The sequence below is a fragment of the Mixophyes fleayi genome, chromosome 1 (genome assembly GCF_038048845.1).
Source record: "Mixophyes fleayi isolate aMixFle1 chromosome 1, aMixFle1.hap1, whole genome shotgun sequence".
In the NCBI taxonomy this organism is placed as follows: domain Eukaryota; kingdom Metazoa; phylum Chordata; class Amphibia; order Anura; family Limnodynastidae; genus Mixophyes; species Mixophyes fleayi.
In genome coordinates this window covers 431447155-431519243 of record NC_134402.1, presented here as the reverse complement: position 1 = coordinate 431519243, position 72089 = coordinate 431447155, and positions in this window count along the sequence as shown.

The window sequence follows — 72089 nt, the reverse complement described above, 5'->3', positions numbered from 1 at the left end:
ATTCAGTGAGTAATTACCGTATAAACGGTAATAGTTTTAACGCGCTCGTTTTTTTGCGGTCCGGAGCAACAATTGAATACCCCCCCTAATAACATTACTGTACACTTTCACTCTCTAACTTTTATCAGGAAGAATGTGTCAAAACAAAGATTTACATTTAAAAATCAAGATTCATAGCACCCACATACTTTTTACAGACACAGTAGACATATCCATCACTCAATCAGTATTGTGAATTATTTACTCTCATTCTCATGAATATAGGTTAAGCCTATTGTGACAGAAACACTGGCAAGTTCACTGATGGGCTGTATGTAAGTCCCAGTTTTCTGACCTTATGCGTTTGAACTCCAGGGAAAAGTGTTAATATTGGAAAGACAGTTTTCGAAAAGCTTTGGGCTCAAGCAAGAAGTGAATCAAAGGGTTCCCTGGAGTGAATGGAGAGAAAAGGGGGGTCTCCATTCACTAGTTCCATTCCATGGCTTCTTACCTGACAATCAGACAGCAGGCTAATTAATAGCTGAACCTGCAAGGTGTAGTTTAAAAGGCTGTCCGTTTGTTCAGTCAGTCTCTTTCTTAGCTGGGGAAAGAAGCTGGGATCCTCCATAGAGAGAAAAAAACTGCTATTTGTTCCTAAGTGAGCTAAACTTGTCAACTGCTGTGATTTATTTTGTTATTTTATTTTGTTTTTCCTCTTTACTAAAACTAGCTGTGGCCAGTTGTAACAGAACACAGGACTGCTGTGACTTTTTATGGCTGCAGTGTGAAAGAGTGTCCAGTCTACCCCAGGAGACGGCGCCTGTACCCCAATCTCGTGACTCTATATAATGACTGCTTCCGCTGTGTATACATGCCACAATTGCACTAAATATGCATCCTAGCATACACCTTTGCTACACAATACATCACACCACTAAAATGGAGAAATGTTTTCAGAATTACTGAGCTGCCACAGAAGAAACGTCACATTAATCATGTCCCTGAAATTGTTACGGTTCAGTGGTTTTGGCATATTTGTCCCATATTTATAAGAGTTCTGAGCTCAGATCTATTTCATGTAATTAATCAGTACTATTCCACATTAAGCATGATTGACATAGTAACACTTTTTCCACCGTAGGAAGACTCCTTCTCTCTCTTGATGTTAAATGTTCTCTTTTAGATGTAATTTCTCACCTGTGACAATTCCATTCATCTCAGACTGATGGATATTCAATAGCTGCTGATAGATTTCAGACAGCCACCAATGGGCTAAATGATGTCTCGTGCAGACTTTCCAGCTGTTGTAGAGCCAAACCTCAGTGTGTATAGACAAGGGCGATGGCTATTATAATTCAAGAACCGTCATTCTTTGGTTTCACAAAGAGCATGATTTGAGTTGTTAGGGTTTATGGCAGGGATATAGGCAGTAATGCCCTTTTTTATACACAGATGCAAAATCAGTTTGATATTTCACAGGGCAAAGTATTCTGATAAACTTCAAGTTGTAAAGAGTCCCCCAATTTTCTCAGAGTCCACAGAATGTTTTCAGAAAAGCAAATCTAGCTGTTTTTACAGACATCAGAGGTGGCTTAAATGTCTACAATGGGACTAATTGTTCTCAATGTAGGCTGAATTAATAGACAAAACACATTAATATATGAATGTAAACTAATTAAAAGGAAAAAAAAGTTTTTATAGTACTGCAAATTAATGGGTGTTAACATAGCCATATTAACATGACGTAGTTCCGCCACAGGTATAACTATAGAGATGCAAATTGCAGCAGTATGTTGTCTCCAAAGTCAAGCTCAGGGGGGATTAGCTCAATGTTGCAAATTTTGAAACAAAAAACAAGCAACCCTGACAAAACAAAAAGGCTCAATATATTTTATGGGGGCAGGGATAGCAAAGCCTCGCGGACACAGCTAAATCGATTTTGGAACTCCTGGAACCTGGAAGTCGGAGAGAGAATTAGCTCAAAATCATTAATACAATACCTACCTGTCTAGGTTTGTCAGTCTGGGTGCAGGGAATCGCAGGTTAACGGGTTGGTTTGTATGCACTATACACTCTATGCCTATAGTGTACATATCAGAGCGGTCAAACAAGTAGTCTTTTAGGAATCAAAAAGAAAGAGCTCCAGAATTGACAATAGACTTGACCTTCAGGTGCGGTTTTCACTTTTATAAACATGTCACAAACCAAAAACTGAAAACTTCAGACAAAACATAATAAAGGTGCAATTTCTAGAAAAACAAGGTAGAAGAAATGTCTTCCTAATAAATAACATGTGTATGACATTTATTTTGTGTCTATAAAAGTATAAAACTGAGAATAGATCTGGAAATGACAAGGGCAGGAACAAATAATAAGAGGAAACTTCTAACACCTCGCTCATATGCATTTGCTGATGTGTTTTAGACAGGAGACTTTTACAATTGCTCTATTACACAGTCAGTGGTGACAGAGAGGATGGGACCATTTACATTAATGTACGAGCTGGAGCATTGTGGCTGCTGAGCATTACACATACTGACACTATCAGTACTGTCAGTATGCTGCTCTTCTGATATTATCCTACTGCTCAGATCACACCTCAGAAACAGCATAATGCAATTGCCAATTTTCACTATTTTATAGGAACAGTCTCAGTAACTAAAAAGTGTATACTTAAATATTAGTTAAGGTGTTGAGTAAGGCACTGTGATTATCAAGCTGTACACAGGCACAGAACTGATTATTTAGGTAGCGCCCTGGCATTACTTAAATAATCAGTTCTGCTGCATGTTTAAAACTCTTAAAATAATGGCAGTGCATTACTAAAAGAGAAATCAGTTCTGCATAAGAGAAGAGTGGTCACATCCTGCTGCAAGAGACTGGCAACGTCACATGCTCTTTTTACCACCCAGAATGCCTTGCTACTGGCATATTAATATGCTCAGAGAAGAACTGAAGAGGGTTATGGGTCACAGTCTGAAGGGAAGGTGTACTAGGAAGGAGGGGGTGTCTAGGACGCACTGGTCCTGAGAGGGAGACTGGCTCCTAATCTCTGCCCACTCATATTAGTATGTGGGTAAAATAAATCCAGTTTGGGTCCTTTAATATATCCTTTAATTGATATACTCTGCAGTTCTCAAGAGAGGTTAGTAATATAATTATCTGTATATGAGTACAAAAAATAAATAATGTCTATTTCCACACTGTACAATGACCTCGGCTGGTGCAGTTGAAGTGGTATCTGAATCCTTGCACCAAGAGGAGTGGTCTGAAATATTTTAATGGGTCACAAAATGTTCCATTAATGTTCACATTAAAGAGAATACATATAAAGTACTCCACAGATGCTATCATGTACTACTACCAGGGCAGGATTAAGGGAATGGAGGCCCCTGGGCTAAGGGGGCCTCCATTCTTCTGTGAGGACCCCCCTGTGAGGCCCCCCTGTGAGCCACACCCCCCCCCATGAGCCGGGCACCGCACCCCACCCTAAGCTCTTACCTCTTTCTGTTGTCCTGTCACTGTAGTCCTTGCGCTGCGCGCTGTAAGATCCTTACTGAAGAGATCTCGTGAGAGTGAGACTCACGAGAGCCGGGGAAGGACTACAGTGACAGGCTCAGCAGCATTGATCAGACCGGGGCGCCCCCGCCCCTGCACCGATCAATAATACCACTGAGCACAGTCAAGGGCCCCCTGGATGTCCGAGGCCCCTGGGCTGTAGCCCAGTTAGCCCTGACTACTACCTTTACCTATCCTGGATCTCCCTATGCATTCCCACAAATTGTTTGGACATAACGCATGCGCGGCGACTTGCCAAATAGCAGCCTCTTGAGAGAATCCCTCGCTCCTGTCCTCCTCCGTGTCTGCATCCGCGCATGGCGCATATACCAGATGAAGCACATGACCAGCATCCTGAGTTTCTCCTCCGCATCCTATCATAAGCTATGGGCCCCATGGGTTTCCTACCTCAATCAACCATATCTTCATCTCTAAACCAAGGTTAACATTTCCCTCTGCTACCTCGCCATGTCCTTTTCCTAACTCCTTCCCATTATTGCCCCATCCCTATTTATATTTTCTTTTCTATCCCCCTTTCCCTCCTAGCCCCTATCTCCTACTGTTGATAAATAAACTCGTAAATCGTTATTTCTTTTTCTCTATTTTTGAACGGATGTTTTGATCACAATCTTGTAACTTAACCTTATTGTATATTTCTTGACGTTTCTTGGTTGTTGCCTTCTCCTCTTTTGTATGTGATGTTTTCAATAAACAGACTTTAACAAAATAAATAAACAAGGTCACTCTGAGAAAAGAAACTGACTCCAGCTTTGGTCAGCTCCTTCTAGACCATAGATTGTTTTTTACTTTATTTAATATGTAGCACTGTAAGGATACAATTGGTGGCCCTATCTAACTACATAGGTAAAGATTCAACTATAAATATGAGGTAGCTACAGAAAATTACTTTTTTCCTGGTAAGACACGTGAACCAAAAGTATCCAATAATGTACTTCTTGCTACATTCAATGCTCATTAGATTAGACACATATACGAGTCATACAAATATCACCCTATAATCATCCCCAAGATCTGAACCTGATACTTCCACCAACTCTTTTTTTAACCTTTAACCTCCACAATGTTTAAAATCTGCACCTTAATCCCAAACTCTAAGAATTCCTAGTGCATTATTTTGCTGAAGGTTCCTGTTTACCTTTAGGAGTGCTACCCCCTAAAATATATACTTTTTGGTTTCCTATTACATTAGTTTGGTAATATTTGTATCTATGCATATTACCACTGTGCATCCCAGCTACTCCCACAAACATTTAACAGTGATACAGTACAAATAATACATTAAAACGATAATTAAAGCATCTTATATATAAAATTCATTAGTCTGTTTGTTTGTCTGTCTGTCCGGTTATGCATTCGGACACCCCTATACCGATTGGCATGAAACCATCACAATGTGGTCCAGTTAGATCCTGGACAGGTTTTAGGGTGGTTAGGGTCCTGGTTGGACCTCCCGTTGGTGTACCTTGGGCTGAAAGTTGACCAGGGGAGTCTGTTCTGAGCCTTCCACTGGATGGGTTTGGATGAAAACTTCACAGACTGGTAACATCATAGTTGCCAACTTCAGGAAGTTGGCGTCTGGAAGATGCCGGGGGGAGGTGGGTGTGCAAGGGACGGGGCTTGGCAAATCGTGTCATTTTGGCCCCGCCCTTGCAATGTAATGATGCAAATGCGTCATTTTACTTCTACGATTCCCTTAGAATGGCATAATTTCGGCTCTAATTCTGCCCACTTCACTAGGAAAGTGGGCAGATGCTGGTGATTTCCCTACTCCTGGGAGACCTACCCGGAATTCGGGAGTCTCCCAGACATTCCAGGAGAGTTGGCAAGTATGGGTAACATTGGATTTCAAAAGACATACTAGGGGGTTGAGGTCCCAGCCAGACCACCCGTTGTTGTAGGCTGGGCAGAACTTTGACCCGGGGAGCATGTTCTGGGCCTTCCACTGGACGGATTTGGATGACATTTAATATAAAAACAAAAGCAACACTGGGCAGCCACCTCATGGGTGTGTTGGAAAAACTGGTAATTATTTTTAAAATGTTGACAGCTACATCCAACTAATTGATAGCTTAATTACTTAAAGATTTAAACCCGGACAATGCCAGGTACTTCAACTAGCTTATAATACATAGGGAAGAAAATCCCTTGCCCCATAGAGCTGACAGGTTTTTTTTTTTAAGTCAGATAGACAAGAAGAAATTGTGAAAAACAAATCACAGTTCCTTCAGAAGTGTTAATTTTAGCCTTTTGGCAGCAAGGCTCACACTCTATTAAACCACCAACTGTTTGTGACACATAAAGTTTAGTAAGCACATGTAACAAAAGTCATGGCAACATTCTGTCCTGTGATTTAACAATCCAGGGGAGGAGCTGTATATCTGCTCATATTGCCAACTGGAAAATCTGGATAAATTAGGTAGTGCCTCTGAGTTTTTCTAACCATGTTCATCTCCACTTCAAGCCATATCCATTTTGGGTTCTTTCATCCCCTTTTCCAGTATATCACACTTCTTTATAGTTTCAAATATCGAGATTGTCCCTTAAAAATCAGTACTATTGGCAAGTATATTGCAAACGGTGCAAGGACTGCAAATGCAACCGTGCACATTATCCAAGGGTGGCCCAAGACACAGCTTCCTCACATCTCATGACAAGCACTAATTTATGAGTTCATCTTTTTTTTTATGGGAATTGTTATGTCACCATATATAATTAATAAATAATACTACATGCTGGCAAGTTCTGTACCTAGTTTTACTCTTTTGTACTACAATATATACGTGTTAAAGAGGTAGGAGGAATCATAAACAAATCGAGGGATGGGGGGGGGGGGGTTCTTAGTGCCTGGAAACCCTCATCCAAACCTGGGGCACTGCATAATTGAGGTGGCTGGAACCTGCCCCTGCTTCACACGTCTCTGCTTGAAAAGTGAGAGCTGCGTGCACCTAACAGTAATGCACGCAGCATTGCCCATGTATATTATGGGGATAGGAATAGTTGGAGAGCTGCCAAGCACTGTCTAATATTATAGCCACGCCCCCATGCATGCTGGTCACGCCCACTGGAGGCGTGGTGTGGAAACCCCCCTCTACAAATCCTGCGTTTGCTCCTGGGAATGGCAAATGTAGCACCAGGGTCATGAAGGCTGTGGTTAGACCAGTGTCATGTGCCACGGTAAGTTGCTCTATTTTACGATGTGGAAGTCAAGGACCCCCATTTAATACTTGGTGCAGAGAATCTAAAATGACACTGGAGTTATAGACAAGCCTTTGGCCAGTAGACTGGCAATGCATACTTATACTTAGGCATTTGGTGAACCTGTCACCTTTAGAAGCACCATAACTATATAATAAACCTCATTCCTCATATCTACCTTATAACGTCCTTCCTTCATTAGATGTCAACATTTCAAAGTTTGGTTTGCAATACTATCATCCTGGCAATTCGAGCTGAGCTCCACTGCAACTGGAGAAGCTAATTATCAGATCTTCTGAATGCTTCTGATCAATTATTTATCTGTAACCAGTTTACTTTGTAAGCTGGTACTGAATAGGGGTATGTTGTTACCTAATGTCGTGTGCGAGGCAATGCACTAGAATGCAGATATCTACCCCACTAAAATCATTTGTGTTTTAAAGGCACAGGACTTGAATCTGTAACTAGGAAAACATTTTCCACTAAGCAACCTCCACTTACTAACATAAAGCACAGAGACAAGGTTGGAGTTAAAGACCATTGTTTATTATTTAGTTACAGGAGATAATATCAATGGTAGATACTTTCCTTCTACAGACAGTAGATAGAGTATTAACACTTCCGGTGCTCCTTGAGATTGCAATTGAATTAAAATAAGGTATGGTGAAGAATTGCTTGTTCATTTCATTTGATGAGGCAGGTGTCCGTAACAAACCCTTGCTTCTATACCTACACGTTCTGATAATATTCAAGCTAATCATTTCCCTGAGTGTTGAAAGATTCCAATATAATAGTCCAGGTTGCACGACAATAGCAACCAACAATTCTCATCAATCAATTCTGCTTGAAATAAAGTCCAGGCCTCCACGACTGTAACTGATTCAAGAGCTCTTTCATAGGATTGTAAACTATTCAGCTCTCACTATGCTCGGGCCACTGACATGGAGGGGCAGCCGTGGGTAGCCTCTGACGTGTAAAGCTGCCGCCTGCTGCTCCTCCATGTTGGTCATTTGCCAGGAGTTCCAAGCTGTGACATCATAACGAGGCGCCAAACTCCCAAGAGGAGAACACACTGTTCCGCCCTCACTCTAAGCAAGATAAGAATTGGGCTGGTGGGATGGCAGCGCCCAATAAGAAGGGGGTCGATGCCCAATGGGATGAAGGCAGGAAAAAGTCTATTTACTCCCACAGGGTTCAGACCCATTACCTGCAATAAAATTATTAAGATTATTGCTGAAAAGAAAGTAAGAGAAAAGACCATAGATAGCAAGTCGGGTGTTGACCGTGGACTTGGAGCCAGCTGTTGGCCACTCACTCCTAGTCAACTAAGCCGTATTTGAATTATTCTACGATGATAGACAAGTAGCGCATCCACACAACAGATCATTCCACGTCACCCGTGATAATAACAAGGCTGTTCAAACTCCTTTAGAGTTATTCTATCTCTGGTAACAGCCACGGAGTACAAGCTTCTTCTCATGTCATATCTCAGGTAACACAAACTTCTCTCCACTCAATTTCCAATAATAATCAGATAGCTGAAGATTATTTTCTAAAAACACCAACCCCCCACCACAAAGGGAAGGTGCTACACTGACACCCATGTGTGTTTGTATGTAGAATATAGTTATACAGGGCTGCCATCAGAAATCGTGGGGCCCGGTACAAATGAAACAGACAGGGCCCCCCCCTCCCCGCGTGAACACCCGCCCCCCCCTGGTGAAACCCCCCCCACACCTCTCCCGTGAACACCCCGTCTGGTCACCCCCCCCTCCCCTGTGAACCCCTCCCTCCCCCAAAAACACCTTAATTAATGACATTAAGGGAGAAAATAACTATTATTCCTCAAGACATACAGCTTATCCCATGATCATACTTTTTAAAGATGATAGTATCCACACAGAGTCAGGATAAACCTCATTCCTATAATTATTACAATATTTAGGTGAGGAGGTGCTTCTCCCATTTGTAATCACATAAAGGGATAAAGAGAAAGAGAGTAATGGATTCACAAAGCACTCCTATCCTATTAAAGAGATTATGTTAAAATACACTGGTTAGTACCTTTATTAAAATACATAAAAAAAATAATCAGACATTATCATACTTATCATACTATCAGACTAATCTCCTACAAAATTCAGGGTAAAAAAAAGTGTTAATAAAATATCTATAAAATATACTTACCCAGATTTTGCAGCTGCTGCTTCCTGCTCCTTATTCTTACAGCGGCAGCGGGAACATCAGTGTGACGTACGGTCATACCACACTATCTCACCGACAGGGAGAATCACATGATCGCAGGGGCGGAGCAATGATTCCCCTGCGATCCTGATTGACAGCTGCCTGGCTGTCACAGGAACATCACTGATTGCTCCGCCCCTGCGTTCCCATTCTGCTGCCTGACTGTCACGTCGGGGACTGGAGGGAAGGACAGCGGGCCCCCTGGTAAGTGTGTGCCGCCGGGGCCCCTGGTGAGCCCGGGCCTGGTAGAAGAGTACCCCATGTACTCCCCTGATGGCTGCCCTGTAGTTATGCTATGCATAGATGTATTACTGGACAAAAGATGCATGTAATATAGAAAGCTATTTCACTTGTTATCTCCATTTGTTAATAAATGAAACAGTTAACATATAAGTTATAGAATATGTTAATCGTGTCTAGGGGCCTGATTCATTAAGGAGCTTAGGCAAGAAATCAAGTAAGTTTTCTGGACAAAACCATGTTGCAATGCAAGGGGTGTAAATGAGTTTATGATTTTGCACATAAGTTAAATACTGGCTGTTTTTTCATGTAGCACACAAATATCAACTTTAAATTTCAGTTTACAAATAAGCTATCAAGTATTTGTGTGCTACATGAAAAAACAGCCAGTATTTAACATATGTGCAAAATAATAAACTAATTTACACCCCTTGCACTGCAACATGGTTTTGTCTAGAAAACTTGAGAAAAATTCAAATTCTTGCCTAAGTTCCTTAATGAATCAGGCACGAGATGTCTTTCAGTATTTCAGTTTACGTACAAACAGACAGAAGGAAGACTACACACAGTAAGGAACAATGTATTGTGTTCTAGAACGTGCTAATTGTTATTGATGTTCCTTCAGTTTATCTCCCTATCAGACTCCATGCCCAAAGAAAATTCTTTAAGAGTTTTCTTTGCAATTCAATACAAAGGGACAAGGTAGAACAAAATTCAAGTGGACATTGGAATTTTTTTTTGTCTGTTTGTGTATTTTATTTGGGGTTACCTTTGGCACTGCTATTAATTAAACATAGTCTTCAGAGTCAGCTTGTTTATTGTATTTCAGGAAAACCTGCCAGCCTCTACTGTGGTCTCGCTGTTCATACCCCGAGGCGACAAGCTCGGCAGCATAGAACACAGTCATGACTGATTCATCTTACTCAGGAAGGGCATGCAGCACAGTGCCGTAGTTAGGTCATCGAGAACTCTGCAACACACTGCATTGATCGCTATTATCAAACAGCAATGTTACAATCGTTAATGCCTTTTTCATGAACAAAATTGTTACATGTGCATCTCTATAACAAGGAATTCTGTTAAAGTAAAGGAAAGTGGAGGTAAATTGTCTTCAACATGGTGGTAAAATAATTCCATATTTCATAACAGAAAATACAGTTTGAATGAAAAAATGTTTTATAATACAGTTTTATTACTTCAAAATCTAAATTAAATAGTGTTGAAATATAAAAAATATTTAAAAATACTAATCTTAATATGAACAAACGACAATTGAGAACCATGAACAGAAATCTCCTGAATGGCAAATGCAAATGGCAAATCTTGACCATAAGCAGTGAACGCAAACTTCAATCATGAATGGCGAACGTGAACTGTGAGCAGCGAATGGTGAATGCGAGCCAGGAAATTTCAAATCACAATTTCGACTCAGGCCAATTGTACTGTAAACATCCGTGGCCATCAAAAGGTGAAATCAGTGGTTGAAGTGGGAATTTAGAAGCGGCAGTATGAAAATTGTAATGGGAATGGAAGTGAACGGAATTGAATAGTTTTATAATGAAGGCAGTAGGAGAAGTGGCGGTATGGCGTACCACCGTATATACCCCCACTTCCACCACTGCCTGTACTGATAGGACAATTTGGGGCATATTCAATTAGGTTTCCAGTTCGCAACAACGCGCCAGAACGAGCCGCAAAGTCAATCCACGTTACCGCAATAACGTGGATTTTCGTGCGCACCCCATAGGGTTGCGTAGGAAAATCTGCGTCATTGCGGTACCGTATTACCGGCAATACTGCGCAGGTTCCGCGGTAACGCACGTTACCGTGGACCAGAAAACCTAATTGAATATGCCCCCATATGTCTACACTTACTTTATCTGTTATTAAATGGTGATAATATATAACATTTTTAACAGACAAGACTACTGATCCAAGACGTGTAATTCAAAATTAGTACTTGGTAGTTTCTTGATAGAAATTTGTCAGCCTAACCTAATTACATTACACTGAACATGATATTGGTTTATATAGGGGAAGAGAACACTCCCCTACCCCTGCTATACGGCTGTCACGCACCAGACTCGCACACATCCTAATTTCATATATGTAGAATTAGCGACAGCATACAAGATCCACTGGAAAATAGACAACAGATCAGTGGATAAAAATTAAAAATTAATTATCAATTTAGTTGAAAATTACATATAAATATGAGCTCTTATAAATCATCCATAAATTAATAAACAACTTTACTAAAATACCAATGATAAACAATAGGGCCACCATAGGTTTTCAGAGGCAAAGTAACATGTGGTTTTCAAAAATGTACAATACCAAAGTAATGCTCTCTCAGCCTTCATCAGAACATGTCACCTGACCAATAAGTGACACTTCAGGAACACTCAGTGGTAGTATCTATAATGGGTGCAGGGTGAGCAGTGCATACGGTCCGATGAGTCAGGGGCACCAGCCCCTTGGCTCATGAGCCCACCCTGCATCTATGGGTACTGTTGGGGTGGGGCTCAACCTTAATGGAATATGGGTGGAAATACATGGGGTATTAATTTGATGGTGAGGGTGGGGATAAATCATTAGATATACATTATATATATATATATATATATATATATATATATATATATATATTTATATTATATATATACACATTATATACATTATATATACATTATACATTACTATTGTTTAAATTCCCCACTATCAGTCTGCAAAAAATGTAATCCTACAGATCAGAAATCTGTACCATGACTTTATAATGTATTACAAATAACACTGTTAAATACTCACCCACAGTGATGGAAACGGCCATGTTTGCCGGTGGCCGGGCTTCTACAGCCGTAACGATTTAATCCCTGTCCAGGGTATTATGTCTTCTCTTTATGTGAGCCGCTACCAAGAAACCCGCTGCCTCCAGAATAATCACTGGTCCAGATGTGATCATTCCTGCCTTTCCCAGAGGATGTTAGAGGGCATCCAGGCACCCAGACACAGACAATGCAAAACAGAGCTCCAGAAATGAGGAGCAATAGTCCAAATAATCCAAATATGTAGAACTGACAGCGGTAACCGCAGGAGCAAAGCGCCATTTTTCAGAGTAATATAAGGGAGCTAATCCACCTGGTGCTTCACACATACTGAGCAGGTGATGCTGTGACAGTTATATTTATACTTACCAGGGTACTGTGAGGTGGCATTGGTACTGTGACATCACGTGAGCTAATCTGTAGATCATGTGACGTGAGGTCATGTGACGTGAGGTAATCTGTAGGTCATGTGACAAACCTAGCACCGACCTAAGTACATTGAAATGACAGATACTAACTGTAACATACACACACATTCAAAATACCTCAGTACAGTTTTGAAAAAGTCTCTGTGTCTGTAGGAGCAAAATAATATATGTATTATATAATATGTAAGAATATATCGTGTAGGGATATATGTAAAAATAAAAACTTTAAACACTTACTAAACAGCCATGTTATCTGGAAGGAGATGTCTGCAGAACAAGTACAAATAACAGTTGTGTTAGTAATAATGTCATAAACACAGATATTAGTCAGAGCAGAGGTCAGATAGAAATGAGAAGTAAAGTACCCTATTCATAATGTATGATGGGTCAGTACAATGAAGAGGACAATAATAGGCAGGTTAATAAAGTACAAATTCTGGATCCAGAAGAATAATCGAAGTCCAAGCCAAGGGTCAGGGCAGGGAGCAAATAATCAGAGTCAGAAGCAGACAAGGCCAAATGATTGAAATCCAAAAGTATCATGGCCCCCAGGAACCACAAGGGAATGAGCAATCATATAATACCAGGCTTTATACCATGGATGTACATTTGCTCACAGTTAGGTGCATCAACACAGACACATGACGCAGAAACAATGGTATTTGGCAAACAAACTGGTGTTACCGCAGGAGAATAGTAAATCCTTACCCTGACAAGTCATGATAACATACAATGGGTGCTATATTTTTTTCCACCATAGGTAGGCAGAGACTTCATGTATACAAAAAAATAACATGCCAAAACACAAAAATGAGTTCAGGAAATGGTTAAAAATATTCTAATTTATTAAAACAAACAACAACCAATTCACTATAAACTTTAAAATCACAATAACATAGTATCCTACATTTATAAAATGTTACACATATAATCACGGATGTATTATTATATCTGAAACCAATTCCGAATGACCTTCTCAATTTAAATATTATGACTCTATAATAACATTGTCCATGTGACACAGTCTGTATATCAAATAATCCAATGATGTAAATAGATCTATATCATTCTTTCCAACGTAGAGTATATGGAAACACATGTGTTTAATTTTGGATTTCACAATTCTCAATCCAATCTAAATTCTATAAATTCCTATTTCACCGGTGGGCTGTGCCAGGGACTTTTTTTTGCTTTTCAATACATATATAACTTTATTAATGTACACTACTACCGGGGAATACAATATGTAAGAGAGGAACAGAGAGGACACTACTTCTCAGAGCTGAGAATAAATTGTTGTATCATTTACATACATTGTGTCTGATGGAAAGTGTGTATGTTATGTGATTTCGCTCTGCACATGTAAAGAAATCTAATGCACTCTCACATGTATCTAATACTTACAAATCCGTGTGACTGATGAGGCAGGAGGGAGGGAAGGTGCTGTCTAATGTAGACCCAGTACAGTCAAGGGCATTGCAGAGCAGTTATGTGCATATGCGTTTGTTAGCAGGTGTGACCTATGCACCAGCAACAGAGCAGGTGTAAATACAGGATGATTATGGTGATGGTGAAGGGCAACACAACTGCATTCATCAAGCACAACTATATGAGCTGAATGACCGCACACTTGTTTGTGGCAATTTTCCTGCAGCAAGGAGCATGTTAGTTTAGGTATTTGTAACTGCGTTAGGGGAACAGGTGCCATCTCCTGTGGTAGATGGTAGTGAACAGCAGCAAAGAAGTCACACAAGTCCAGGTTTTTCGATATGACTGAGCTCAGTCAGTTTTTATTAAACAGAAAAAAACAAAGAAAACTTAAAAATAAACACCTTGCTTGTCCGGCACTAACTACACACAGGAACACCCTCTCTCCTGTGAAGGACCTTGTGTCCCACACACATACAAAACATAGAGGTAATTGCTCACCAATTTGCATAGTCTTTCAGGAGGCATTCAAACTCCTTCCCAGGTCTGAGAGACTGCATGTTTAGCCTGACTGCTGTTTAGAAATCGACACAGGGGTGCAGTTGCAAATCAGATTACACTTAGGCTGAAGGCCCAGAAGATCCGGGATGGGCCTGATGAATGGAGCCTGCCCTCTTTCTCCATTCATAACCCCAGGGACCCTTACCAGTTGTTTCTACTGCTGAGAAACACACTTGGAAAAGCTAAACAATCTCCCTGGGGTTTTATTGTGCACAAGGAAGAAAGCCTGAGACATATACCTCTGCCATTCAGCACTTTCCCAGTGTTTTTCTCATATATCACCCCCATTGTTTCAACCTGTGGGTGGAACACTTGTCATTTCTAAACACACCTTTATTTCTCGCCAACAACTCATGCTGTGGAATGGGTGAGAGGGGTTTGCCAACTTTTCCTTTCGCACCCAAAAGAATAGCCGTTGCTGGAGGGATCGGGGTAGCTGACAGAGCCGCTCTATCTTTCCAGAGTGTTATACACTTTTCATGGTAGATCTGCTCTGGCTTTCTTTTCCCTGACGGAAACACCTTAACAAAGGGTAGTGTAACAAGCGCATCCCTACAATGGCCAGAAAAACTGCTGTAAGATTCTATCTGAGGTTTTTTCTACTCCTAGATGCTTGCAAGTTATGAAACCATGAGCCCAGTCTAACACTGCTCTTCTTTACGGTTTAGGAACTATCAACCGTTCCAAAATATCTTTTACTTTTTTGAACATCTGATACAACAACCCCTGGTTTATTGCTATGTAAATGTACAACAACTTATAACCAGGTTCTACTGCTCCTGTTAATGATTTTCACACTTCCTCTGGCTTCCTTCTTCACCTCAAGGTTAGGCATACCGTCAGCTCTGTCTACAGGTTCTCCTTCTCCTGTAGGAGGTACCTCATTCTGATCCTCATCATTCGCTATTGCCCCAAAACTACTAGCAAATGAAATGGCTCTGAGAGATCAGAAGACACGCCCACTGCCAGCGGACCACCAGTGCAGTCAAATAGCTCTTTATCATTCACACCTGAGACCATATGGGACTTCCCATGATTTCCAAAAATGGGGAAAATCTTTCCCTATTACAGCATCAGGTGAAGGGGAGCAAAAGCAGCATGGAGGGCACAGTGTGAAACAGGGGAGACAGATGAAGGGGAACAAAACCAGCATGGAGGGCACAGTGTGAAACAGGGGAAATGTGAAGGTGAGCAAAAACAGCATGGAGGGTGCAATGTCAATCATCGGGAAGAAAACATTAAACTTTATTTTTTCTTAATAATATTACTTACAAAATTGCATACGAATTTATAAAGGGGTGGAGATTGCGCTCACCTCCTGATGGATGCAGGAGCTGCAAACAGGACCAGGGATCCCTCCCTAGTGATACAATGGCAAACAAAATTATCCTGTGAGCTCACTGGCTGAATAATTATGATACTAATATATATTGTATAGTGTGTCAGATATATATTAGTTGGTTACCTCTAAGGATTAAATAATACTCAATAGTGTATAAGGTCTCTTTATTGATCCCTATCCATATATTGGCTAAGAACAAGCAAATAGCATTTAATAAAACAAATATGGAACATATTATTACATGTAATTATGCTATATTAAAAATTCAATTCAGGATGGAGCAGATAAATAAACAATACTAGGCCTGGTAAAACATATAACGAGTCCACTAATGGACAAGCTGTTTGGATAAAATGTCACCTTTCAATTGCCTATATATATATTGAGACTCCGCCTTCATCCGTCTATTGGCCAATAGCAACCCGACCGGAAGTGACTTCAGACGCGGAAGTTAGAACCGGAAGCGCGCCACACGCTGCTCTTGGACCGCTGCTCCATCTCCACATTAGCGGGACTGATCACCCGCTTATGTGGACTCTACTTGGACACTGACAAAAGCTCACTCGCGCCCACTCCAGAGCGGGATATCCAAGCCTGGAAAATACATCTCCAATCGCAAGTATAGCCCTAATTGTATGGGGAACCTTAATATTGAACAAAGGATGATCTGTTCACCATTCATATACGTTTAGTACCCAGCAATATCTAAGCAATAATCCAGCCAAGACTTTTATTCATCACAATAATCATCCACGATACATACTACAGTGACCTTGGGGTCTGGATTGCTACATTCCTGCAATAACTGATATCACTGCCTCATCCATTTATATGTGATTATCCATCATAATCTGAACTTTCATTTAATGGACATAATTACCACTGTATGATTGTATTGTGTTATCTGGTTATACTATATTATCAACATCATATCATCCCAGCCTGGGGATTTCAGTCAACATCACTATAGATGTCTCAATTGGTTTGAACTCCGTCTGTCTAGCACTGTATACCTAAGATATCTATATTTTTTATTTATTTTTTTAGTTTCAATATATAGGCAATTGAAAGGTGACATTTTATCCAAACAGCTTGTCCATTAGTGGACTCGTTATATGTTTTACCAGGCCTAGTACTGTTTATTTATCTGCTCCATCCTGAATTGAATTTTTAATATAGCATAATTACATGTAATAATATGTTCCATATTTGTTTTATTAAATGCTATTTGCTTGTTCTTAGCCAATATATGGATAGGGATCAATAAAGAGACCTTATACACTATTGAGTATTATTTAATCCTTAGAGGTAACCAACTAATATATATCTGACACACTATACAATATATATTAGTATCATAATTATTCAGCCAGTGAGCTCACAGGATAATTTTGTTTAAAATTGCATACGAGACTTCTTTTTCTTGCGGCCCACACAGTCTTAGACTTCTGATCATTTGGGCCAATTGGGGTTTTGAGTTTGACATGTCTGGCCTAGAGCTTCTGCAACAATGTCTATTTCTGGGCTAACTCCCAGGGTCTGGCCACACATAGGGGGTAGAAAAATAAAAGTATTTCTCGAAGCAACCAATCAGATTGTAGCTTGCATTTTCTAGAATTTACTAGATAAATGTTAGCTAGAATCTGATTGGCTGCTATGGACAACGTCTCCTCTTTTCCTTTATAGCAGGTTGGATAAATCTGTCCCTTAACCAAATGGTGATGGACACTGTCTCACTTGCACTAGATGGATAAATGCAAAATGCAGATTAGCTGCTATTGCTTTGTTTTAATTTTGCACCTTTGAGCAATGTTAATAAATAGCGTGTGCAAAACAGAGATTGCTGTAAAATATGAAGCATACATCTTTAGATGCGATTAGAGACGTTTTAAACATAAAATACTTGGTGAAGGAGGCTGACATTTGACAAATGTGTCTACAGAAGATATTCCTGGCAGGCAGTGTAAATATTATACCTAAGCCTTAGGTCAGCGGGTTTGGCAGCAGTAAGATAGATTCTCCATTTGTGTGGGAAAGATATTTGTTTAGACAGTTATTTAACACTTGTTTTATGTAGGGGTTGGATGAATTATATTTTGGTTATGACACCCTATGTGACCTGTTGTAAGTAGACATTGAGGTATATTTAACAGATGGTTGAAACAAAATTTGGTTTCTTTCGCACCAAATTTCACTATGCTTATTAATGATAGAACAGTTACATTGTTGTTATACATCATACTTTAAATTTTGCAGGGTTTACAGAATGCATGAAATATGCTGTTGTCTAACCTCACCTGTATTTTTAAGGGGGCAATATTTATATCAATATAAATGCATTGTATCGATACAAATTTATTCGAATGCAAGCTCATTTGGGCAAGGCCATCATTACCGTCTGCTTTTTCTTGTCTCATGCTGCCTTCAATGTACAGCGCTACGTGATATGTTGGTGCTATAAATAAAGGAAATAATAATAATAATACAACAATAATATAAAAAAGTCAATGGTCCCCATTTATAGTCTTACCATTAGTTCTATGGGCTAAATAAATTGAAAGCAGTTAAAATATGTAATATCAACTACACAATTAAGGAGGCTGAAATGTGGCAAAAAATGTTATTCATTTTTTCTTTTTTAATTTTACAATATTTAAATAAACCTTTATAGACAGAATTGATAGCATTCTGTATTCTAGGCCATACCTGTGTGTTTCTTTTTTTTATCCATAAAGTATAAAATGAAAGTTAAATTAAACAATATAAATATTTTAAATAAAATATACAACAAAAAACGGAAAATCTAAGTAAAACTTTTTTTTATGTTTCATTATTTTTCCTGGAATGCTCTGCAGGTACCATTTTTGTTATTCCCCTCTTTCCTCTTGACAGTTCTCTACGGTTATTGTGATTTCCATTGCTTTCCCTAAAAATGTGGTGGTTATATCTCAGGATTTAGTGGAAAATTACATTCATATTCTTTTCTTTTTTTGCTGTACAATTAAAGACAAATTCCACCCAAAACTAAAAATTTAATTTTGATTGGTGTTCATTAATATAAACAAAAAAAATACAGAAATCTAGTATCATTTGTATTTATCTTAGTGAACTCCACCCAAAACTAAACCTGTATAACGTTACAGCATTATATAAATACATGAATTTTGTGTTTTTTCATGATGTTTAATTTGTATTTATTTGATTTGTTATTTGAGAATTTTTATTTATTTCAGCAGAACATATTTTAAAATAACAGCATTTGAAATAGGTTAATGATTCTCTGCATTTGTAGCATTATTTTATTTGTATTAATATTTGACCCTGTAATGTACTTAGGACAAGTATATGCGCAAATGCATATTGGCTTCTATAGTACTTGAGTGTCTGATCCATACTAGACTCTCCATTGTCATCGTCAGTTTAATGTATTTGTTGTTGAGGTGCCTATATACCTGGAGGGTCTCATATCCTATTTGGACATTTTAGATCAAATAATGTACAACTTGCTACATTTTTGGGCCTAAATGATTACTGGTACCAAACAGCTACAACAATCGTAGGTTTGAGGCAAGAAGAGTTGAGACAATAATTTAGACCTGGTAAACAGGGCACCATTATTCACAAACGATTAGGATATCTAAATACTGTCCTGTTCGGAGCCTCTTGATCAGGAAACACTTGTTTTACACTTTGCAATAAGAAATTCTGGTTTATTAGTTTAGAAACCTTTGCAGAGATTGTAGAAATGGGCATGTTGAAATCTTCCCCTTACATACACATAGTAATATAATTACATGGAGCATCTGATATTCTTAGAATTCTAGAAAAACTCCAAAAGTGGGTTTATTTAGACACCAGGGGGCCTGATTCATTAAGGATCTTAATTTGAGAAATTTCTTATTTCAGTCTCCTCGACAAAACCATGTTACAATGCAAGGGGTGCAAATTAGTATTCTGTTTTGCACATAAGTTAAATACTGACTGTTTTTTCATGTAGCACACAAATACTTGATAGCTTATTTGTACACTGAAATTTAAAGTTGATATGTGTGTGCTACATGAAAAAACAGTCAGTATTTAACTTATGTGCAAAACAGAATACTAATTTGCACCCCTTGCATTGTAACATGGTTTTGTCAAGGAGACTGAAATAAGAAATTTCTCAAGTTAAGATCCTTAATGAATCAGGTCCCAGATGTCCTGAATATCTCTAATGAATGTCTGTAAAGGAAACTCCAGTCCTGCAAATAGTGTCTTACATCTTTAAAGAAAAGCTGATGGTTTCTTATTTATATAATTATATATTAGAGCATTAATGTATGAATATTTCTGTTTTTTCTTTAGAGGTCGCATGAAGATTCCGTGCTCTCGTGTTCCAGTAAGCGACCTCTCCCGTAAACCATCTTGGGGCAGTCACCTCCACCCATTCTGCTCCCAGATTCCAATTCCAGAGCCAAACAGGGACTTGTGTTGCTTATGAGACATTATGATGATGGTGTGAGTAATAAACATTCATGCACATGGTGCTCTACTATTAACATGGCTCTGGCCATCCCTAATTCTGGAAGGGGCCAAGTAAATAGATTAATAGGGACCAAGGTCGCTTCCATTAAAGGGCAACTTTTTCTTTCATTCATGTAGGAACTGTTACATCCTATGTAACCATTTAACCCTTAAGCCTTTCATGTAGTTTTTATGCAGAATTTATGTTGATACCTTTCCAACACTTATAGTATAACGCCAGTGATCTAAATCCTACGTTCATAGGCATTCGCTGCAGCTTATTAACGTAAAACAATCAGGGGTATTTTTCATGGTCTGAATTATTTTAATGCTTATGAAAACAGAGTCCCATAAGGACGAAAGCACTTAAACGCATACATGGGAAATGTAAGTGAAGTTAACCTTACCTGCAGGAGTTAAAATGCCACATCCCAGGCCGGCCAATGAGGGACGAAGGGCAGTGCCTGGATTTTTGTTTATATAAGTCCTATCATGTCACATGCCCTTTCTCATTCACTGCTCGAGATCCCTCCACCCATGCCCGTTTTTTGTATTGCCCTGCTCCCGTGTCGGTCGAGTTTTAACCTGGTTCTTCCCCACACCACAGAGCAGACACAGTTGGTAGGAAGTCACTGTGGACAGCGGCTGATCATTACAGCGTTATTGCTGATTGACCGCAGGTGCCACCCCCCTCTAGGAAAGTGACTCATGGTCCTTTTTGGTGAGGATCCCTTGTCCCGCTTCTGAGGGTGGCCATTGTGTATTCGGGAGGGGGCGTAGTCACTCTGATGACAGATTTAGCGCTGGCCAGGCAGTTAAGGATTTGTCCCGTTAAGTGGAGTAGGCCGCTAGCCATTCACGCTTGGTTCCAAATACCAGTTTGATTTAGCTGCCTTACAGTTCACTTTCACCGCCAGCTATTCAATTAATTTATTAATAAGCTGTGACCTTCTTTAGCCACTTTCATAACTCTCAGTGTTGTTATTCTTTAGATAAGTTAAGCAAGTGGTATATGTTTCAGGAGGTTATGGTTAAGAGAGCGAAACACATACAGGTTATGCAGTTTCTTTCTTTTTTCCCCGCTGAATAATAAAAAAATATGTACTCGACTAGGTAACAAAATAAACATTTTTTTGTCTCAAAAACAATAAAACATTTGCTTGAGTTGCGTAAAAAAGAAAAGTTATCATAAGTGGAACTGATGTAGCATAAAAATGCAAAAAGTGAGCAGGGTTCTTGAGGTACAATTTTTACATGGTGCCAAAGCAACAAAAGGGTTAAGTTTTGTCTGTAATCTCTACCAGGAACACACATTGGTTGGGCACTCCAGAGCCTGGAGATAGTTGTTGATCTTGTCTTTCAAAACGTATAAAGGTCTCATTTCCTAATGCTGATTATTTGATGCAATTAGGAAAAGACACAATGAGCAGTTTGGTGGGATGGTTCAAGGTCACAGAGAGGAAAAATATAATTTGTCTCAGTTTTCCCAATCTGCAGTGTTTTATCATGAATGAATTCCTGAGTTCCTTTACTTGTACCTGACCATGTGAAAGGCTTTGAAATACTAATACTCTACTTATAAAAATATTGTTCTATACTTCTGTTTCTCCTTCAAAAGGGGCTGGAGACAGAGCAGAACTTCATGAAAATCCGTCTGTTTTGTCTAAGCCTTGAAAGAACTTGAAATATAGTAGAAAGAATAATAAATATAGTAGAAAAATATAGTAGAAAGAATAATAAACTGTTAGTAAATTGTAGGTAATACGACAGGTATAAATACAGGATCTATACTTATACTTTAACAGGCAAATCTCCAATAGGACCAAGTAAGGACACCCACTTTCTGCAGAAAGCTCACAACAAGCAAACCCGACTTTGTTTGAAGTGCAGTAAAGTCCAGCTGCACCATCGTAGGAATCCAAGACCATTTAAGAGCTGCATTTGTATTTTTATATATTTTTATGTGTATAGGCTTTTTAGATCTTATTTTATATTGTTTCTAACATTAATTGGTTTTTATACAAATTGTTATTGTGGCAGTTAGCCTAATTGATGTTCTTTGGGGTAGTATTCAAATGCTCACCTCCATAATCACAAGCTAGAGGTGTTCCAGATTACCTGTTGAAGGGGAAGGAGTTTCCCGAAATGCGTAGTTAAAGAGCACTTGAATGAGTTGACCCAGATCCACTTGTGTAACGGGAAACCCATATAAATGTCCACGGCCCGCTGTAAATGCCATTGAATGTAATAGTAATGTGTGTAGTCTCTTAATCGTTAAATTACTAAATGTTTATACTTCGTTATCCAGCACAATCCATTTTACCTTCTATCCTTATATTCTGTCCACGCAGTGCTCCAACACATTGAGTATACCGACACTATCCAATAACATTTAATTTTATACCAACAGTTCCTCTTATGATACCAACAGTGTCACATATTATACCAATATTATCCTTTATCAGGGGCTGCCTGGGCTGGGGGGCAGGGGGGTATCGGGCTGCTCCCTTTGGCTTTGAGTCACTGGACTACCTGCTTCCTTTAAAATGTTCCTAATAGGCTGATCCAAGTGTTTTCCCCCCTCCGGGATAAAATTCTAGGAATGATTGAAGTGTTACTTGGGTCTTGTGATGCTAACTATAGGAAATCACAATAATGCAACTTCCTGTGTCTTACTACAAAAGCTGCCTTATTGGATCTGGGAGCTGGTGCGGCCATGTTTGTTTGCCAAAAAGACCTTCAGCTAATACTTCATGTTGGGAAAAGAAGCATCTACAGTGTATAATTGGTGCATTCTGAACATGTCGATTATGCAAAAATTATTTACAGAAATGGCAACAGACAAGGTTCATTGACATGTATATGATATGACCGGTGGACGCTGATACAAATCTCCTGTGGTCACTCTCAAATGCTTGGTTGCTAAGGCAACCTGCGAACAGCCGAGAGAATGACCACTTCTATACTGCTGACTGCCCTGACCCTTGCTGCTGCCTGCCCTGATCATTGCTGCTACCTGCCCTGACCATTGTTGCTGCTTGCCCTGACATGCTTTAGGTGCTGACCTTCCTTGGGCCTCTGTTATTCTTGTCCATTGGTGGAACTGGACCTCATCTGAGACTGCAGTCCTGGTAGACTTATCTTTCTGAGTGACGCTCACTTTTTCTTATTTGTGAGACCTCTTACTTGCCTACGAGCCTGGTTGTAAATGTTGTTTTCTCCAACTGCTTTCCCGTGCCAGCGTTGGATATTGGTATAAGCTCCCACTGCCATGTGTTGTCCTGGAGGCTACTGAATGTCGCATATTCTTCTATGGGAAAGGGGGCTGCTAAAGGTGAAAGCCATGGTTAGCTGGTTCCTGGAGTCTTATCCTAAGTTGTTGATGTTTCGCCTCACAGTATCATACTGTACTAAGCACCATAATATAAAAACTAGCATTGTAAGGTACTCAACATCTCATCTACCAGTGGTTGTCAGAGTTGATAGAATTATTGGCAGCTGAAATAAGGTTTCACAGGGACAAGTTTTGCTCCGTCTAACGGCTTAGTCACCTCCTTCCTTTACTGTGGGTGATCTGGTGAAAATGTCCTTCAGTTAGAGCCAGATATCTACCAAAATAGAATAGACAGTATGGGCCTGATTCATCTTCGAACGTAATTACTGTTACTTGCCGTATCTTGAGTGAAATTGTTCTGCTTTACATTAGTGAGCGCGACTGCATCAAATTCATGTCCGAACACAAATGACACTTCCGATTGCCTACGACTTAAAGGGAACAACAGGGGAGGAAAGGGGCAGACACACGTAGACAATGTACAGTAAGGGCGAGCTGAGGTCACGGGCGCACACATTGGTCCGAGTCAAGTAGTGTATGGCCAGAACGTACTTATACCCAGATTCTAATGGAAACGTTTCTTCAGATCTGTTTGTACTCCGTTTGTAATTTACATTTGATTTTTTTTAAATGCAATTTGCATTCACATTACGTTAGAAGAGAAGTCAGGCCCTGTATGTGTATGTGAATTTAGTATTTGGTGCATACTAATAGTCTAGTTCTAATTCTCTACTTTTGGCTGCTACAGTAGGCAATCGTTATAAGAACTCACTACAGCCAACCTGTTCCATAGACATAGCCCTGTTTATATTTCATATACATAAATTCTTTCTGCTGCTGCCATCTGGTGTAGACACAGGTAAAAGCAAACCCAGTGAAATCATACCTACAGATTATGATCTGTTTATATTGTCGCTATTCAATACAACTGCACAATAAAATTCCTTACTTTCTCCACCTTAGATGTCATTCATACAATATTTTCTTACTCTTTAGGGTTTATAACACAATATTAACTGAGAATTTAAATTGCAAAAAAAATAAAATATCCTGAAACCTTAACAGTAGGCATAATACGATGAGGATCAGGGGCGCATGCAGGGGGAGTTTGTGGGTCCACTCCCCTCCCCTCCACTAACGAAGTGCCCCTACATACAACACTGAACTATACAGCAGCCGCGACGCTGTCAAAGAAGCATCCGCGGCAGTGCTGTATACAGCACCGCCGCGGACGCTTCTTTGACAGCGCCACGGCTGCTGTATAGTACAGTGCTGACGAAATGGAGCTGCCTGCGCATGCGCAGCAGCTCTCCATATATTTTTTTTTTTTAGGGGTAGGGGGAAAACCCCCCCATAAGAATCCTGCGTGCGCCCCTGAGGATTACAGTACTCCTTGGTCCATTGAGACATTATTGTGTGTTGTGTTTAGATTCACAGGTTAATCAGCAAAGTAGCCCTGGAAATAAATTTAAAATATGGACATACTGTATATGTTTATATACAATGTCTCATTACCCTTCTTCTGGTCAAAATGCCTTTTATCTTGGGTTTGGTGCACAATGGTTCTGGCGATTACCAGAGTCCAGTGTATGAACATCATAGTGAAGCTTAGATCTCATTCAAAGATGTTAAAAACATACAACAAGCTCCGAGTCATGCAATGACTGCAGCATAAAAGAGCCTTTTGTTTCATAGAGTCAATAGACCTCAATAAGAAACACAAAAGGGTGACATAAAGTATTTATACATTTTAGCAAGCAAAAAAAGAAACAAAAATGCACAATGTTTTTAGCATAAAGATATGTATACATTCAAAATGCACAGGAGTAAAAAAATAAAATGCCATAATCACAAACAGCACACAGATTAATATGTGACACTGAAATGAAAATATTTATAACCACCAAACCTATAAGCAAAGTGCATCATTCTGAAATGGGGAGGAGGTCTTTGTCGATGCAGAAGCCTTAGGTCATCATCATCAGCAGCAGCAGTTATTTCTATAGCACCACTAATTCTGCAGCACTGTACAGAGAACTCACTCACATCAGTCCCTGCCCCATTGGAGCTTACAGTCTAAATTTCCTAACACACACACACACACAGACAGAGAGAGAGAAAGAGAGACTAGGGTCAATTTTAAAATCAGTCAATTAACCTACCAGTATGTTTTTGGAGTGTGGGAGGAAACCGGAGCACCCGGAGGAAACCCACGCAAACACAGGGAAGACATACAAACTCCATACAGATAAGGCCATGGTCACGAAATAAACTCATGACCCCAGTGCTGTGAGGCAGGAGTGCTAACCACTAAGCCACCGTGAGTGTTTGCCTTGCAATCTGCTATATAACATGCATGTCATTTGCAGATTGTCGGAGTCACAATGCTGGGCACTGCCAGAGATGTTGCATCCAAATGATAGACTAATTGACATGCTGCGCGTCTGTATTAGAGCTTGTAGACATTTGGCCATTTTCTTTGTACTTGGAGACTGCAGCTGTCATGTAAAGTATGTTGTGCAAAAAAATACAAAATCTTGTTTGCAATTCAAATAAGCATGTTACATGTGTTGCATGGAAATACGTTTATAGTGCATGGAGAAACGCGTTAAGCATAACATGATGGGACGGCATACCCGAGGCACCATTCATCATTATCAAGTAGATGATGATGAAATATAGTTCTACATGCGTCAACATGCTCTGGCAGCAATGGGTATTCTGACACTTGTTCTACAAGGGGTTAGGAAGAGCCCCAGTGCTTCCAGTGCATGGCTGACTTTTGTTGTTGGCCTCATTCTCCTAGGGGATTCTGCCCCATGCTGAACAGGCTGGGCTCCGTCACATTATAATGGGGACCCCACGATATTGCCGAAACCAGCCCAGGCTATAAGCATTGGTTGGATCAATTTTGGGGAAAGGCACATTGTTGTTTTTATTTATTTATTTATTTGACTGTTTACACACAGCAAAGGTCATCATCATCATCCGCAGCAGCACCAATCTTTCCTCCACTGGTAAACCAGTTGACAACAGTTATATTAGCGCCCCGCCACTGTACTCAGCCCACGCTTTCACACCGCTTCCCTGCTGCGTTTCGCCTCTCCAGATTTGAGTGAGTGAATGATATTAGGCAACTCACTCAGTGTTTTAGGCACCCCCAAAAGTTTGACACTCTAGGTGGCGACCTAGTCTGCCTAATGGTAGCACCATCCCTGGGTGGGCGTATGCAGAGGACAGGCTACACCCTGAAAATAGAACCTTGACTGAGCTAAAGAGTGTACTCAACCAAATATAAGGATACAATGGGGGTCATAGATAGATTGTTTGCCCTGGTTTGAATTCCTGGCATCACCTGAATGATGCTGCAGAATGGGCCATTTAAATTGCCGCAACAAATAGGATTGGTACCGACGTGCACTGTCCATGATGACAAGCAGAAAAACTTTAGGTTATTTGTTAGTTCCTCTGACTTGAATAGGAAATTACTTAGGTTTAAAGGGGAAACTATAGTAAAAAACTAATATATAGAGAAGTTATCATTTAAGCTCATGCTTGCCCACTCTTCCGGAATGTCTGGTAGACTCCTGAATCTGGGTAGAGCTCCCAGACTCCCAGGAGAGCAGGCCATTTTCCCTCATCCTGCCTACTTCCTAATGAAGTATAGCGGGAGCCTCCATGGCATGATTCGCAGTGAATCGCAGAATCTTGACCCTTCCCCCGCTGCAAAATGACACTTTTGCATAACTGCAATGCATGGGCAAAGCCAAAATAACATGTTCCATCGTGCCCGCCCCCTCCATCCTCACACTTCACCTCTTCTTTGGGATCTCCCAGAGGGAAATAGTGAAAACTTGGTAAGCATGTTTAAGCATGTAAAATAAGATGTTAATGGTCCATTCACCACTTTAGAAATGACCCGGGGCACAGTGCTTGAGACTGTGGGCTGAGGCAGGTGGAACACTACCAGTGCTCACACAGTGTGTCTCAGTGAGTCTTCATAGTATTCTCAGAATAGGTTTGTGACATTCCAGAATACTGTGATTTTCAGGCATGTCGGGAAATAAACAGTTTATATAGAGAGAATATCTAATATACTGTGGTTTTTCATCCCGGTGATTGTACAAGCACAGAGGTTGCAAGCAGTAGTTTAAGAAAGGAGAGAATGCATCACTTACGTAAGTGTGCATGTTTCCTACTGGAAAATTATTAATGCTTTGGGGGTATGGGATGGCGAGCGTATGTGGACATATTAATTTATGCTTCCTTCTCCTTTGTTTGGTAATGTCTCTTTAAATTAAATCTGATTTTACGACCTGTGCTTGGCAGACATAAAGAATTAAACAAGGAATGTACATTTTGGTATTTACAGTATTTTCTGTAGATGCTGTACTAGTAAATACCTAATAAACCTGTAAAGGTATATTAAAGTGTACAGCACTAAAATTAAAGTTCATTAGGGGTTATAACTGGGCTGGGCAGCCTAGACTAGCTCTGGAGCCATTTTTCATTTCTTATGAAGTCATGCTTTTGCACATGTTTTTCATCCACTTTACACTTATCATATAAATTCATGTCCTATGGCAGGATCGTACTTATAAGAATTATTTTTGCTTTTTCTTGTTCTTGTTCTTTGGGTCATCCAGAAATAAAGGCTATGTAAAAATGTGAAGGTTTTGGGGGAAAGACATAGATCAGACTTAAAAAAAAAAACTCCTATATTCACAGAATACCTGAGTTTAGAATCTGACTAGTCAGTTGCTGGTGTATGACTAGTCAGTTGCTGGTGTATGACTAGTCAGTTGCTGGTGTATGACTAGTCAGTTGCTGGTGTATGACTAGTCAGTTGCTGGTGTATGACTAGTCAGTTGCTGGTGTATGACTAGTCAGTTGCTGGTGTATGACTAGTCAGTTGCTAGTGTATGAATTTATAAAGTCAGTTTTTAGTTTTCAGCTTTTCGTTTTCCAGTATTGTGATAGTTCTACTTTAATGCACTGATAATTGCTATTATCCTGTAGTTGGCTACTGGGCCTCAGTAGCCAATATAAGTAGTCATATAGCATATTTAGTTCGTACTTGCCTATTTTTTGGGACAAGTGCAGGGGGGGGGGAAGGGGGCAGTTGGATCATAAGATGTGCATCACCATGGCCCCAACCCTCCGATGCACAACAGTGGAATGGGTGGCGGATCATGATGGGGCAATTTTTTTTAAATCACATAATCAAGGCCTCGCCCAGTTCAGGAAAAATGGAGCGGAATCCGGGGCTAGCCTACTCTGCTGTGAGATAGAGAATACTTCCCAAAATTCCCTACATTCTGAGAAAGTAGGCAAGTATAATTTAGGAGATACATATGGGCAACATGTGGCAAAGTGGTTAGCACTTCTGCCTTACAGCACTGGGGTCATGAGTTCAATTCCCGACTATGGTTCTCCCCGTGTTTACATGGGTTTCCTCCGGGTGCTCCGGTTTCCTCCCACACTCCAAAAATATACTGGTAGGTTAATTGGCTGCTAACAAATTGACCTTAGTGTGTGTTGTGTTAAGGAATTTAGATTGTAAGCCCCAATGGGGCAGGGACTGATGTGAGCGAGTTCTCTGTACAGCGCTACGGAATTAGTGGCGCTCTATAAATAAATGATGATGATGATGATGATGATACATAGTCATTAGTTAGATTATCCTGAAGGAGGATACATATGCCAACTCACCATAGCTTTATTACTCTACCTACATGCCAGTATTCCAGTGAGCGGTGTAAGCCGCTAGTGAGAAACAAGGCTTGTTGGGAACACAAAGTAGCTGTTATATCCTTTTAGGTCCAGTACCCAACAAAACACAGCCCTGTGTAAACAGTTATATGGGATAGTTTATCCAATAACTTGTCCTAGTTTGTTGGTCTCTAGTCAACGAACAAGACAAGTTTTTTGTTTTCTGAATGGAACTAAATGTATCAAACTATTCACTTGTACCATCCAGAACCTCATAGTTCATGTTTTTCAAAGTATTACTTCTATATTTTGTACAATTATTCTCTTAAACAGCTACAGATATATGTCAACTACACCTTGGCACATGCATATTGTCACACATGTCCATATATAGTCTTCCTATCTGTGTAGAACCAAATTGGTGGTCACTCCCTTGAGACCCCGTTGTTAACATAATCTCACCTAGAGAGTGTGGAGACACATGCTAGCTGCTGATTTCTGGAGGTATGTTGTGACAGCAGCAGGATATTGGATGTCCTCTGCCTTCATCCAATCAGGTGCAGCCTTCACTGTACACTTTCCAACTTTACCAGTTGAAATGTTTCCCCACTCAGTTTATGGGGCAAGATGTTTGCAGAGGAGCTGAGGTTTGCTCCAGCCGGTGGGAGGAGATGGGTGGCGTGAGGATGGAGAACGGAGATTTCAATTTGTGGATAGAGATTATTGAAATAAGATAACATGGTGGAGCGTGCACGTTTTTAAGGGAGGGCCTTACTGTACGGAAGAGCACATTGTCATATTCCCCCATAGATTACCTATAGACTGTAAACTTGCGAGCAGGGCCCTCTTACATCTGTCTGTATTACGCCGTATTGTTTTATTACTGTGTTTGTACCCAGTTGTAATGCACTATGAAATTTGCTAGCAATATATAAATAAATAATGATGATGAGGATGATCTCGCAAAACAACTTGATTTTGCACCAGCTCTAAACTGGCAGAAAATGAGCCTTGTCTTATACTTTTAATAGGACGCATTTTGCATATACAGTTGCTCTTTGTTTAAAACCGCGTATCTAGATGCAGTTATTATCCTTTATTTTATTATCCTTTATTTGTTAGGCCAATGCAGTTAGACCAATGTAAAGCAAATATCATACACACAAAAGTTTCATATTTAATTAAGACACTGCAGAAGTTTCCTCGCTCTCATGATTAACTTAAAGCATAAATAAGGCTACACCGGAACAATATTTTAAGAGAAAAACTGAAAAGTTTAAATTATTAGAAGGGGTGGTTCTAAAGTGGTACAAGGTTGCACTTTCAATGTCATAGTAACATAGTAACATAGTTCATGAGGTTGAAAAAAGACACCAGTTCATCAAGTTCAACCTATTTTGGATCTCCTGTGACCCCTCACTTATATTTGAAATTGATCCAGATGAAGCAACCGCCAATCTGTTGTAATCAGGTAAAATCCCTCCTGACCCAATATTTCAGCCCCAATTCTCCCTGGATCCACTACTATCCTTCATTTTAATTAACAGTCGTAACCCTGGATACATTTTTCAGCTAAAAATGTATCGAACTCTTTCTTGAACATATCTATTGAATCTGCCATCACAACCTTCCCTGGCAGTGATTTCCATATCTTGACTGCCCTTACTGTAAAGAACCCCTTCCTTTACTGGTTGTGAAACTTCCTCTCCTCTAACCTTAGGGGGTGACCACGTGTCCTGTGTATAGTCCTTGGGGTAAAAAGTTCCCATGAAAGTTCTCTGTAGTGACCCTTAATGTATTTGTACATAGTAATCATATCCCTTCTTAGATGCCTTTTTGCTAAAGTAAACATGCCTAAACTGGCTAACCTTTCCTCATAACTTAATGACTCCATACCCTTTATCAATTTTGTTGCTCTTCTCTGAACCCTTTCTAGTTCCAAAATGTCTTTTTTTATAGAGTGGTGCCCAGAACTGTACTCCGTATTCAAGATGGGGTCTTACCAACAATTTATACAGTCGCAAAATTACACTGTGTTCCCTTGCATCTGTGCCCCTTTTTATGCATGCCAATACTTTATTGGCCCTTGCAGCTGCTGCTTGACATTAAGCACTATTGCTAAGTCTACTGTCTACGAGCACTCCCAAATCCTTTTCCATTATGGATTCCCCTAAATTTATCCCATTTAATTTATAGATTGCATGTTTGTTTTTGAGACCTAAGTGTATAACCTTACATTTATCTATGTTAAATATCATCTTCCATTTGGCCGCCTCAATCTTGCAAAGTTCATCTGCAAAAATGGAAACTTTGCTCTCTAAACCATCAGCAAGGGCACTAATAAATATATTAAAAAGGAGTGGTCCCAGCATAGAACCTTCAGGTATACCACTTAAACCTTTTGACCAATTAAAGCATGTTCCATTTATCACTCTCTGTTCCCTATTCTCCAACCAGTCCTTGACCCAAGTACAAATATTGTTTCCTAGACCCAGTTCCCTTATTTTGTAAACCAACCTCTCATCTGGCACTGTATCAAAGGGCTTTGCAAAATCTAAGTAGACCACATCTACTGTACTACCATGGTCTAAGTTCCCACCAACTTCCTTATAGAAACAAATTAAATTGGTTTGGCATGACCTATTCCTCGCAAATTCATGCTGATTCCCAGTAATAATCTTATTGCGCACCAAGTAATCCTGAATACTATCTCTTAATATATCTTCCAGTAGTTTCCCCACTGTTGATGTCAGGCTTACAGGTCTGTAATTCCCTGTTTCTGATCTCACTCCCTTTTTAAACAACGACACCACATCTGCTATTCACCAATCCCTTGGTACTGAGCCTGATGAGATTAAATTCATGAGCTACTTCTGTGTTTAGCTCCATAAGAACCCTTGGGTGTTTATTTATTTGTTTTAAATTTATTCAATCTCCTTTGGACTTATTCTTTGTCAGACAAGTATTAATTAATGGTATGGTTGCATTTCCATTTTTATTTTTTATTCCTACCATTTGTTCCTCTCTAGTAAATCCTGAAGAAAAGACAGTGTTTAATACCTCTGCTTTTTTCCTTATTATCATTAATCAATCTACCCATCTCACTTCTTAGGGGTCCTATATTGTCTTTTTTAATCCTTTTGCTATTTATATACTTAAAAACTTTTTAAGGCTGGTCTTACTTTCTTTTTCTACTTCCTTTTAATTTTCTAAATTAGCCAATCTAATTTCCTTTTTGCATGATTTATTACATTCCATGTAGATACGGAAAGACTTGTCAGTCCCTTGAGACTTAAGCAATTTAAATGCAGGTTTCTTCCTTTTCATTTCTTTCCTTACCTTTTTATTTAGTAACATTGGTTTCTACTTAATTCTTTTACATTTGTTTCCCATAAAAATGAACTAACACATATATTTTTCAAAAACATTATAAAGACAGTCCACCTCTCTTCTGTTTTTTTAAAAACTGAGTCCAAGTATATGCAATTTGTGACAGACCCGGGCCTTATATTGAGAATATCGTGCCAACCCGGTCTGTCCTCAGTGGGCCAATTGAACAACCATGGCCCACTCTGTTATTAAATGCCGCCCGGTGGCCAGATCTGTTATTGTTGTGGTGTCCAGAGAGGGAGGGGGCAGGCAGCTCACAGGAAGAGTGAATCAGCTGTGGACCCTGTGACATCAAAAAGTAGTGGAAGGGGTTAAAAAGAGGAGGATCAGTACCTTATCTAAAATCAGGAGGGGGTCTCTGCCTGTTTGCTAACTATTGTTCTAGCAACTCTGCAACACAGTCCGAATGGCACCATCACTGCAGGGGGGAGACCACTGATGTCATGCACTATTTCCACCCCTGTTACCACCCAAACTCTTCACACCACCAATCACAAGAGGACAATGAGTGGGAGGTTGACCCAGGGAGGTGGCCAGGATCAGAGGTCTTGTGAGAAGGGACAAGAAGGAGCTGTCTGGGGTAGGGGGTGGTTGTTGGAGAATCTTGAGACAGCGAGGACTTGGACTGTTTGAGAGTAACCGTATTCTCGCAGGGCCTTAAAGGAATGCTTGAGGCAGGAGCTTCTTGACAGAGATCGGACAGTGTACCTCTAGGACTGATTCTGTTACCACTCCATCGGGAGACACTCACAGATTCTGGGGAATTGGTGAGCCTACATTGGTAGGGAGACTAATACCCAGAGTCCCACCAAGCTGGTGGAGAGTTGGCCGTGCGGCTGGGATCAGCAAGATACACAGATCCACCTTAAGGATCAGAAACCTTGGCCCACTTGGATTGTCAACTGTGGATTTTATTACCAGGAGTTTGGGCCTGCTAGGACTCTGTGCTTGGAGGTAACCCGCTGGGGACTTTGTTGGGGAGTTTTTACTTGCATTGGTGATTTTCTGACACTTGATATATTTGGTGGGGGAACAAGTTTCTCCTTGGGGAGCACTGTTGTATTTTACTAAGTGTGTGCACTTTGTTTAATAAAAGGGATTATTATTTCTTTCCTGTCTCCTTACCTGTGTGACCTGTGAACCTAGAGGACTGGGTATCTAGAGAACTTTGGTTATAACCCCGGTGTCCTCACACACTTTATAGACATCTTTAGCATATTAAAATTTGCCACCTTGTCACCTTTACAATTTTGCACTGTGCGTCTCTTCAGATTTGTCCTCCTCTCCAGCTAGGAACACGTGCGCAGGGCTGACCATCTAAACAGACATGTTCAAAACAAAAGCATTTTGTCGTGCATACAAGGAAACAGACTTCCAGAAGGCGAAGTCTAAAAGTCAAGATTGCCTTTAAAGAAACTGTTCAGCAAAGAATCGATTCCATTCCTTTTGTTTCTCCTTGTTTGCAACTCTGTTCATAGGAATAAATCTTTCATTTGATCTGAGGACTCAGCAGTCTTCCGATCAAATATCCAATAACAGAGTGTTAACTATGTTAGAAAAGCTAATTAACATTTATATTGCAATGCGGGGAGCTGAAGGATGAATTTGTGAGGAGGTAGAATTCCAGCTGCTCTCTCACTTTCATCTGAAATTAAGAAATTTAGCACGTCTAATAAAATGCATTAATTTACAGGTGCTCCTCATTTAAATACTGATGTAATTCTGACTTGTAGAGCTAGTATCTGATCTGTCAGCTATCAGCCTTGTGCTAATAAATTAGCAGAGCTCACGTTAAACCTGTGCTCCAGTTAAACTTAATGGGTCACAATAAGAGACACATCTGTAACCACCAAATAAAACAGCCGATCGGAAGCCACGATACTGCCGCTGCAAAATAAAAACTGAATTGCGGTCAATTCATGCATAGATAATAAATGCAGAAAGCTATTCAATTCTTCTTACAGATTGTTCATGTTTCTGTGCGTGTGTTCAGGGCCGGTGCTGACCTCCTTTTATTATGCCCCTGCAGGAGCTGCCTGCCCCCCACTTTTTACCTTGTGTGTAGTGGGCTGCATCTTCTTTCCCTCTGCCAATCTGGTACCTCACTCAGCGCATTGACCGGCGTGAAACAACCACAACCTGTACCGGAATCACAGACGCAAAGTCCTCTCACCTGCAAATAGAAACACGGATGAAAATCTGGGATGACCTGGACTGGAAGTGTGCAGGACCTCAGCTGGGGTAAACCACCTTTGCTACAGCCCATTGTTACAGTTCCAGTAGTACGTTAACCTGGGCACGGGGACTACAGGTGTCCGCCATGGAAATGTATCCCGCATGGACACCTTACTCGCACAGGTGCGAGGGCAGCCAAGTAGCATCGCAACATGGATTGCACCAGCTCCCCTTGATTGTAGATCAATCTTCCACACCAATGCACCTGCAAATGACATCCATACAAACCCACCCACAGTCTGCTGAACTACTAATACCAGCAGAATATGCCACCCACACTAGTCAAACAAAGCACAATGAACCTAACAACAACTATTTGTTCACTTTGTTGCGCAACTAACAACAGCACTAGGTGTGGTGCACTATTCTGACTAAATATAAACAGCCCACATACATACAATGCAATACAACACAATGCAAACAATACAATACAGTACAAGTGCAGGAAAGCAGTAAAAAGCAATAAACAATCAAGGATTGCTCACCCCAGCCTACACTTAATGGGGGCCTGACTGTAGGGTGAGGTTCCACAAGGCAAAGAGAAATCAACGAGAAAAGTACAATATCTCTTACAAAATGGTCGCCGGGGATTTAGGCAGGAAAATAGGGGAAGAATATGGGTGTGGTCTACCAATGAGATGTTGCTAAACCCTTATCTGCTCACAGGCATAGAGCCGGAAATGTGATCGCAGTCCTCCTGCCTGACTACCATATGAACACAGACTTGATGTAAAGTGCCTCAGGCTCTTGGCCTGTTCAAGCTGTGTGTTAACACAGGCTGGAAGACTGAGCAAAGAGCTGTCCCCAATAGACTCTGAGCTTAGCTATATTTGGTGCTCAGGCTTAAGGCCAGAATGTACCCAAAAACAATAATGTTGTCCACTGTATAACTAAAAGGGCCCAGGGCCTATTCGCTGTCTACCACTGTCTTCACCGCTCAGCTGCAGTTCTTCTGTCTTGACTCTCTGTCTTCTTTCTGGAGCTCCCCTCTGGTGTCTCTCTGCCAATGGACTGCCTGTGCCGCTTACAATGACTAAATATAAGCTGTTGCGAGGGGGCGGCACCCAAATTCAAAATGGCTGTGATGAGCTACTATTGACTCTCCATGGTGGCCACTGATTGGACCACAACGTTTTCTCATAGATTCACTGGGATGTTAGTGGCAAAATGGCATGCGATCCTCAACTTCCAGAACCACTTTACAAGGTTTTCCCCTATAGTAGCCCAATTTTCAATGAACTAGATGTGTTCCACAGTACTCTGTTACTGCCAAGTCTTAGGCTCAAATAGTAGTAGCTGTTGATCACACTACTGTCAATGGAGTGGATAGAACACGGAAGGAGGTGGTGTGCAACCGTAATGGTAACAGAGCAGTCCCAGAACAACCTGAGAACTGGACAGACAAGGGTTAATGCAAATCCATTTAATAAGCCGAGGTCAGGAGTAGGATAAGACAGAATTTCCATTTAATGGGCCAGGGTGAGGTAAGGCAGAGATAAATGCAAATCAGTTAAATAAGCCAAGGTCAGGAGTAGGAGAAGACAGCAATTCTGTTAAAATATCTGGGTCAACAATAAGAGACAGAATGAGGTCAGGATACAAGGCACACTAGATCAAGCAGGGACTAACAACCACATTAGTGTAAAAGAGGAAGGTGTTTATAAAGCCAGAGGAGCCAATCAGTGGCTGAGAGCCAGAAAACAAGGAGAAGATGCTGGTTACATGGCAACCAGCTAGAATCAATGAACCCCCGGCTGTGGTCTGATAGGAAAAGGATGCTGTCACTGTCGTTTGGCAATTAGTCCATTGTACAGTGATGAACATCCTGTTTTAAAAAATGTAGAACCCAGCTGATATTAGGGCGCTGCCTGCTGCCACCTGTCAGGGTGTGGAAGCCAGCAGCTGTCGCTGGACAACTAACAGGCGTGTGGCGGAAACCAATATATTTCTTAATATTGGAATAGGGACAGAAGACGAGGAAGAAGCCTTTCTTTGCAACTCGACATTGGTGATCTTGTAAGTGCAGCTCCATTGCTTTGCACCTCTTCACAACATCATAGCTGAGCGCCACACTCCCATTGTGTCACTGACATGGAGGGAGGGACTGTAGTCAGCAGCTTCACATGTCAGCGGGTGACGCTCAGTGCAGGACTCCACTGGGAAAATAAAGACTCTCATTTAGACACCCCCTAAATTTTAGCACTGTAGGCGAACACCTAGTTTGCCTAATGGTAGAGCCAGCCCTGCATGTGTTTGTTTGTTACGTGTCCATTACTTCATGGGAGTGCTCTATATAAAGAATATGAACTCAGCAGCCAATAAGACTGTTGGAGAGGTGTGGCTGTAGAAAAATTCCCCCGCCTTCAACAACACACACGCTCAACCCCAGCAATTCTAGTACTGACATCATTCCCCAAATACTCCAAGTCCCCCCCCTAGACACCATTCACCTTTCACAATAGAAACACATGAATGGTGTCCTCTTATTAAACAGTGATTTTTTTTTACCCATTGCCACTGATTGGTCCTCTTCATTCTCAAGGTGAATGTAGTTTACTAAACAATTTAATCTTTTAAATAAGGGACCAATCAGCAGCCTACTTAACTCTAGCAGCGTTTCATCATGAGCAGGAAAAATATCAAGGAAAGGATGGTTGCTATGGAGTCTCTTAGTATGTAGATATGTTAAGGTAGTACAGCTATTTTAAAAGTTTCAAAAAGGAAGAATAAGTGAAAGAAAATATTATCCTTTAATTCTGTAATCCTCAAGCCTCCAGATGCAGTAGGCACCAAGGTAGGGTATGAGGGTGATCTCTGAGCCCTGCAGCCCTATCAGTCCCTACTGGAGGTTGTGAGTGATAGGACAGTATAATGGCCTAGAGCTAAAAAGTCCACCCATTTCCATGTTGCTTGTGGGAGGTGGGAAATCCATATGGACCCCAGCCTAATACTGGGGCCTACCTAACCCCCTATAGCTGTGAGTGGAGGGGCATAATTATGAGCATTTAGGTAACATTGAAGGGATGCCAATGGGGGATAGGAAGGTCTATGGAATTTATGGATCCCTAGAAGCTGTGGAACAGAGGTCCACAGGTTCCCTACAGTTTGATGTTGACTTGCATAATTAAATGATCAAAATATGAACTAATACCTCTGATTTTAATATTGCCAGATGCATACAGATTTGCCATAGAAAGGAAAAGTGCTGATTGTTTTGTATCCATATAGGGAATTTATATTGCCATACAGCTGGTACCCTGGAGAGAATGGGATTAATCCTAGGGGCGGGTTTATTTCTTTTCTATTTTGCTTACAAATACTGCCTAATGTTATCTTAGCTGCTGTCCATCCAGACTATTTAAGGCTCTATGGGTGTGGTTTAAAAACCATCCGTTAGTTCCATGCCAGCCTCCGTACCCGAGAAGTACCAACGCATTACACACTAGATATATTAATTTCAAAGTAGCATGCACACTATTTACTCCTGCTATATAGAACATCCACCCTGTAGAAAGGAAAAGAAAGTGAGTCCCTAGTTTCCTAGGAAATTGGACATTACTGTCAGACCTTGCTGTAGTAAGGAAACTCCCTTGAGATTGTAATGTCATCACTGCACTCACAGTGACAGCCAGACTGACTAAAGTGAAATTATTTTTAATATAAAAAGGAAGATATTTTAGGAAACGAGTGCGTCATCAATGTGATCACACACTCGCAAACAGAAAATACATTTTTGTGCCCAGGCACAGGCTATAGATAGCTACATTATAACACTTGGTGGCAAATTAAACTGATGTCACCACTCTACACATTGATGGCATCCTAATTAAAAGAATGTCACTTCTGCCACACGCAGATTAGGGAATTCCTTGGAGGAAATTACTGTAGGAAAAGCCATGAATTATATTACATATACCAATATGAACACGTTGGGCCTGATTCATTGAGGAAAGTAAGGCAATAAAATGAGTACGTTTTCTCCTGGACAAAACCATGCTACAATGCAAGGGGTTCACATTTGTTTATTATGTAGCACACAAATACTTGATATCTTTATTTTACACTGAAGTGTAAAGTTGATCTAGGACATGCCCTACCCCAACTATAAATCTGTCTCCATATTTCAAATGTACCTGCCCCTCCAATGCAACATGGTTTTGCCAAGGTGCAAAGTTACTATTTTTTTTTGCTTTACTTTCCTTAATGACTCAGTCCCAAAGTATGTAATAACATCCAAAATATATTTAAATTGCAAAATATGTCATCATACATTAGTACAAAATATAGTTTACACTTGGGATGTAAAGACTTGTATGTGTTTGTTGCAGTGTTTGATTATTTTAGTATTGTTTTAATTATTACATTTGATTTTCCTCTATTGTGTGTGTTATCTTTATCTAACAACTCCTATTGTTTTTATTTCATGAGTGAGTATCACCAAGAAGTAAATCTGGGATATTTTAACCTGCGTGGAGACATCTTGAGCCGATATTATAGCTGGAATCCTACCGTAATTGCTGGCAACGTGCGCAGCGTGATGTCTGCTCGCACGTTGCCGGCAATTGAATCTCTCCCTAAGTGTAGCATTAGTAATGCAAAAGGCCTATAGATAACTGCACGCAGTTCTGGGTGGGGATCCCAATGGTTTGGGTTACATAGAGTTTCAGGGCATGGTCTAACATCCTTCTGGGATAGCAACCCATGTTCGGAAAACATTCTCTAAGATTTTAAACCTGAGATTAAACCTTGCTCTGAGAAACAGTGTCGTCATTGTAGGAAAAATTGATTAATTGGTATGACTTTAACAGTATGTGCTGGATAACATCTATGGGTATTACGAACAGAGATGCCTGCTGTTAGCTTACAATAAGTCTCTTATGTTGGATTGCCTGTTAGCATAAGGCCCAAAATTGGAATGCTAAGTTTATCATAAATGGCAGAAAACTTTATATTCTGATTGTTCTCATTAGAATAATCAAAGCAAGTTATGAAAGCAAAATATGTGTTTTAAGAAGTAGTGAATAACTTATCAAAGATATTCAAACACAATATATTTATTTATTTGTTTTTGGAGGGTAAAGGTCTATATAAGGGAAGGGCAATGTGAAGTAGCTGGCTGACATCAAAGGGAACGTACAGAGGAAGCAGGGAGTGAACAGCGCACTGCCTCCTCCTCTGGGTATACCATGCGACCTCCCTGCACTGCGCACTCCCTCCTCCTCCGGGTATGCCGTGTGACCTCCCTGCACAGTGCATTCCCTCCTCCTCTGGGTATGCTGTGTGACCTCCCTGCACAGTGCACTCCCTCCTCCTCCGGGTATGCCGTGTGACCTCCCTGCACAGTGCATTCCCTCCTCCTCTGGGTATGCTGTGTGACCTCCCTGCACAGTGCACTCCCTCCTCCTCCGAATATACCATGTGACCTCCCTGCACTGTGCACTCCCTCCTCCTCCAGGTATACCATGTGACCTCCCTGCACTGTGCACTCACTCCTCCTTCGGATATACCATGTGACCTCCCTGCACAGTGCACTCCCTCCGCCTCCGGATATACCATGTGACCTCCCTGCACGGTGCACTCCCTCCTCCTCCTCCGGGTATACCATGTGACCTCCCTGCACAGTGCACTCCCTCCTGCGGGTATACCATGTGACCTACATGCACTCTGCACTCCCTCCTGCGGGTATACCATGTGACCTCCCTGCACAGTGCACTCACTCCTCCTCCGGATATACCATGTGACTTCCCTGCACAGTGCACTCCCTCCTCCTCCGGATATACCATGTGACCTCTCTGCACTGTGCACTCCCTCCTCCTCCGGGTATACCATGTGACCTCCCTGCACAGTGCACTTCCTCCTGCGGGTATACCATGTGCCATCCCTACATAGTGCACTCCCTCCTCCGCCGGATATACTATGTGACCTCCCTGCACGGTGCACTCCCTCCTCCTCCGGATTTACCATGTGACCTCCCTGCACTGGGAACTCCCTCCTCTTCCGGATATACCACGTGACCTCACTGAACAGTGCACTGCCTCCTCCTCTGGGTATGCCATGTGACCTTCCTGCACTGTGAACTCCCTCCTCCTCCGGATATACCACGTGACCTCCCTGAACAGTGCACTGCCTCCTCCTCTGGATATACCATATGACCTCCCTGCACTGTGCACTCCCTCCTGCGGGTATACCATGTGCCATCCCTGCACAGTGCACTCCCTCCTCCTCCGGATATACCATGTGACCTACCTGCACAGTGCACTCCTTCCTCCTCCGGATATACCATGTGACCTACCTGCACAGTGCACGCCCTCTTCCTCTGGGTATACCATGTGGCCTCCCTGCACAGTGCACTCCCTCCTCCGGGTATACCATGCCACGTTACCTCCCTGTACTGTGCAGAGGAGGTCATGTGACTCGGAAGTCGGCTGCCCCCGTTCTAATAAGATCGGGAGCAGCCAGGGATGGTACTGCTGGTCTACACTATCTCCTGAGATGCAGAGATGCAGAGACAATATAGACCATATTATTTCAATTCTTACGGGTAAATTTATCAAGCTGCCAGTTTGAAAAAGTAGAGATGCTGTCTATAGCAACCAATCATATTCTAGCTGTCATTTTGTAGAATGTACTAAATAAATGATAACTAGAATCTGGTTGGTTGCTACAGGCAGCATCTCCTATTTTTCAAACCCACAACTTGATAAATTTACCCCTTAGACTGTATAACCTTGTTACATACGGTGGTAGTCATATTAATGACTACCACTATACCGACATCGACTAAACCTACAAAAAAAGGTGGTTTGAAGAATGTCTGCAAAAAGAAAATGATGACTTACAAAAAAAGACACTGTACATCCTTGACATTCTTCCGCTACATACCGATTGCTGTCAATGTCAACAGATACTGTGCTAGTCCCTGACTGTGGGTAGTTGGTTATTACCAGCACTGTGCTAGCTTTTGACTCTGGGTAGTCGACGATTGCAGATACTGTGCTAGTTCCTGACTCTGGGTAGTTGAGGATTACAGATATTGTGCTAGTTCCTGACTCTGGGTAGCTGATGATTACAGATACTGTGCTAGTTCCTGACTCTGGGTAGTTGATGGTTAGAGATACTGTGCTAGTTCCTGACTCTCGGTGGTTGATGATTACAGATACTGTGCTAGTTCCTGTCTCTAGGTAGAAGATGATTACAGATACTGTGCTAGTTCCTGACTCTTGGTAGCTGATAATTACAGATACTGTGCTAGTTCCTGTCTCTAGGTAGTAGATGATTACAGATACTGTGCTAGTTCCTGACTCTGGGTAGCTGATGATTACACATACTGTGCTAGTTCCTGGCTCTGGGTAGTAGATGATTACAGATACTGTGCTAGTTCCTGACTCTGGGTAGCTGATGATTACACATACTGTGCTAGTTCCTGGCTCTGGGTAGTTGATGATTACAGATACGGTGCTAGTTCCTGACTCTGAGTAGTTGATAATTACTGATACTCTGCTAGTCCCTAACTCTGAGTAGTTGATTATTACTGATACTGTGCTAGTCCCTGACTCTTGGTAGCTGATGATTACAGATACACACCATATGATTGATGATAATAAATACTGTGCTAGTTGCAGACTCTGGGTAGTTGATAATTACAGATACTATGCTAGTTCCTGACTCTAGGTAATAGACGATTATAGATACTCTGCTAGTTACTGACTCTGGACAGTTGTTTAGTACATCATTACTTTCTGGCTCTGGGCAGTTGGTGACCACAGGCACTTTGCCAGCTCCTAGCTCCAGACAATTGAGAATTATAGATACTGTGCTAGTTCTTGACTCTGGGTAGTTGATGATTAAAGATACTGTGCTAGTTCTTGACTCCAGGTAGTAGATTATTATAGATACTCTGCTAGTTCCTAATTCTGGACCGTTGGTTATTAACGGCACTGTGCTAGTTCCTGACTCTAGGTAGTTGATGGTTGGAGATTCTGTGCTAGTTCCTGACTCTGGCTAGTTGATGATTGCAGATACTGTGCTAGTTCCTGTCTCTAGGTAGTAGATGATTACAGATACTGTGCTAGTTCCTGACTCTGGGTAGTTGATGGTTAGAGATACTGTGCTAGTTCCTGACTCTGGGTAGTTGATGATTACAGATACTGTGCTAGTTCCTGACTCTGGGTAGTTAATGATTACAGATATTGTGCTAGTTCCTGTCTCTAGGTAGTTGAGGATTACAGATACTGTGCTAGTTCCTGTCTCTAGGTAGTTGAGGATTACAGATACTGTGCTAGTTCCTGTCTCTAGGTAGTAGATGATTACAGATACTGTGCTAGTTCCTGACTCTGGGTAGTTGATGGTTAGAGATACTGTGCTAGTTCCTGACTCTGGGTAGTTGATGATTACAGATACTGTGCTAGTTCCTGACTCTGGGTAGTTAATGATTACAGATATTGTGCTAGTTCCTGTCTCTAGGTAGTTGAGGATTACAGATACTGTGCTAGTTCCTGTCTCTAGGTAGTTGAGGATTACAGATACTGTGCTAGTTCCTGTCTCTAGGTAGTAGATGATTACAGATACTGTGCTAGTTCCTGACTCTGGGTAGTTGAGGATTACAGATACTGTGCTAGTTCCTGTCTCTAGGTACTAGATGATAACAGATACTGTGCTAGTTCCTGACTCTAGGTAGTAGATGATTACAGATTCTGTGCTAGTTCCTGTCTCTAGGTAGTAGATGATTACAGATACTGTGCTAGTTCCTGACTCTAGGTAGTAGATGATTACAGATTCTGTGCTAGTTCCTGTCTCTGGGTAGTTGATGATTACAGGCACTGTGCTAGTTCCTGTCTCTAGGTAGTAGATGATTACAGATTCTGTGCTAGTTCCTGTCTCTGGGTAGTTGATGATTACAGGCACTGTGCTAGTTCCTGTCTCTAGGTAGTAGATGATTACAGATTCTGTGCTAGTTCCTGTCTCTGGGTAGTTGATGATTACAGGCACTGTGCTAGTTCCTGTCTCTAGGTAGTAGATGATTACAGATTCTGTGCTAGTTCCTGTCTCTGGGTAGTTGATGATTACAGGCACTGTGCTAGTTCCTGTCTCTAGGTAGTAGATGATTACAGATTCTGTGCTAGTTCCTGGCTCTGGACAGTTGATTAGTACATCATTACTTTCTGGCTCTGGGCAGTTGCTGACAACAGGCACTGTGCCCGCTCCTGGCTTCAAACAATTGATAATGCCAGGTACAGCGCTAGTTCCTGATTCTGGGCAATTGCCTATTACATGTATGCATGCAGTCCCTATGAGACGCATGAACATTACATCTGTGATGACATGCTTTGAACACTCTCTAATGGAACACGTAGCATAAAAAATGTACCACAATGCAACTACTCAAATAAAAGACAATAGGTATGGTGGCATTGGATAGAACTCTTACTCAATGTTTTCTAATGTTAACCCAATACCATTATGCTAATGGGCAGGTCTGTGATGTATGTAGCATGGTGCTAATGGTATTGTATTCTCTGCAACAATTTATTTACCCTTTCCAGGATTTCAGTGACCATACTTCTTAAATGCCACTTTCGGGAGGATTTCCTTTCATTATTTGATAATATCTGATAATTGCTCCACTTCCTATAACAGTCCAACAGGATGATATGATGGTCATGATATCTAATATATACAAATGTAATTCCTGCTATAAATTAAAATCTGTCAGGATCTGCCTGCAAGCCCCTTGCAGTGCATAATGCTTTGCCTGGCAGCTCCTGCCTCCTGGACTATTAGACTTTATTAGTGTGTATTTACAGCAGAACCTCTGATCACCAGAAGTGCTGCTATCGTGCCTTTCATGTTTGCATTAGGGGTTAACCCGTTCTCAAGTTATCCCATGCACCTGGGTGTGTTCTCATTTCCCTTATATATACCTGTCACTCCCAGCACATATTGCTGGTTATTAATGTTACACTCTGTGGTCACTTCCTCCTGTTGTGCTCCTGGATTTATGCTGCTTGAGATCTATCTCAACATACATTCTGCTGACCTGTTTCATCGATGAACCTGGGACTTACCTGTGCATTTCCCTGTACTTGCTGCCTGGAATCTTTCCTCACCTCCCATTTACCTGCAACTGCTATATATCTGGCAATTCCTGCTAATTTATTATTACATCTTCTGTTCATACTCTCCTGCAATAAACAATGTACCGTATTTCCCCATGTATAAGACGCACCCATGTATAAGACGCACCTTAATTTTGGGGCCTAAAATGAAAAAAAAAACATGTATCAGGTCCTTTTGCCAATCAGGCACCAATCGGATGGTCGCATACCGGTAATTTGTGCTCTCCCACTCAGAGGATTCATATTCTGCCTTACCTTTGAGACTACAATTGGCCATTAGCACCTGGGTAGTGGAGAACACTTGCTGGACTCGCTGGTGACTTGTTTGCTTCCTGAGTCTCCCATCGCCAGCCGGACGTCCCGCGTCATCTGATGCTCTGAACACGCTGCCCTCCTGGCGGTTGCCAGATTCCCGGGTGCCCCCCGCCTTCTGAGAGTCCCCCCTGGCCCTGGTGGCTCCTAGCTAAGTGCCTTACTTCACGGAGCGCCTATCACGGAAATTGTGGCCTGTTTCCGGTGGAGACCAGGGGCTGGAGTTGGAACAGCCCGGCGGACCCGCTACTTCCGGTTACGCGACACGACTTCCGGTTCGGGGACACGCTGTTCCATACAGCCAGCGGGTACACGCTGTTCCAATTAGCGGGGACTCCTCTCTGACATCCAGGTACCGACTTCTTCATTAAGGTAAGTAGTGCTTGCAGTGTATAAGACGCATCTTTTTTTTAGACCCAAAATTTGGGGGAAAAAGGTGCGTCTTATACATGGGGAAATACGGTATGTTTTTTCACCTAATCCATGGCTCCTTGGCTGTATTCCTACATTGATTTGTGACAAAATCCTTACATTTATATAATATGAATTCAATTTCTCCTAAGCAACTCCATTACAATTATGTTGAATAATTTTTGGGAACTCATGAATTTTGCACATGATATCTACCATGAACAAATATACCTTATAGAAACAACACAGAAAATAAAGCCAGGTAACAACAGTATAGGGGGGAATTCAATTAGCCGCAAAGTGTCTCCAGAATGACCGTGAGACACTTTGCGGTGGAGATGGGACAGAAATCTCCGCTCATTTTAACTCGCACCCCATAGCGCGCAACATTGCCGGCAATTGAAGTATTATTATTATTTGCAATTACATTCTGGAATCTGAAGTGTAGGTGACCAGGGGGTAAATGTATCAAGCTGAGAGATTCAAGCTATCATTTATTTAGTACATTCTGTAAAACGATAGCTAGAATCTGATTGGTTGCTATAGGCAACATCTCCACTTTTCAAAACTGCCGTATAACTCTCAGCTTGATACATTTACGCCCAAATGTTTTCCAAAAACTAGATAAAATCTTCTCGGCATGACATCAAAGTTAAGCGACCATTTCTAATGGCAATGAAGCTTTTCTAGTTTTGTTATCCAATATAAGAAGAATGGACGCTCGGAAAACCATATCTAACAAAACATCATGTTGGCTTAATTGTTGTTAGATTACTTTGTAAGCCAGAGAGCCCACCATGAACATCCTAATTCATTCTTGTCTACAAATGTTCTATTCACCTGGTAACACAGCCCCAATGTCACAGTGCTTTAAGTGTGCAGAATCATATGGTGAAAGCTGTTGGAATGCTGCACGCATTCAAATTGACTTTTGTTATGCAATGTATTTTTGATCTTGTGTAAAATCACACATTAAACTGCAGAATATTTTGTTCCACCATTAATGTATCTAGTTCCGCATTTCCTGCCAGATATAAAAAGATGCATTAGCATTCAGGCATGCCTGAGAACACAGATGGGTTATTATATAATTACACACATTATAGTGAAGCTTTGGTAGAATATTCTTATTCTAACAGTCTGAGTTGTTCACATCTTCTTCTGAAAGACAATTTACCTGAATATTTACGTGGCAATTTTTTTTTGGGATAATCAGGTAATGAAATCCACTGTAATATATTGAATAGACTGCTCAGCAATGGCGGTTTTACTAATCACATATTTTTGCCCTTGGTGTGGCCCTTGGTAAGTCATGGACAATATGGTGAATGGTGATTTTCTGAATTGCGGTTTACTGCTTGTATGGAACAATACAAAGCACCGGGGAGCATCTATTCGGCCATTTTGTTAGAGATTAGGAAAATCAATAAGTTACAACACCTTTAGGGGCAGATTCAATTAGCCGCGAGGTGCCACTGAACATCGCCACAGTGGCCGGCTGCGCACCTGGTACGCTAGTGCGTTACAGAAATCTCCGCTCATTGTCACTGAGGGAAAATGAGAAGCATTTTCCGTAAAAGCTCCTACGCGATATGTCTCCGAGGACTGTTCTGGAGAAATACATTGCGCCCCATTGCACTGAATTGAATCTGCCCTTTAAAGACACATTATTTTTCCCCTTGTATTTGTGTAATCAAGCATTAAATCGCTGCTGTAGTCCTTTGCTTATCCTCTATAACGGGGTTACTAATACTGCATGTAAAGCTTATTATACACTAGAGAGTCATTTGTTTTACTGTTTGTCCCATAGTTCCTTTATATCCACCCAAACCCCTTTTTGTCAATCTTATTCATGTCTGATAATCCTACACATTATGAGGGGCATATTCAATTATTATTATTATTATTATTATTAATATTTATTTATAAGGCGCCACAAGGCATCCGCAGCGCCGTACAGAGACAAACAAAATCACAATACAATGGGAGACAGCACAGTACAGTAAACACAGCAACTCAGTACGCTCAATGCACAGCTAGAGAGGGCGGGGAAGGGGGAGGGAGGATCTGCAAACGACGGGGCCCAAGAAGGAGGGCGCAATTAGCTTTTGGATTCGCGGTAAAGCGCCGGAACAGCTGCGAAACGTAATACACGGTACCGCAATAACGTGGATTTTCGTTCGCAGCCCATAGGGTTGCGAACGAAAATCCGCGTTAATGCTGTACCGTAATACCCGCAAGAACGCGCACTTTTCGCGGCAACGCACGTTACCGCGAATCCAAAAGCTAATTGAATATGCCCCTAATAGCTCAAGGCGTGTCTTTGTGGCAGGTGTTGAAGTCTGACATCACTGGAATGTGTGATGTCATCATTGGGGGATTGATCATGCCAAGAAGAGCAGAAAATAACAGAATACTGGTAAAAACGTAGGTAGACAGAGCTTCATAAATTGTCTTGTAGACCAGTTAGTGTGAGCTAGGTACATATCCCAAAGACAGATGACATTGTCTGGCTCCTGCACTTGGGTTGCAGTTAGGTGAAAGTAAAGCTAACGAGTAAGGATTCAAACTCATTCATTGGAATTTTTCCTGTTTATACTACAACATATTATTATCTTGCTCAGAAAAGTGAGGGAACATGAGACCTGACTTTTAGTTATGGGATTTGTATTGTTATGCTGTAATGGCGATAGTCGTTTATATACTGTAAAAATGCCTATGTTTGTACTTTGTACAAATGTACTCAATCATATAGGAAGGGCATGGAATACCATGGCAAGTTGGTGATGCCTGTAACAGAGCATGCGACTTCTGAAGGGGGAGCTGTTTGACACTGGGCATAAAAGGTGGGCTAAAGAGGTGTAAAGGGGTAAAAGGGGTCAAAATCAAAGATGCAAAAGAAATCCAACTCAAGTTTTAGGCCACTGACCGATCTACAGCATCTCTGAGGACATGTAAAAATCAAAGGTCTAAAAGATCCCACTCCAAGTTTAGACCACTCTTTGATCCAAGGCACCTCTGGAGATATGTAGAAATTAGCCAAAGATGTCCCACTCCAAGTTTAGGCCATTGTCCCATCTACGGCGCCTCCTAGCACGTTTAAAATAAAAAAGGTTATATGAATACTTATATGAAATTTTAATAAATATTTTAGCCCTAAGAACACAAGATGGCCAAGCTTAAACATGATCGTTAAGCTCATCTCTCTACAACCTGAAAAGCAAAAATTTGAAAACAAAACCCTGCCCCCAATTCACTCAAGCCGCGCTCAATATCCAGGTAACTGTGTCCAATTTTCGACAAAGACGTGACCCCATCTTAACTGGTTTTGGTCATCTGATAACTATTACCGACCAATTAAAAATGAGTGTATATATTCACAGATATATATGTAAAGGACTCAAGCAAGAGCAATGGCACAACATTGCATGCATTGTGCTTGCTAATATCTCAGCAATCAATGTTTTAATAAAGTTTTTAAGGTAACATGACAGTTTAAATGGTCACCCTTAAGCATGTGACTTGTGATAATAAATTGAGCAATATCGCCGGGGTGCATTCGACTTCCATCTCCGCTAAGAGGCCCCATGATCAGGGCCGGATTTCCCGCTAGGCAACCTAGGCAACTGCCTAGGGCCTAGCGGTCCCCAGAGGGCCCAGTCAGGACTGGCGGTGAGCGGGGTAGGCAAGGCGGAGAAGTGCTCCCCTCCGCCTGCCATACTTCTCTGTCCGCCGACATAGTAAAAGAGACTGCGGACGGAAACAGACTTTAAAAAAAAAAAAAAAACAGTCACGTGATCGCATGATAGGTCCCGGCAGTCTCTCCTCCTCATTCAGGGGAAACAGAGAGGAGGAGAGACTGCTGGGACCTGTCATGCGATCACGTGACTGTTTTTTTATTTTTTTTAAAGTCTGTTTCCGGCCACTGTGTGAGGACTAACCGAGGAGCTGCGTGGTGGAGAAAAAAGAAGACAGGAAGACAAGAAGACCAGAAGACAGAAAAATGGAATACAAAAGAGAAAAAGACAGGTAAGTAAAACGGAGGCACATAGTGTGAGGTGATAATGAAGGGGCACAGAGGTGACACAGTGAGAGGGACACAGAGGTGACACAGTGAGAGGGACACAGAGGTGACACAGTGAGAGGGCACAGAGGTGACACAGTGAAGGGGCACAGAGGTGACACAGTGAGAGGGCACAGAGGTGACACAGTGAAGGGGCACAGAGGTGACACAGTGAGAGGACACAGAGGTGACACAGTGAAGGGACACAGAGGTGACACAGTGAGAGGGACACAGAGGTGACACAGGTGACACAGTGAGAGGGCACAGAGGTGACACAGTGAGAGGACACAGAGGTGACACAGTGAAGGGACACAGAGGTGACACAGTGAGAGGGACACAGAGGTGACACAGTGAAGGGACACAGGTGACACAGTGAGAGGGCACAGAGGTGACACAGTGAGAGGGCACAGAGGTGACACAGTGAGGGGGCACAGAGGTGACAGTGAGAGGACACAGAGGTGACACAGTGAAGGGGCACAGAGGTGACACAGTGAGAGGACACAGAGGTGACACAGTGAAGGGACACAGAGGTGACACAGTGAGAGGGCACAGAGGTGACACAGTGAGAGGGACACAGAGGTGACACAGTGAGAGGGCACAGAGGTGACACAGTGAGAGGGCACAGAGGTGACACAGTGAAGGGACACAGAGGTGACACAGTGAGAGGGACACAGAGGTGACACAGTGAAGGGACACAGGTGACACAGTGAGAGGGCACAGAGGTGACACAGTGAGAGGGCACAGAGGTGACACAGTGAGGGGGCACAGAGGTGACAGTGAGAGGGCACAAAGGTGATATTTTGAAGGGACAAAAGTGGCAATAAATGGGCATAGTGTGATGATTGAGGGACAAAAGTGACAAGGGCACATCCTTGGATTTATGCGTATTATTTTTGCAAACAACTTAATTTAATATTAATATTTAATATTTCTGTTCTGACTTAAATACTTATTAGGTTGTTTTGACCCAACTACTTAAAAAAACGGGACTGCTCGGTAATTATTTAGGGGTGCCTTTTTCTGCAGCAGGGTGGCCTTGCTCTTTTCACATGTTAGGTACGCCCCCAAAGAGGCAAGCCACACCCCCACCTCCTTTGGCGGCGTGCTGCCGCTGCGCGGCGGCACATGCTTTCACATCTTCTTAACTATAGGGGTATATGGTAGGCATGCGGCGGCACATGCTTTCACTTCTACGTAACTATAGGGGTATATGGTAGGCTGCAAAAATATAGTGCTATGGATTGTTTCAGGCAGGGGGCCCAAAAACAGTATCCTGCTTAGGGCCCTATGAGGTCTAAATCCGGCTCTGCCCATGATGCCATAGCTGAGCAACGAATGGCTGGAGTGAATGACAGGTTTGCAGCCAGTCTAATACAATGTAAGCATATGTCTGACTGTTTGCTATGACTTCCACATTTTCATTATTATACTCTGTTAGTAAATAACCCCTGGAGACTTTTACAAACAATAATATTCTGGATAGAACTTCTGAAGTCATAGCAAAAATAAAACGTTTCCCAGAACTCCAAATTTTCATCATCTCAGATTCTTTTCATGCACAAAAATGTCAGTTTTTTCCTTCTTTATACCGACACTGGTTTTCTTCTTTGGAGAAATGTTTTATTATTTACCCATTAACATTTAAAGTCCATATGTTTTATGTTTTGTGTGCTTTCATTCACTGGCATTCATGCGTAGGTTAACTCCATTCTCACATGCTGCAATAGTTGCAGGCAGTGCTTTTTTTGTAAAAAACAAGGTGCCGGAACTCACATCACGTAGTCAATCACTGTACACACACCCACACATGTCAGTTGTGTAATGAAACATAACGGTCGCCGCCCACATTAAGCTTTCAGCGCGCGACCACACGACCAATCACAAGCTGAGCAGCGCAACAAACCGAGCAGTGCCATCACAACCAGCGCGGATAAAGCACGCATGCATCGGACTCGACACACACAAGCAGCCTGCGTGCACCATTATAATGATTTTGCTGCCGACCTGCTACACTCAACAGGGCGACTCAAGTCCACGTGGACCAAACATCAAATGTTCATAAGTTAGTTTTAAAACTTCGAAAATCCGTTGAAAAAAGGTGCTGGAACTCAGTTCCGGTGAGTTCTATGACAAATAAAGCACTGGTTGCCGGTTCAGAAGGGGTATAGTTATAAATGTAGTGGACCCAGTATGAAATCTGAATTACGACTTCCTTATCTATATGGTATCACAAAACAGTATGCCGTAGCAGTCAGGATAGCACAAAGTATCTAAAAGCATGTAATTAAACAGCTGTATATCATATACAAGGAAAGCTAATATATGTATTAACTCCTTTAAATAATATCAGTGAGTTCGGATATCATCACCTGTGTTCATTATCAAACCTTGTGCATTATAAGGAATGACACTCTCTACTGCAAATTTTTATGTGTATAAGAAGTCATCTTAGATTGTCACGGAACATCTTGTGACTTCTAATATCCTTATTACTATTTACATTACTAGGAGTGATATTCTATATATAATATCCCCCAACACAACCCATTTCAAGAACTGCCTGTTTACATTTTTTGAGGCATGGTGAGTTTAAACCCTTTAGAGTAGTTAGAGTGTAGGTCCTGGCCTATGGAAAGAGGTTCAGGTGCACTGAAGCTTGCTCCATAGTGGGAGACACTAGTTTGATAGTAAGTTCAGGCCTATATATACTGTACATATATATTTAATTATTACAACACCCATAGTACCACCGCATGCCCCTAATATTATTACTATCCAAGGCTTTGCTGTTAAAATGGTCAGAGGGAGAACCAGTAGCACGCAAGCCCCCGCCAATTATGTAACCAGTGCTCTGTCTGCTCAGCTGGACTCAAGACTTCATTAAAAAGAAAGGAGGAAAGAAAGATGCAAACATGGAGCTTTACAAGCATAATAAAGGACACAGCAGCAGAAGCGTCTAGCAATATTAACATCAAACAGCTCATGACTGTGCCAAACCAACAAATGTCTACTACACACCATGAAAACGTACAGACGTGATGATTAAAATATAAAAAAAAAATCTGCTGTATTGACATTTCCACACTGCACGAGGACTCCCTGTAACTTGTCTATGCAGGACACTACATAGCAGCAGCATATGCACCTGGTATCCAACAACTCATCGTTATCAGCGAGTATTTGTACTTGACTTGTAGCAGATGCAAAAGATACAACTTCTACCAGTCATATATGTGTGTTTCTGCAGGTCTGCAGAAGCCGCATTTGCCTAAACGTGTCTTTACTGTACTCGGCCTACGTTAGAGCGCTCCTTCCCTCCTCAATCCCACCTCTCCAGATGCAGACGGGCGTGAGTGCCAATAACATGTAAATCTGCATAGGTGCATATGCTTGCACCTACTTTATGGGCATGTGCAGAGCCATTTCACACAAGAGACGTACGTACCACTATGCATCAGCCTCTTCATTTATGTATGATGCACTTTTAATTGCATATGTTTTATATAATAATAGATGAAACTGTCTAAAATAAGATAAAATAAAGCTCTGGAATATTATTATGGCAAATATAGGAACGGAACCTTTCCCACTTGCTCTATTGCTCATTGCTGCAATGAGTTAAAATTGTCATACTGCTGTTATAGTCCAGTTTGTCCCCGAGTAGTCCTGCCAAGTGTTTCAATGCTAACTCCATACAGATGCTGGACCCAGAGAACAGTCGCTCACGTTCCTGGAGGAAAGGGTTCTGCATTGAATGAACTTTGCACTGTAAAAATAACCACACACATACATACATAAAGTAGATTAGATATCATGTATCTTGCAAATACTGTGAGTCACAGTTGCAAGTTTTCATCAGCGGAATACGAAAACATTTCTGAAGGCTAATAAAAATGTTTATAGATAATGTCACTTCTACACGAATGCAAAATGTTTTCTGATCCTGGCTTAAGAAGAACGTAGTATGGTATTCATCAAACTGTAAATCCAAGAAAACATTGGTCTCTGGTGAATAGCGAAGAGATTTACTTTGTATCATTTTGTCTAAATAGCAATTTAAATAATGCTGTTTCAGTTAAGATTTGACATAAGACCATTTGTCCCATACGTATTTTTTAAAGTGTGTTCACTGTTTCAGCTATTTTGTTGGCTGACCCAGAGCTGAATTAAGACCTTATGGGGCCATAGCAAGACACATGTTTGTGCCCTCTCCATTTGTCTAAAAAAATTTTTTAAAAAAATGGTGTAGGGTAATCTGGGCCCAAGACAGGCTGAACCAATTTATAAAGAATGAAGCCTATTAATTCACTAGGATATAGTGACATTAGCGAGGCACAAGTAGTCGTGTCACTAGTTCCTAATGACTTCAAAACAGATACTGTCCTCTGTACAAAGGTCTAATTCCCTCAAAAAATGTTGTGCCCTCAGAAATGAATCTCTAGAAGAGTGGAAGAGTTCGCCCAAAGTCTTTAAGTTGTTCTACAAATCACCTCTCTAGAATCTGTGAATCAGCCACTTATGTGCAGAGCGGGACATTGAGACATGTGACTGTTTTACAACCAATCACCTTAAATGTCAATTCCTCTAAAGCCTTCACTCTGCTCTCAGAGTATGGTGGGGAGAATGAAGAAGAGACAACAGATCCTTCAGTCACTTGGACAGAGTTTAAGGAAAATGCATCAGCCAAAGATCCTGTTCTAAAATATATCTGATAAATGTATGTTTGAAAGGGCCTCCTAAGAAATCAATATAAATGGGTAGTTGAGCAAATAGATACATAGGAGAGGCTACCTTAAGCTACCCCTTCCCATACTTGTAGATTGGGGCCAGTTACTGAACAACAATAAGGAAATCCCTACACCACATTATCATGTTCACTTGAAGGCAATTGCTGATGGCACCCTTAGATGATGTTGCACAGACTCTACTTGGCAGAGAGATGCTAAGGGTCCACAAGCTTTACCAGCTGGTAATAATAAGTGACAATTGTGCTGACAATATCAATACCATAGTTCACTAGAAAATGGGCATACATCCGTTCTGGTGCCATGTTCTAACAACTTCCATGTGAAAGACCCAGACCTGCCAAGCAATCTTTCCTCTAAACTGAGTAATCTGAAAATTAGTTAAAATGTCAACATAATAGGGACTTCACCTTGAAGGATTGTTTTTCCTAGCAAGTTAAAATCCTAACACTATGGTTTCCAGGTTGTTCAGTTTAGAGAAAACATTGCTGCTAATAGCTGCCCTTACTCATGAAAGGTGAGTAGGGTCTTGGTAACACAATATTCTAGACTAAGGGCTAGATTTACTAAGCTGCGGGTTTGAAAAAATGGGGATGTTGCCTATGGCAACCAATCAGATTCTAAATAAATGAAAGCTAGAATCTGATTGGTTTCTATAGGCAACATCCCCACTTTTTCAAACCCGCAGCTTAGTAAATCTAGCCCTAAGGGTCTATTTATCATTGGTGGCTAGATACAAATGTACTGCTACTGATTAATAAAACCAAGGCTCAGTCGATCCCCCCCCCGCGCTAAAGTAACTAAAACATACTTCACCGGCAGCCTAACGCAGCCAGGCGAATGGAAGATCTGACCCTTGTGTGGCTACTGTGCATGCCCGGTTGGACATTCATAGGTCTCCATCTTTTACGGAGAAGCCTCTAATTTCCACTGCTTTACCCCAGATAAATCGTAAGAAGAGCTGCTATGGCCTTTCTCCGGAGAATACAGCTGTTTTTTCCAGATTTTTGGCTCATAGCAGCTTAAGAAATAGCCTCTAGCTGACAATAAACCTGCTCCTTTAATGGAAAAAGACAAGGAACTTCTGAAACGTATGGATACAAATTTCTTCAAAAACAAACTGTAAAGTTGCCCAGCCACACTCCCATTTCATTCACCTAGATGTCGTCCTCCCAAGGAGCAAGCCATTGCGCAACTTGCTATACTAAGACATAACCTGGAACGGAAACCAAATCTTCAAATCTCTATTGTAGCATCTACAAATAGCAGGTCCGGTAAAGATTGTGTTTGACTAGAATGTTGAGTTTCAAGGTATGACATTAAATGACTTCCTCCTCGCTGATACAAACATCCTAAATACTCTGATATAAAATAACTTCATGTTCTGCGCTGCTACAATTCTAACTATTTCATTGCAGCTAAACAGAGATTTTTATTTTCTCAGACACTTCAAGAAAGGTCATAGCTGCAGTTGGTTTCCTAATAGTGGCAGATGCTAATGTACACATGCTGTGAGATGAGATGACATCAAACCTGATGCTGGTATATTCTGCACTGATATGGAGATAGAAATAGGCTACATACATAGACAAATTATCTTTTAGTCCGGAGCAGTAAAATGACATTCATGTTGGCATAAATTTGGTGGACCAGGCCAAAAGTTTAGATTCTACAATGATATTTGATACACATGACATGGTCAACAAGACCAGTGTCCTGTTGCATTGAGCAATGCAATACCAACAGTCAAAGACTCTTTTAAACTAGTGTAGCCTGAAGGTACAAGCACTACTTCTAAGAATCCTCTTGAATTATATAGGTTTAAATGGTTTTCAAAATGCACCACACTCATATTATTATATACACAATTTATCTGTGGGATTTTACCTAATGATGGACCCAACCGGTCCCAAGCTAGACAACGACAAGCTAAAGAACAATTAGCAAAATCATATGCTTCCATGCTACCTTTCTCAAACACTATTATCAAACAGTAGCATTGCTGCCTCATAGCACTGGGGTCATGGGTTGCTCTCTGTCAGAGGACATGCAAAAAAGACATGGGCAACACGAGCGTGAAGACTTCCCTGCACAAAAATAAAATCGCAAATGGGTGTTTAGCTCCCCTTTACATATGGCGGAACCTGGTGGCTTGATTGAAATCACCTGTCACAGTCTAGACATTCTAGAAGCTAACTGTCAACGATTCTCCGATAGGGGAACGGGGGATGCAAAATTTTTGGGGGTGCAAAATTGTGACAGGGAGAGGTATAAACTGAACTTTGTTTTAAAATATAAGAGAATACAAAGCATAAAAGAAAAATGTAGCAAGGTTTTAATCTTGATGTATTCCCATGGTAAAGGCTGAAGGCAATGGGTCAACATGGGTGGGTGCTTAAGAATAAGTGAGTAGGAGAGACAAGGATGGTGACAGGTGCAGGAGTGACTGACCCCTCTCCCTTCATGACTCCACCCTCAGTAGCACTCGTTCATGCCTCTCTTCCGCTACACAGTTCTGATTTTAAAGAAAACGACATGAGTGAGAAAGATTGCCACCACCCTTTTAAAAATCCAAGTGGAACTGAGTTTCAAAAGCATGAGAACATCAATATTGTTGGGGGTGTGAAAGAAGCTGTATTTTAAATTGAGGACAAGGTTGATTTTACGTTCCCTGTATTAGTTCAGTGTGTTAGGCAGGGGGTGCTATGAGCATATAAGCCTAGGGCGGCCTGAACCCTTAATCAGGCCCTGTACCTGCACCTTCTTTGTTATGTGTACCTGTTATTGTGTTTTCAATTTAACTTGTTCTCTACATTTGTTCTTGTACAACTTCTACTAGTATTTACAAATAAACATTGATGATGATGAAATAAAATGTATTGCTGAATATACATAAATCATTGCAAATATCTCAGCAGACTTTGTGACACATGGGAGAGGATAGTTACAATGTAGCATTCCTTTTATCCTGAATCTGATTAAGATCAGATTATTCCTGGTGTCACAGACTTGTTCTCTTACATAAAACATGCAATGGATTTCATTGAAACAGTTTTATCTCTCCCTGAAGATGATTCTTCTGACTTGTCCAACAAGCGTATAACCTAAGATACATTCTTAACATTCAAAGCTTTAATAAACACAAATATATATAATTTTATCTATTGGTACGAAAACAAGAAAACCATATTATTTTTGGAAGGTAACATTATCTTGAGTGCAGCAAAAACGTTGGTTTAAATGACTGCAGGGGGTAAATGTATCAAGCTGAGAGTTTTTCGGCGGGTTTGAAAATCCAATCCAATTCTAGCTATCATTTATTTAGTACATTCTACAAAATGACAGCTAGAATCTGATTGGTTGCTATAGGCAACAGCTCCAGTTTTCAAACCCGCCGGAAAACTCTCAGCTTGATACATCTACCCCCAGATGTCATCTACATTGTTGTGGAAGGAGGAATGAGGACTTGTGTCTGAGTGCTTCCATTGGAGTCTCAATACCTAATGATGTTTCGACTTGTAGTATTTTGTCATTATAGCTTTTTTGACAACTATTTCTGATTTCATTAAAAAAAATCTATTTTACTAGAGGTTTAGTTACATAAAATTATCACTCAGTGTCATGGTTCAAATAAAAAAGTACAGCTCAGGAGCCAGGAATGAGGTGAAAACACACAATGTTTATTGATGGAATTACAACCTGATGATGTAATACTGAGCATACAGGAAAATGCAGGAATAAATACCGGGTAGATAGCTGATGCAGGTAAGTGGTGTTATGGAGAGATCCCAGGTAGCATGAGAACCACAAGCACAGCAGAAGGCAGGAACAACAGAATGAAACAAAAATAACCAGTAATGAATGCTGGGAGTGACAAGTATACATAGGGGAAATGAGAACACACCCAGGTGTATGGAATAATTGGTGAACAGGTTAACCCCTAATGCAAACAAGAAAGGCACAATTGGCAGTTAATTGGCTGCTTTTAAATTGACCTTAGTCTCTCTCGGTCTGTGTGTGTATGTTAGGGGATTTAGACTGTAAGCTCCAATGGGGCAGGGGCTGATGCGGTTTCTATGTACAGCGCTGCAGAATTAGTAGCGCTATATGGTGATGATTTTTCAGGTCAGTGTTGACATCCCTCCACATCTAGAAAATCTTTTCACCTACGTGAGAAAGGCTATAGTGTTTTGCGTTACATTAGGGGGAAATGGTGCACACCTGCAGGATTGTGTGGCAATATTAGTCACTTTGTAGCAATTTGTATTTTATTGCCACTCTATGGCAAGTAGAGAACCTGTACCAACTTGTGGATTTCCCATTGACCTTTTTCACCATCCAATGAGAATTCAACAACTTTTGTCATACTCAGACTGTGTCACCTAAGCTTCCCATTGGCACAGGATCAGTTAGTTGGCTGGGCTTGGTTAAGACACTGTATAGGATAGAACCTTTAGGTTTTTATGGTTGTGAATAGATGGTGGAATGTTTCAACCACCACAAGCAGAGATGTGACTATTACTTGATAAATGATTCACTGCCTCAAGCCACCTACATATGGCATTGATCATTCCAATTGGGTGTTTGGAGGTTTGTAACACAACTCCCATCCTTCACCTTACTCAGGAAACCATTTAAAAGGCAAAGTCATTTGTGTCCATTAGGTGCACACTTTTAGTTTAACCCAAGGCAATTTTAACTATCAGAGTTCCCGGTGAGATGAGCAAATGTCTCAAAATTTGAGATGCAACAGATTATGCTGATTCAGCTATAACACTGATTATGCTGATTCAGCTATAACACCGTTCCACAATACACCAAGTAAAACATTATTTCCCACAGGTAGTTCTAAGTTACTTCACACAGTGACCTATTTAAATATACCTGGTGGAACTTAAATGAAAGAGACATAGGGCTAGATTTTCTAAGCTGCGGGGGTTTGAAAAAGTGGGGATGTTGCCTATAGCAACCAATCAGATTCTAGCTTTCATTTATTTAGTGCTTTCTACAAAATGACAGCTAGAATCTGATTGGTTGCTATAGGCAACATCCCCACTTTTTCAAACCAGCAGTTTAGTAAATCTAGCCAGGGCCAGTGCTAGGGTCCTTGGCGCTCTAGGCACACTGTCAAAATCGGTGCCCACCCCCCTGTTGCAGGCACTCTTTTAAAATCGGCGCGCCCCCACCGCAGGCACACTTTAAAAATCGGCACCCGGCACACTGTCAAAATCGGCGCCCTCCTCCCTCCTCCCCACTTCTTTCCTTACCTTGCCTCCATAAAGCTGCTCCTCTCTGCTCCATCTCCTCCCCTCCACTCATTGACACTGTCGGGCCGTGATGATGATGTCACGCCCGACAGTCAGTGAGTGGAGGGAAGGAGACGGAGCAGAGAGGCGGTGGTGTTGATCCATAGCCCTTTCCCCCTCCCCGTGGATTTATCTGAACGCTGTGCGGCGGCCGTGGAAGGTATGGTCAGCGGTCGCCGCACAGTTTTAAATTAATTTTATTTCTGAGGCGCCCTCCAGAGCCCGGCGCCCTAGGCAACTGCCTAACCTTGCCTAATGGGAGCGCCGGGCCTGAATCTAGCCCATAAGGAGGGTGTTTGATGAAATTGTTTTTGTTGTGTTTTGCCACATATTTAATAAAAGGTCTGAAACACTTTACATGGATCAAATTCCATTATTATGTGCAACTTAGATGACAAACTTTAAGATACATTTATCCTGAATTGTTACAATTGGAACAGTATGTGCAGAAAATGTTTATTGTACAATAATACTAGTTGGGTATTTCTGTCCGAGAACATATGATAATTGATGCGGAGGCCTGGATAGCAGGGAGATGCAGATTTATAAAACTGATTAATTGCGACATTATAGGAGTTTAAGTTACTGACACTGTTTCTCCAACTGTCCTGAGCTCTAAGGAAAACAGGGAGAATAAATAAACAATGTGGGGAATACGCTGACAGTCCTCTGAGAAATGTAACCTGAGTTACTAACACCATCACAAAATCTAAATTCCGATATTTTAGCCCTGACCCCGGAATGACTATTCCTGGATCCCCGATATATAAACACAGACACAGATAATGAGCAGGAGTTTCATTTATTGCTTAACGATAAATAGTTGAAAATATATAAATGGGAAAGTAAAAGCAAATTAATTAATTCAACAGTGCATCTGCACAGTTCACAAATGACATTGAGAGTCTCAGGGTGTCCCTGGAATTGTCCTTATGTTCAGTATTCAACAAACGAGTAATATTTTGTCTACATGTGAGATACAGGTATCATTGTATGTATATATATATATATATATATATATATATATAAAGAGCCAATCATACTGTACAGAGATTATACAGTCTTTCTCATCAGTCCCTGTCGTATTGGAGCTTACATTCTAAATTTCCTACCCCATCTTTGTCAGGCAGTGGTGCTAGCCGCAGTTTTGCAATCCTGTCCAATTTTCACAAGGTGTCCTCCAAGGATTCAGCCCAATTCCGGATCTATAAATGCTTGTGATGCATGAGGGGTTAATGAGGATATTTAACCCTATATGCACTTTTTTTAAATCCAGAATGACACGTACCAATATCCTACTTTTACATCATTGCAGGTTAAAAAAAACCCGAAACAAAACCTGCATTTATATTACATTGTCAGATGAACAGTCATGGGCAAAAGTTTTGAGAATGACACAAATATTATTTTTCTCAAAGTCTGCTGCCTCAGTTTTTATGATGGCAATTTGCATATACTTCAGAATGTCATGAAGAGTGATCAGGTGAATTACAATTAATTTCAAAGTCCCTCTTTGCCATGACAAAGAGCACAGTGGCAGCACAGTGGCTAAGTGGTTAGCACTTCTGCCTCACAGCACTGGGGTCATGAGTTCAAATCCCGACCATGGCCTTATCTGTGTGGAGTTTGTATGTTCTCCCTGTGTTTGCGTGGGTTTCCTCCGGGTGCTCCGGTTTCCTCCCACACTCCAAAAAAACAAAACATACTGGTAGGTTAATTGGCTGCTATCAAAATTGACCCTAGTCTCTCCCTGTCTGTCTGTCTGTGTGTGTGTGTGTGTGTGTGTGTGTGTGTGTGTGTATCTATATTAGGGAATTTAGATTGTAAGCTCCAATGGGGCAGGGACTGATGTGAATGAGTTCTCTGTACAGTTCTGCGAAATTAGTGGCGCTATATAAATAAATGATGATGATGATGATGACAATGAACTTTATCCCAAAAACAACATTTCCACTGCATTTCAGCCCTGCCACAATAGGACCAGATGAAATCAGGGGGTAAATGTATCATACCCCAGTTTTTTCATCTCGCGGGAGATCGGCGTCTTTGCAGCTAAAATTTTAAGGGGCGATGGCTTGTAAAGGCAAACTTGCCTTTACAAGCCATCGCCCCTTTAAATTTTAGCTGCGAAGACACCGAACTGCCGCAAGATGAAAAAAACGGGGTATGATACATCTACCCCCGGGTCAGTGATTCTCTTGTTAACACAGGAAAGAGTGTTGATGAGGCTGGAGATCACTCTGTCATGCTAATTGAGTTAGAAAAACAGACTGGAAGCTTTAAAAGGAGGGTGGTGCTTGAAATCATTGTTCTTCCTCTGTTAACCATGGTTACCTGCAAGGAAACACGTGCAGTCACCATTGCTTTAAACAAAATAGGGCTTCACAGGCAAGGATATTGCTGCTATTAAGATTGCACCTAAATCAACCATTTATCGAATCATAAAGAACTTCAAGGAGAGAGGTTCAATAGTTGTGAAGAAGGCTTCAGGGCGCCCAAGAACATCTAACAATCACCAGGACCGACTCCTAAAGTTGATTCAGCTGCGGGATCGGGGCACCACCAGTGCAGAGCTTGCTCAGGAATGGCAGAAGGCAGGTATGAGTGCATCTGCATGCACAGTGAGGTGAAGACTTTTGGAGGATGGCCTGGTGTCAAGAAGGCCAACAAAGAAGCCACTTCTCTCAGGAAAAACATCAGGGACAGACTGATATTCTGCAAAAAGTACAGGGATTGGTCTGCTGAGGACTGGGGTAAAGTCATTTTGTCTGAGGAATCCCCTTTCAGATTGTTTGGGGCATCTGGAAAAATGCTTGTCTCGAGCAGGAAAGGTGAGTGCTACCATCAGTGCTACCATCAGTCCTGTGTCATGCCAACAGTAAAGCATCCTGAGACCATTCTTGTGTGGGGTTGCTTCTCAGCCAAAGGAGTGGGCTCACTTACAACTTTGCCTAAAAACACAGCCATGAATAAAGAATGGTACCAAAACATCCTCCAAGAGCAACTTCTCCCAACCATCCAAGTACAGTTTGGTGATGAAGAATGCCTTTTTCCAGCATGATGTAGCACCTTGCCATAAGACAAAAGTGATAACTAAGAGGCTCTGGGATCAAAACATCGAAATTTTGGGTCCGTGGCCAGGAAACTCCCCAGACCTTAATCCCATTGAGAACTTGTGGTCAATAAACAAGAGGCGGATGGACAAACAAAAACCCACAAATTCTGACAAGCTCCAAGCAGTATGTGGCCCAGAAGTTGATTGACAGCATGCCAGGCCGACCAGCAGCGTAGGCAGATATCTGTAGAGTGTGTGCAGAGTCACGATCTTTTCAGCAGATGGTTATCACAGATTAAGATCACAAATCTGAAGGTAAATTGTGTCGGTGCATACACATTAATCTGCATGCTCATTGGGAATTTCAATCGCTGGTAAAATCGTTACAAAAATCGCATCTGCAGCAATTTTCTGTAGTGTGTGCCCAGCTTTACAGTAGTACTGCTCTATTCAGCTTACTATTTTAGACCTTGTTGAGTTAGAGAACTCCCTGTGCTATTGACGAGACATTGAACATATCTTATTATTTTCTTGAGGGTATTATTGTAGGTTATTTGTCTTCCGTGGCATTTAATGAATAGCACATAAACAGTTAATAACAATGCTTTGATCAAGGCAACATTTTAAAGCCAAATGGACAATCTGCAGGGCAGAGCGGTATTTTTTTGTCTAACATCATTTGTCATGTGCATTCCACTTTCTCCACAGGGACAGTTAGAAGTGTAACATTATACTGCCCTGTTTCTAGATATTTGTTGGTTAAACTTGGCAATGATTTTTGAAGAGTCAGGTCCTCTCAGCACCTCATTCTCGGTACTTATGACTGAAAGACGATTAAGTTGATCTTCTCCCATTGAGCTCCTGACCTCAACTTTGATGCATTTCACTTGTTAGAAGCGCACTGCAATCTGATGCTGTCATTGACAGACAGTAAAAAGGAGCTAGTTCAGTGGTTGGAAAAGTATAAAAAAAAGGAGTCACCCAGCTATGTGCAAAAGTTTTGGATAACATTGTGTTTATTATCTTTTATTGCACAAAAAAATGAAGATTTTAAAATTTTTTGCAAAATAAATATTTGAATGTATATTGATTTGCAATCTAAAATTTGACAAAAATGACTAGCAAAAACCTTTTTACAATTATTTTGTATGTAGTGCAATTTTCACCTGCAACGTCTGGACATTTTAACATTAGTCAGTCAAGCAACAAAGTGACTGACCTCCAGGGACAGTTAAACAGACAAAATGGCTAACCTCCAGGGACAGTTAAACAGACAAAATGGCTGACCTCGAAGGACACGCACCATTAGTCAAGTAACAAAATGGCTGACCTCCAGGGACAGTTAAACAGACAAAATGGCTGACCTCCAGGGACAGTTAAACAGACAAAATGGCTGACTTCCAGGGACAGTTAAACAGACAAAATGGCTGACCTCGAAGGACACGCACCATTAGTTAAGTAACAAAATGGCTGACCCCCAGGGACAGTTAAACAAACAAAATGGCTGACCTCCAGGGACAGTTAAACAGACAAAATGGCTGACCTAGAAGGACATGCACCACTAGTCAAGTAACAAAATGGCTGACCTCCAAGCTGGGATATGTGCAGCATATACAGAGTTTATCAGTGATTGTGTGATAAAAATCGAGCATTTTCAGTATTTTGTAACATATCACCGAAACACACTCAAATAAGTCAATACAGAAAGTCACATATAAAAAGTTATTAATGGTAATAAACATTCCATTATTCTCAGTGCCGGCGCCATAGGCAACCAAATGCAGTTGCCCAGAGCGGCAAGGTTTAGAGAGAGCCTAACCATTGAGTGAGTGACATAACTAATTCAGTGCTATTATCCCCCCCCCCCTGCACTGGCTTATGTGCTTAATGATGTAAAATCCCAGTGTCCCCCCTTCCCCTCTTTTCCTGCCATTTCATACCTTGTACTGCAGACGGGGGAATGTCAGGCTTTCTCTGGTGTGATATACCTATGATGCTGCAGCAGTGCTTGACTAAAGGTTCAGGCCGCCCTAGGCTAATACGCTCGTAGCACCCCTTCATCTTCCACGCCAGATTAATACGCGGTAGGTAAAAACAAACATTCTTATTTTAAAATCTGGTGGAGTAGCCCCGACCCCTCTCTGCTGCCTGCTACCTGCCTTCCGCTCTTCCACTCTGCCTCCCGCTGACCTACCGCTCCCGTCTGCTTACCTGGCTTTTCTTGCGGTGCCTCCATCGTCTCCTGGCAGCATCTAATCGGGTCCCCGGCTCTGGCCCAGCTGCCTCCACCGTCCTCCAGAGTGACAACCTCAGCGTTCCTCTTCTTCAGTGCCTGGACTCTGCTGTGGACATCCATCCGGCTGTCTCCCCGGATCCTCCCGCCGCCGTCTGTGAGGCCTACTTCCGGTCTCATCCCCGGCCTTGAGTGCCGCTTCCACTCCACCTCTTGTGTCTCCTCTGAGTCCTGTTCGGCCTGTCGTCCTGCACCTGTCGTCCGGCTCCTCCTGATGACTGCACTTTGCTCCGGACGGACCCACACTGTGGCCTCTCCCGGCTGCCTCCGTTGATTCCCCCATTCTCCTCGCTTCCGTTGACCCTCCGTTACTCTCCGTGCCCTCCACTGGAGCTATCCTCCACCCACGCCCTGGACTGTAACTTCGCCTCTTCCCGCCCCTCCAGTCCCGACGCTGCTGTTCTTCTCAAGGCCTGTGGCTCCCCTCCTGAGCTGTCTCCCACGACCTCCTGCTGCTCTGCCATGGACTTTAGCTACTCCAACTCCTGAGGCGTCCCCACTGCTCCGGTTGTTCGTCCATCTGATCTCCGATCCGTTTTGCCTGGACCCTCCTGCTCCTGAACGCTGGTCTTTCACGAACTACTCCTGGACCCTCCTGCTCCTGAACGCTGGTCCCCATGAACTGCTCCTGTGAATACCTGGAACTCTCCTGAACTCTCCCGGTACCTGCAGCCCTCACTGCCTTTTCTTGTGTTTCATTCCACCATACCGTCTATCCATTTATTTAATTTATCTATTTTATTTATTTATTTATTTTATTTATAATCTATTTATCTTATTTATTCCACCTCTTATTTTATTTTATTTTATTTTATTTTATTGTTCCCCACTGCACACGGTCTTCATTGCTTAGATCGTGACTTCATTCATTTCACCATACCACCAAACTGTTTAATTTAATCTATTTATTTTATTTACTCCACCTTTATTTTATTGTTCCCCACTGTACATTGTCTACATTGCTTAGATCGTGATTTCATTCTCCTCCACTTTACATTGTTTTATTGCTTTGCCACTGCTCTCCATTTACATTGTCTACATTGGTTACACTGCTTTGTCCCTGCTTCTAATTTGCTCTGTTCCACCTCGGCTCCCTACCACCGCCATCCCGGCTGTGCTCCTCCCTCCCACCTCCTCCGGCCGTTCTCTTACTCCCCTACCTCTCATCATGCCGCCTCACTCCTTTCCTATACCCATCCTCTCCCCCTGCCCCCACCAAGGGCCCAAATCTCTCAGTCCCATCTCTCACCCCCCCCTTGCTCCGTCAACCCTATCAATCTCATCCATATCTCCCCTTCTCCATCTCTCCCTTTTTCGTGTGCCCTCTGGAACTCCAGGTCTGTCCGTAACAAACTGTCCTCCATTCATGACCTCTTCATCTCTAACTCTCTTAATCTTCTTGCCTTAACCGAAACCTGGCTAACTTCTTCTGATACTGCCTCCCCTGCCGCTCTCTCCTATGGCGGCCTCTCTTTCACCCACTTCACCAGGTCAGACGAGCGGCCAGGTGGGGGAGTGGGCTTCCTCCTATCCCCTAACTGCACCTTTCGGGTCATACCCACTTTACCTTCCCTCTCCTTCTCCTCCTTTGAAGTCCACTCCATTCGGCTCTTCTCCCCCATCCACCTCCGCATCTCCATCATCTACCGTCCCCCTGGCCCTACCTCTCTTTTTCTTGACAACTTTGCCGCCTGGCTCCCCCACTATCTTTCCTCTGACCTGCCCTTGATTATACTGGGTGACTTTAACATCCCTATTGACAACCGTTCTGACCCCGCCACCATCAAACTTCTCTCTCTTTCCTCCTCCCTTGGCCTCACTCAGTGGACCTCCTCCCCCACCCACTGTCTTGGTCACTCCCTCAACCTAGTCTTCTCTCACCTCTGTGATCTCTCTGACTTCTCCAACTCTCCCTTCCCACTCTCTGACCACCATCTCCTCTCCTTCACTCTATCCTCCGCCCCTGCTCCCACCCCGCCTTAAGCCACCCTCACCAGGCGCAACCTTGACGCCATCGACCCCATCTCCTTCTCCTCCTCTCTGGATACTCTCCTATCACCCTTTCTCTCTCTGGCCTGCCCTGATCAGGCATCCTCTCTCTACAACCTATCTCTCGCTAGTGCCCTGGACACCGTTGCCCCGGCCTCTTCTATCCGCCGTCGTCGCCTTATTCCCCAATCCTGGCACACCAAACTCACCCGCTCCTTCCAAAAGTGCTCTCGCACAGCTGAACGCCTCTGGAGGAAATCTCGCTCCTTGGCTGACTTCCTTCACTTTAAATTCATCCTTTCCTCTTTCTGCTCTGCCCTGTCCCTCACTAAACAATCCTTCTTTAAGTCCCTTATCTCGTCTCAGTCCTCTAATCCCCGCCGCCTCTTTGCCACATTCAACTCACTCCTCTCCCCCCCTCCCACTGTTCCACCCTCCCTCTCTGCTTCTGAATTTGCCTCCTTTTTCTCTTCCAAAATTGAAGCCATCAGACGGAACATCTCCTCCTCCTACTGCTCTTTCGCCCCACCTCCCGCCATTAACCAGCTGTGGTCATCCTTCATCCCCACTTCAGGTGAAGAAGTTCGCTCCCTTATTCTTTCCTCTCCACCCTCTACCTGTCCTCTTGATCCCATCCCCTCTCACCTCCTTCGCTCTCTCTCTCCTACTGCCTGCTCTTACCTCGCTCATCTCTTCAACCTATCACTCTCCTCAGGCGTTGTCCCATCCTCATTCAAACACGCTCTTATCTCCCCTATCCTCAAGAAACCCAATCTTGACCCTACCTCTCTTGCTAACTACCGCCCTATCTCTCTTCTCCCTTTTGCCTCCAAATTACTTGAGCGGATTGTCTGCAGCCGCCTCACCAGACACCTCTCTGACAACTCCCTCCTTGACCCTCTCCAATCCCGCTACTGCCCCCTCCACTCCACCGAAACAGCCCTGGCTAAAGTTTCTAATGATCTACTATCAGCCAAATCCAAGGGTCACTATTCCATACTCATCCTCCTCGACCTCTCCGCGGCCTTCGACACCGTGGGCCACCCCCTCCTGCTGCATACTTTTCTCTCTCTCTCGGCTTCTCTGGCTCTGTTCATGCCTGGTTCACCTCATACCTTGCTAACCGCTCCTTCTCTGTATCCACGTCTGGTTCTTCCTCCACCCCCTCCCCTCTCCCTGTTGGAGTCCCTCAGGGCTCTGTTCTTGGCCCTTTACTCTTTTCGCTCTATACTTCCTCCCTTGGAGCTCTCATCTCTTCGTTCGGTCTTCAGTATCACCTATATGCTGACGATATTCAACTCTACATCTCTTCTCCTGATCTTTCCTCCTCCCTCCTCTCTCGTGTAACTGACTGCCTCTCAGCCATCTCCTCCTGGATGTCTTCACGCTTTCTTAAAATTAACATCTCCAAAACTGAACTCATTGTTTTTCCCCCACCCTGACTCCCTTCCCACCATGACCTCTCTATAATTGTTAACAACTCCACTATCTCCTCTGTCACCCAACTCCGCTCCCTAGGAGTCACTCTTGACTCCTCTCTCTCTTTTGCCCCCCACATTCAATCCCTTGCCCAAGCCTGTCGCTTCCAACTCCGTAACATTGCCCGCATCCGTCCTTTCCTCTCTCAAGATGCCACCAAAACTGTCATCCATGCTCTCATCATCTCCCGCCTCGACTACTGCAACCTCCTCCTTACTGGCCTCCCCCGCTCCCACCTCGCCCCCCTCCGCTCTAAACTTAATGCGACTGCGAGACTCATCTTCCTCTCACGCCGCTCCTCCTCTGCCTCCCGTCTCTGTCTTGCCTTACACTGGCTCCCCTTCCCCTACAGAATCCTTTTCAAACTCCTCATCACCACTTACAAGGCTCTCTCCAACTCTACTGCCCCTTATATCTCTAACCTCCTCTCCATCCACACTCCCGCCCGCTCCCTGCGCTCAGCCAATGATCACCGCCTCTCCTCCACTCTGATTACCTCTTCCTACTCTAGAATACAAGACTTCTCCCGAGCTGCCCCTCTTCACTGGAATGACCTCCCTCGCTCCATCCGTCTCTCGCCCAATCTGTGCTCCTTCAAGCGGGCACTTAAAACTCACCTGTTCCTTAAGGCCTACCAACCATCCACTTAACCGCTCATCTCTTCTGTTTCTCCCTGGCTCCTTTTTACTCTACCCTTTGCTTCACTGGCTCCCTCTTGTGCCTGATTTTGTCTACCCTCCCTTAGGATGTAAGCTCGTATGAGCAGGGCCCCTCTCCCCTCCTGTCTCCACACCTGTTCTTCCGCTCCGTCTTTACAGTATTTGACTGCCTGGAGTTTCTGAAGTTCTGGTACTTTGTGTTTATTGTTCTGTATTGTTTTACCCTGTATAGTCTACTGTTTGTACCATGTACGGCGCTGCGGATACCTTGTGGCGCCTAACAAATAAATAATAATAATAATAAAGTCAATAAAGCTATGCATTTGGGAGCACTTGAGAAAAATATTGAGAATCTAGAGAAATGACTACTGAGCCTTGTAAAAATATAAATTCATTTGCTATAATTTATTTGATGACACAGTATCTTCTCTCACTCCTGTTCTGTAACACATTTGGACTCTTTTACCATTGTCACTGCAGAGACCTGACCCAAATCTAGCCCCTCTTTATTTCTACTCAGGACAGATCTCCCGCTGCTCTCGATTTTTATATGAAGCCTTTTCCGACATCTGAGTCACTTATCTTTTAATATCCTGGACCAATCTCCCGGCTAATGAGCTAACCTACTAATCATTCCTACAATGAGAGACGCAAACATTTCGGCAGCTATAATTTGTTTTATTGCATGAGACTGCCGGGTAGACTTTTACATTTTCCTTTAATGACAATACTAATTTAAGCAGCTCCTTTGGCATCCGTGGTAGCCACTATCCCCGTTGACATATGGGCAAAAAAGTTGTAATGATGTGAGTGATCTCATGCAATCTCCATTGATTCCATGTGTCTGTCTGTCATAAATACCATGGCTTGTGGAAACAGCTTTATTTACAACCTTAGTCTACAGTACAAGCTAGTTTTATGGGTTTAATGGGGAAAACAACTTATGAATTAGGTTTTAGACATCTGTGTTCTGTCCCAGATTTGCTTTTGTAATTTGCATATGTAAATGACATGCAATAATTGCTTTATTATTTAACATCGCTTGAAACATACATGTTACAAATATTAATGATAATACTACAGAGGTGGTTTTCATTATACGTAGATTGTTCTACATTGTGGATAGGGGTGTGCACCGGCCACTTTTGGTGTTTTGGGTTTTGGGTTCTGATTAGCTTGAGGTTTTGGGTTCTGATTTGTTTTGCCAAAACACCCCACGAAAGGTTTTGGTTCTGATTTTGGGTTCTGATTTTTTTGTAAAAAAGCATAAAAAGTGCTAAAATCCATATTTTTGTTTTTTTTCCACTCCTACACTATTATTAACCTCAATAACTTTCATTTCCACAAATTTCCAGTCTATTCTGAACACCTCACACCTCACAATATTGTTTTTAGTCCAAAAGGTTGCACCGAGGTAGCTGGATGTCTAAGCTAAGCGACACAAATGGGCGGCACAAACACGTGGCCCATCTAGGAGTGGCACTGCAGTGGCAGACAGGATGGCAGTTTGCAAGAGTTTGCTAGAGGTGCAAGATGGAATTGTCCTTGGGCCCTCCCACCCACCCTGATGTTGTTGAAATAGGACATTCGCACTTTAACAAACCAATCAGGAGCAGTGAACGTAGTTTAATCTCTGGTACTAATATTTCTGGACTGCAGGAACAGTGAACGTAGTTTAATCTCTGGTACTAATATTTCTGGACTGCAGGAACAGTGAACGTAGTTTAATCTCTGGTACTAATATTACTGGACTGCATGAACAGTGAACGTAGTTTAATCTCTGGTACTAATATTTCTGAACTGCAGGAACAGTGAACATAGTTTAATCTCTGGTACTAATATTTCTGGACTGCCTAGTGAAGTGGAATCTCGACGGGATTTGGTACCGGGGACACAATACCTCCATCAACCGTCTAAATCCCACTCCACTGATGGCGGACACCGGACGCACGTCTAACACCAACATAGCTGTTTCGGCCGCAGTTATCCGCTTTGCCATAGGATGACTACTGTCGTACTTCGTGCTCATGGCAAACGACTGTTGGACGGTCAACTGTTTGGTGAAAGATGTAGCGTTCTTACGACTTCCCCTCTGGGAAGATGACCGACTACAAGCAGCAGTGGCAGTAGTAGGCGTACCGCTGCAGGATTACCCGGAAGAATCCCGGATTGAAGAGGACTCAGTCATGCCGGTGACATGGCCTGCAGGACTATCTCTGATGGAGATCATGGAGGAAGTTGACGAGGAGGGTGTTGGTGGTGTGTATACAACAGGACCAAGGGATTTAGGTGTCCCTGGACTGCTGACGGTCCTAGCCACAGGTCCTGAACTAAACACTGAATTATAAAGGTTCTTCAGGTGACGTATAAGGGAGGATGTCCCTAGGTGGCCAAGATCCTTACCCCTGCTTATTTGAGGTTTACATAAGCTACATATGGCCATACATTGGTTGTCCGGATTGGGATAAAAATAACTCCAGACCAAAGAGGTGGATTTTTTGGTCTTCTGCCCAGGCATGACGATGGGCTTTTTCCTCCCATGGACAACAACTGTTTCCCCCCCCGGTGCCTCATTTAAGATAACCACATCAGCATACTCCTCGTCAAGTTCCTCCTCAGTGCCAGCTACATCAATATCCTCCTCCTGGTGTACAACATTGACACCTT